Below are 72089 nucleotides of genomic sequence, written 5' to 3' on the forward strand. Positions count from 1 at the left end.
TAGCTACAAAGGTCATCAAAATTACTTCCTTACCATCATTTCCTCTAGATGTATAAACGAATTCAGACCTGTAGTGATTTAAAGTGGTTAATTTGTGAAAAATGGCAACACTTAAGGGTGGAAATAGGTTGGTCCTTAAAATTGACGGAACCCTTAGTAGAAATGAATGGGGGTGTTGGCGCACCAGTATATCATCGTTAGTTCCGGAACTTTATAAATTATCTAAACCTAAATGATTTATTAAGAAAACGCCAGGTACTCAAGAAGTTCTTAATATTCCTTTTTCGTGCCACACTGCACGAAAATTTCAAGTGCGCGGAGATAGTGGAATCATGAAAACCTCTAGGTGATCGATAATCTGGTGGTTAAAATGCTGAACCATCATTTTTGTAATGATAAATTAATGTTTATATGACAAGGTTTTATATATAGCATAAAGGAAAACAAATAATTATAAGCAATAATTAGTTTGCCCGAAATATCAATAAAAATTGAAAATATCTCCCGAGTAAAAATAAATGCCGCCAACGGCAATTGAACACGTAACTTCACATGTCCGATCAGGTGGACCATTGAGCTATGTCGGCTTTTTTCCAACCCGCCAAATAATTCCATATGTACTAGTACCACTTTAATCAACAATTAATGAGTATTATATTTTTTTCACCTGTAAACAATCAACTTTATTTTTGTTGGAAAGGCTTTGTTAGTGCTAAATTCCCCACTAGATGGCGTCGATACATTAAATCTACATTTGTTGATCAAAATATTTTGACTTGTCAAATATTATTATTTTTTAATGATAAACTAATGTTTATAAGACAAGGTTTTATGCATAGCATAAAGGATAACAAACAATTATAAGCAATAATTAGTCGCAAAGAAAAATCTATACCAATTGAAAATATAAGTAATTGTTGATTGAGGTACAAGTACATATTGAATTATTTGGCGGGTTGGAAATAAACCGACATAGCTCAGTGGTTCAGAGCACCTGACCGGACATCAGAAAGTACGGGTGCAATTCCAGTTGGCGGCATTTATTTTTACTCGGGAGATATTTTCAATTTGTATTGATATTTCAGTCGACCAATTATTGATTGTAATTATTTGTCATCATTTTTTCCATGTGATACAAGAGTACAAACATCTCAGAGCTGATGGAACTATGTCGACCGTAAGGTTGTCGATTGTCTGATGTGTAGAGCGCTGAATTTTCCTTTGATTATGTGCTGAACTGCCTGGGGTCAGTTGTAGTTACTTTGACAATCCGGTGGTAGTTGATAGTCTGGTGGGTAAGACGATAAAACACCAGTCAGCCAGAACGAGTTTGATACTAGCGGGTCCTGATTTAATCCTTATTCAACACAACAATTGGTTAAAATGATAAAAAATTAAATGGGAAAGTACCTGGCCATTCAGATCTGGTCAACGAACACGGCCTAAGCCATTTCAAGCAACGTTTCAGTTATGAAGAGTATCTTTCTCTCTGAAACTTTCCTCAAGTATATTATATATGATTTAAAAATAGTAATTTCTGAAATAACACTAATTAATGAAATAAAAAACTTCATGCGCACGCCGGAATTCGAACCCGTGATTTACAGCTTGCTAGTAGAGAGCTTTACCCCTAGATCTAGGCCGTTAATTAAATAAGTCGAAGCAGAGCTAGGCAGTTTGTTTAATTAGATTTGTTGTTCTGCTTGTCAAAATAGATTCTACTAAGATCTGTTTATATTTAGTGATTGATGGGTTAAATATATCAACAACTTCCTTATAATCGCCACCAAAGTTCTGTATACGGTGAACGGGAATAAACAATTGTAATTCCGTGTTGGAGTTGTCGCAATAATACGGTAGATATTGCCTCGATGTTGGTTTGCGAGGTATATGGATAGAAAATCAAGTATATGGTTCAGGGTACCTAGCACGGTCGATCGATAAGGATTTTATCGATATTTTCGATAACTTGTAATCGTTCCTGAACATGACTGCAGACCGCAAACAAACAAACAACTGTGCACAGTGACTAAGTATTTTTAATTAATTCCAGGTGTTTTGTTGTTTGTACATTAATAATCTTCAGTCATGCTCGGGAAAGATCAGAAGTTATTGACATTATCGAAAAACCCTTTATCGATCGACCGTGGTAGATACCCAGGGCTGTCAATTATTGAACTAATGATTTTATATTAAAAAAGTTAAGTCATTAACTATTCTACGTTCGGATTGTAATGAAATTGTTTGAAAATTAATGATTGTGACGAAAATGGATAAAATTTGACGCTTTAAGCCAAACAATAAATTGAACTGTTCAGCTAGAATGATTTTATAGAACTACATCATCTTATTTGAATATTTTTTACTGGTTACTTTCGTAGTATTTAATAATTTGAAAAGATTTTAAATCCAATTTTTTTTTTTTTTTAAAGAAAGACAAACATTCAGGGTTACAAATAACCTGACAATATTTGAAAATCTCCTACTATCACCACAGTAAGCTGAAAATATTGCTTGTGTTGTGATGGAGGACTTATCCAGCCGAGGAATTGAACACACTACGTCCGAGTGAGACCCAAGCGCAATGTCGACTCGGCCACCGACCGGCTTAATTGCAAACATCCAAAATTTTTCACATAATTGTTCAGAGATATTTGCAAACATAATGATTAATTGTTACTCTTCAATCTTTATCTTGTACTCGTATACTTCAAGCTGTAAACTACACAGTTTACAAGCTTCGCGTAAACTTTACAAATCTCTGTGAAAACCTTCCGCATTATAAATAAATTATTGTTACCAGGTTGATTCCCTGTTGTACCACACCGCCGACATACAGTTTTTGGTCAACCTATTTAAAATACTACCAGCTAGTTCTAGGAATGACTGCCGACAAAACGATATGACAGTATCTGTCTAGATTTTTATCAAAATAGTCTCAAATGTTGCCAAGTTTAATTAAAATCGTTTTATGATTATGTGTTTGGAGAGATATACAGTATCTATCATCAGGACAGATGTGTTATGATCGTATGTGATGTTTTCCGAAACATTTGCTAAAGAAAGAGAAAGTCTTATTCTGAAGCTGCAAATATCTCTTGAATGTTGAGTTATAGCGTAATTAAAATGCATTTTCATCTTCAATTTTTCAATTTTTCAATTTCGACGGCCGCAATATTTTAATTTCTTCGTCATTTTTTTTTTTTCTAAATGATGTTGATTTTTCTGATAAAGTCAAGAAGATGACTTGGCAAATAATAAACTTCAGCTATGAAAATAACAGAACGAGGCTCAAAAAAATTTTTTCTTGACGCAAAAATATTTGTATAAACCAAGAAATATGGTAATGCATAAATAATAAATGAACACAAACCCAATAATTCGCCACTTTGGTTGGAAAGTTCTAATCACTTAACCTTGTTCTGAGATGTGATATGTCACATTTTCAAAGATATGTTCTTAAAAACTGTTTACCAATATCTGATTTTAGTTTCAATCTCGTGCAAAGTATTTTAGTATAAAATAATTAAATAGGATTTCTACTTACCATTTTATAAAATACCAAAATTTATGCAGATGCAACCAGCAACGGCGCAATAATTCATTGAGTGTATAAATTTCTGATCAACACACTGAAGGGTTTTCCAATAAGAGGTGTTATTTTGATTTTCAATCGTAAGAGATCAATAGTTTCGTTGCTTGTGTGGCACGTAGCGCCGTTTTGTTGAAAATAAACGTTGTCCAGATCAATACCATCCAATTTTGGCCATTAAAAATCATTAATCATCTCTCGATAGCGATCCATTCTCCGTAACTGTTGTTCCAGCCTCATTTTCAAAAAAGTAAGGTCCAATGACTCCGCCGGACCATAAACCCCACAAAACAGTCACACGTTGAGGATAAAGAGACTTTTCAATAATATTTATTGGGTTTTCCGAGCCCCAGATGCGACAATTTTGCTTGTTGACGAAGCCACCGAAGTGGAAATGGGCCTCATCACTCAAGATAATTTGCATTTGATTCACTCAAGTGAATTTTAATGATTTCAATGCGTTGTTGAAGCGTGTATCGTTACATTTTTATTAATTGCGTAGTTTTTACTTGTCAAATGTCAAAAAATGACAGCTTCAAAAGTAACATCTACCGAAATAGCGGACTATTCAAAATAACACCTCTTATTGGAAAATCCTGTACTTAAATATTTTCCTTTAAAATATGTTAAGCTAAATAACCGTACACAAGATTGAGACTCAAAATCAGAAATTGTTGAATGCATTATGAGAACTCGTCTTTGCATATTTTGACACCTCAAGTTAGAATCTTATCCAACCGAAGTGACGAATTACTGTGCGCCTCGTAACAAGGAGGAAAACATCAGATACAAACAAAATAGCGATTACAAAAGGTTAAAAGTGATGTTAGAACCTTGCGAAATAAATTGAGATAAAGATAAAGTTTGGCATTCTAAGGTCACTTTTGAAAAAAAAATAGTAAGAACCTTGTCCAATCAAGGAAACGAAATGGTAAAATTTTTCATTCAACATTCCCACCAGAAAGGCCCGATCGCGATGTCAACCTTATTTGGTTGTTTTATATAAAAAAATCTTAATTAACATTATTCATATTATATCATCCACACCGCTAGATGGCACTGCTAATAATGTTGACTGAAAGCCGAAGGTATTCCAGCATTTATACCTAAAATGAGGCAATGCTTCAATCCACTTACCTAGGGACGTGCCCACCCTTTTAGAAGTTCATTGACCTTATCTCAACCCCTGATGACGATATTACCGTACAGATTATTATAATATTACCCTCTACGGGTCTTCTTAATCAGGAATAATTGTAATTAGTTTACCGCTACATTGTTCTGGGGTATAGTCTAACAGTATAGGCTAAACAATACTACTTATTTATTAATGTAATAGATACTAATAGTTGTTGCCATTACCCGAATTCTCTAGAATTTCAAAACACGTTTTTGTAATCATTTTTGCTACACTTAATATATATTATGTACGCAATATTTACTATTGATAATGTAGTCCTGATTACAGTGAAATAGTTGTCTAATTGGTTTGACAGCCTTACGATCCTAGGATATGAATCCGGGAGTCACGGGTTCAAATACCGACATTCTCAAATGAATTTAATTTTTGATTAATGTTTGTTATTTCACAGTTTTTACTAAACTATATAGTATATTTGAGGCGAGTTACAAAGCGGTAGATTCTTTCAATATCGCCCTGCTGAGAGCCTACCATTCAGAAACGAAACGTTTTTTAAAATGGCTCTAAGGATATTTGGTGATCTTCCCCATCTCATTCACCTTATCTCACAATATACCCCGATTGAGGATGCCATAGTCCCACTAACTCAAACAGTTGGGAGCAGCTGGAACTTATGAACGATCCCCACATAAAAAAAAATATTATTTTTTTGGTAAACTAATGTTTGAGACAAGATTTTTTATGCATAGCACAAAGGGTAACAATTATTTTTATAAGCAATAATTATTAGCCTAAAACACTCATCCACATTGAAAAGTCTCCTGATAAAAGATACATGACGCCAACGGGACCTGAACCCGTGTCCTTTCGATTTCTGGTCGACAGCTCTGACCACTCGCTATAGCGGCTTATCTCTTATCCGCGAAATAATTCAATATATACTAGTGATTCATTCAACAATTACTGCTTATTACATTTTTTCACCTTAAAACAACCAAGTTTATTTTATATGAGAAAGGCATTGTAAGTGCTAACTCTCTCACTAGATGGCGTCGAGACAAATTGTCTACATTTTTTGGTGAAGATACTTGAACTTGTGAAATATTAATTATTATTTTTTTGGTAAACTAATGTTTAAGACAAGATTTTTTATGCATAGCACAAAGGGTAACAATTTTTTTTATAAGCAATAATTATTAACCTGAAACACCCTTCCACGTTGAAAAATCTCCTTGGCGTCATGTATCTTTTATCAAGAGATTTTTCAATGTGGATGAGTGTTTCAGGCTAATAATTATTGCTTATAAAAATAATTGTTAAAAAAATGTTAAAGGGATTCAAATTCACCTCTATAGCCATGAGATTTGTTAAAACTGCGCTTCAATTTAAAAATTCTATAAAAAACTGTTGAACAAATTTCACGATGATTCCTATCAATTGATCACCTCTCAAATCGAGAGATTTTGCACTTTCAGAAAACATACGATTCTGATTATATAATATTGTGTACATTAATAAAATGTGCCCCAAGCAATTGTACATAAATTAAAATCTAAGTTTTTTGAACTGTATTAAAATATAATATTATTTCTGTTAGAGTTTGTTTGTTTTTGAATCTTTATTTAGATGTCCGCAAATTTTTTCAGTAGGAAAATATATACATATTTTTTTTTATAGTGAATACCTCATAAGAGTCCCAACTGCTCCCGTCTGGAGCCAGTGAGACTATGGCATCCCCAATTGGGGGATGTTGTGAGGCTGAAGGTAAGTGGGGAAGGGAAAGAGGAAGGTGGGGAAGTACCTGGCTATTCAGATCTAGTCACTAAACACGGCTAAAGCCATTTGGAGCAACGTTTCAATTCTGAATGGTGGTCTTACACCAGGGCGATATTGGTAGTATCTTCCACTCTGGAACGTGCCGCAAATATACTATATATTATTTTAATTAATTAATTGTGAAATAACACAAATTAATCAAATAAAATTTATTTGCGCACGCCGGGTTCGAACCCGCGACCTTCGGAATGGTAGTCCAATGCGTTACCACTGGACTATGCCGGCCGTATAAAAAATACAAAAAATAACAATTACATTTTAAGAGAAAAAGATAAATACACAAAATTATACTATATAAGATATCTAGGTGACTAAAATAATATTGGTGAGTATGTTCAACAATCAAAAAATATTTTTTACATATAAAGCACATGTCCTACGAAAAGTGCTAAGGCTTGTGGCTTCCTTTATGACATTTGGTAGGTTATAATAAAGTTTTTGCCCTTTATAAAACGCGCTGTTTTGTGTGCATGAAAGTTTAATTTTGGAAGCCTAAAATCTCTGCGTCTTCTCGTAGGATAATTGTGAACATTTCCATGATACATAACATTTCTTTGCAAATAATTTGGGAGCATATTATTTTGAAGCTTATACATCATTGTCAACGTATTATATATTATATGTTGTTTGGTTGTCATCATATTTAAATTTTGTAAGATTATTTTAACTCTAGTAAAAATGTTTAATTTAAAATCATCCTCATCCCCCTATTTTGTATAACCTGGAGTTTATTATTTTGGGCTTCGTTACATAAGAATAAAACACTAGAACAATAATTTAAATGCGGAGTAACAATAGAATTGTAAACAAGGCGCGATGTCTTTAGATCCAAGTTATTTCTGATCCTTTTTAGGAATCCAACTTATCAATCTAATCGAATCCAACCGAGTGTATAAACCAGAAGCATTATATATTATGTTTGGTTAAATTTAATAAAAAAAATAAAAAAAAAGTAAAATATTTGTGTCAAAGTAATATATAAATTAATGATTTTATACACGACCTCACCCTTCTTTTAAATGTATTTTTGTTTTCTCTGTCTTATGTTCCTATCTCGAAGCAATTTTTTATAATATTATAAAATGACAATTTCAATTACACTTGAATAAGTTATATAAAATAAATGTTCTTCTAACTTTTCACGAGCAATATATGTACTGAAGTGTTAAAATGTACAAATATAAATATGTACTAAAGTATATAATTGAAAAAACACTAACAATAAAAACAATCGCATAATAGGGTTGGAACCCGGTCTTTGTATATCTTGTAGAGGGTCAGCTCAATCAGATTTCTTAAATTATTTTTTGAGTAAAAATTATTTTGAGTATAACATGTTATATCCTTATTCTTATGCTCAATCTGATAAAATATAAACTGTCGATTTCCGGACAGTAAATAAAAAAATAAATTACTTACATTTTTATATCACGGCTTAGACAAATTTTATAATTTTGTCGAAATTCAATATCATTTTGCTCCCAAACTATGCAAGTAAATTTAATCATTGTACTTTCATAATAGCGTATAGAATAGTCAGTCAACATGCATCACGTAACAAGATAGATTTATATATATGACTACTGTATCAAGTCGTGAGCTTTCACAACGAGATGTTAACATACAAAGCGTAGAAGTCTAAAATTGGCCATCAAGGCAACGATACTTCACATATTCAAGAGTTTCTACATGGGAGGAGATCTGCTTGCACGATATTATACAACAGGCAATACGAAGGGTTAGGCGTGCTTGTAAACAGGGTATAAACGACATGCAAGCCAATGTATCTACGTGAAAGGAGCACTGACATTATTAACCCAAATTTTGTAGTCATACGCGTAAAACTAATATACTCCAACCTGACCTAACATAAAAAAAATATTATAAAAAATTACTATTCACCTGAAATACCCATACAAATTGAAAAAAAAACCCTTTCTTATAAACGTTACTTTAACATTAAAAATAATTATCTAACATTATTTTAATATTTTATTTATTTATTATGGTTGAAGTAACATAAATAGTTATTTTCTAACTAACTACTTAAGTAAATATAAGCTACGTAATATTAATACACAAAAAATAATAATATTTACAAAATATGACAATATTACGTAAATATATCATATTGATAATCAGTCTACATTAAAGGACATTATAATTCTGTTCACTTATCTGAAAATTTTTTCGTAAATTGACTTATTTGATTTTCCGTTTTGAGGCTATCGGGAATGAGATTGTACAAGTGTATACCCTCATGGACCATGCTTGTCTTTCCACATACTTATTCCTACTCTGTTTTAAGGCTATTTTAAGTGAAGGAGATTGTAAATATGTATACCCTTGTAGCGTCGAGAAAAATCTATATTAACTAATTAATAATAAACCACTCAACCTACTTAGTACCTACTCCCGAATTATGTACCTGCATTCCAATTCGCATCGTAAACAGAGCAACCTACGTACTTCAAGCACCTACCTGTCTATCGACGACAATAATACTGCAGTCCGTCTGGGATACTACGAGAACTCGCCAGAAGGCTTGAGTCTACGGCCTATGCATAATCGCCGCAATGTCGAAGGTTCCCGAAACACACAGTTCGAGCGAGTGGCCTCGATTTAATTGCAATTTACTACCTACTGTCGCCATCGGCCGTATAGTATAAATAAGGCCGACGCAGCGAGTCAGACAGTCAGTCATCATTCCGCCGTCAGTCTACAAGGATCAACGAGTGTTAACCCGCGCTACTCTTACTAGCGCAAAGGACAATATTCCCGGCTTCGCCCGTACCATCATGGACACCATCATAGCGCCTCGGCCACGTCCATGGCCAGCGCTACTCGGATTACAAGCGCCCTGGTTCCAGTGTCTCTGACCAGCGCTTCTTCCACGCTACCATGACCACCACGAGGACACGCAGCATCCTCACAGGTCTACATCGTTCCCGCTCAACCGCCTACAAGGTCCGTCGCACCTTCGGCCGTCTCGTCAGCACTGGAGTGCCTGAAGACTTACGTTCTTTGCCAGTGCCTGACCTTCATCGAGTCCCGGTCACCAGCGCCCGGCGTCGACTCACTGACCCGCGTTCGACCACCACATCATCGCAGCAACCGGAGTATTCAACATTTGTCCTACATCATCTCCTCGTCACGGCAACTGACTCACCAATAAACACATGTGACCTTCACAACTTTCTTTCATTTCGTGCCTCTCTCCTGATCCCCAAACCCTCATGGCCTATGCTTCTCTTACCACTTACTTATTCGATAATCCGTTTTGAGAATACTGGGAAGTAGATTGTAAATGTGTATACCCTCATGGCCCATGCTTGTCTTTCCACATACTTATTCCTACTCCGTTTTAAGGCTATTGGGAAGGAGATTGTAAATATGTATACCCTCATGGCCTATGCTTTTCTTACCACTTACTTATTCGATAATCCGTTTTGAGGATATTAGGAAGTAGATTTTAAATGTGTATACCCTCATGGTCTTACTTATTTGATACTCCATTTCGAGACTATCGGGAAGGCAATTGTAAATGTGTATACCCTCATGGTCTTACTAATTCGATACTCCATTTCGAGGCTATCGGGAAGGCAATTGTAAATGTGTATACCCTCATGGTCTTACTAATTCGATACTCCATTTTGAGGCTATCGGGAAGGCAATTGTAAATGTGTATACCCTCGTGGTCTTACTAATTCGATACTCCATTTTGAGGCTATCGGGAAGGCAATTGTAAATGTGTATACCCTAAGAGCCTTTGCTTTTCTTAGCACTTTCTGCCATTTCTATTACTATTTTATCACTAATTCCTGATCTTATCTGGCATCAAAATATTGACAGCTTTCATACCTCACCTAAAATACTCATCAATTATGGTTATGTTCACTGTTGCTAATCCTGATAACTGACTATAAATTTTATATAAATTGGTTGTTATTATAATTGTGAAAAATACATAATTTTAAATAGATGCCGAAGTTTGTGGGGTTTATATATTGAATAGCTGCTTTTATGATACTTTAAATTTTACAGCACTTTCCCCGTAAACGACCAACGGTCCCCGGGAAATGTAATTAATTTTAATTATGGTGCCTATTTAATTATCTTTAACCAACAATTATTATTACAAACACCCGTTTTAAACGTAATTCAAACCCAATATGTGTTTAAATAATAAGCATTATTGTATCTACCTTTAGGTAACACAACGAGTGAGTTTGCGTTAGAAAAAAACAAACTGAGATTGTGATTAAATCTATCACAGATTCATCAACCGATCTGTGCAGATGAAAAAAAAATTGAAATTATTATTTTTTTTTTTAAAATTGTATAATTTTTTTTTTACTGTATGAAAGTAAAGTAGCAATTCCCGTGAATGCAGACATATTTTTACAGATCTGATTAAAATTAAATATTTTTCCGTTTTCCGCGTGGCTTCATCGGGATGCTTCCGACCGTGCGAGTCATTTAAATTTATTATTGAGAGCGTCGCTGTTGGTCCGAATAGAATTATTTCAATCGTGTTTACAACGCTCAACTGCGTGTGAACCTGAAGGGTTAATATTGACCTTAGGCGTGTTTGATTATGCAAATTAAAACACTTAGACGAGAGAATATATGAATAAATTTCAACCCTTGGTGTGACCTTTTCCGGGCTTGGCGGAACCTAGGATATTTTAAGAGGATGCAGCATTGCTGCTGTCAAGACGACTTTTTCGTGAGAATATTTTAAGTAAGCCACTGTAAAAAACTCTAAAATATTTTTTAACAATTAAAATGATCTAGGTACTTAAATTTAATCAAATACGTTAGAAACTAGTGAACAATTAATATAACGATAGGTAAGTATAATCTACCACAAATCCACGATCCATTACAATATATTACATTTTTGAAAATATTCACAAAATGCGTATATTATTTACTGCCAGTACCTATGATTCAATTAAAATATATTGTTAACAATATATCCAAGAATATTATATACTGAAACAAATTTAAAACTTTTTCCACTTATTTTATTTTTTGACCGTAAACAATTTCAGCTTATTTTGGCCATCTTCATACTGGTAAAATTATTCCTTATTATGTTATGTATTCATAATATTTGGGGAAAGGAGTGAGGATTAATAGGAATAGTGTAAGATAATTTGATTGTAATTTTACGTATTTTCCCATCTTCGTTGCTATGTGTTGCTATGAGGTGTTGTAGAATTGAATTATCAATTATTTGGCTTTTACCAGCAGGTTTAATTACCTCAATTTTAGAGTTTTTTTAATTGTTCTTTAAAGTATTATCTCGTTAAACTACAATTAAGCAGTTTGTCAACATTATTTTCATTGTTTTTGTCATGAAATTTGAATTTCGGGATCACATTAATTGAATGATTTGAAAATCCGTAATTAGGTAAACCTAATTACAGTTGTTGGGCAAGTGTCTATTGCTAATATTATAATATTCTAGGTATATATATACATTGAATTTTTATTGAAATTTGTTATGTTAGACTTTTAAGTCATAAATATTTTATAATGGATTAGGAAATAACGGTCGAAAAATGAATTAATTTTTTCAATATATCATTATGATGGAATTCAATCACAAATTGTCAGTATCAAAAATAGAAAAAAAAATTAAAAGGTTTGTGGCGAGTAGACACGTAAGCGGGTGACATGGAAATGATTTAAAAATATATAAATCTGTTATTTTATTCCGATATGAAAGTAATTTTGCACACTTTATCTTCAAAAGGACGATCACTATCTACATCGAATTTCAAAAACTCTTTGAAAATCTTTGGTAACACCGGTGACTTACTAGTTTTTAATAAAAAAAATCATTTAAAAAGGAATTTTTGAATCACGCTTTGCAAACGGTAACACTTGGATGAATCAAATAAAATATATGTTATACCGTCTACGATCCTGTTACTACTTCCATTTAATTGAAAACGACTGCTTATTGTTAAATTATGAAAAATACTGTCATTTGCCATTGACCACCAAATAATATAATATAAAACAAATAATATTTTTAAAAATACTTTTCATGAGTACTTTCAATATATCATTTTTTGAAATATTCAATACTGCATTTTTGGAACCGTAAAAATAAAACCAGTGAAACGTATTTGTATGGTATTTCGTCTCTCCGGAAGTTTCGGATTCCCTCGCAAATTCACAGAGTCTTGAACATAATATTGGCAGAGGAAAGTATTAGTTCCTAAGGTTTTTCCAAGGCCTTTCAGATATTGGTTACAAATTTCTTGAATATTATTCCAAGCTAAAAGATTTTTATTATTTTATCGGGACGTTTAAAAAGATTGCTATGTCCATCACCGGGAAAGGGTATCTAAAGATATTTAAAATTGTAACTCGACTCCTACTTAAGTTTAACATAAAATAGACAAACTGGAAGGGAAATTCAATTTTTATTGGAATAACTTTTCTTTTAATATCTTTTGAAACTTATATCCATCAATGTAATATATCATTGAAGGAGAAGTAATACCAACAAATCTCAACAAAAGATGAAACAGAATAATGCACGGATAATAAAAAAAGATAACCATCACAACTAGGAATTGAACCCAGGAGCTCTTGTCTTACCTGGAAAGCGTCTTCATCACTCGACCGTTGTACGTCAAAACTCGAATCAAATATGACGTTTTATAACAGTGATCAATTCCTAGTTGTGACCGCTATGAAATAAATTGTATGGAAGATTTTATGACCCAAATTTCAAAAAAAATTGATGACTAGATAGTGTGAAAGTGCACAATGTCTTGCACTTAAAATCAGTGCAAATATTGGGTTAGTTCTTGTCCAAAGAAAAAGTTTTTCGTACTCAAATGTAGCTACAAATTTTTGACAAATTCGTCTGTTTGAGTTCAACCGATAAGTTCAAGCATTGGATATTGCAAGAACTATTTGTGTAGCTTAAGGAACTAATATATTTTGACTGCTAACATCACAAAAGAGGCTAAAGATCTCGTTTGGAGATAACTCCACCTCCGCCCTATGTACCTGATTTTTACTTTTCCATCCTCCATCTTTCAGAATTTACATGTTTTTAATTACCTACCTGATTATAAATACACATTGTAGTTATCCCTAGGAGATAGACATAAGCAATAACTGATTTTTCTGAAGACCTATTTAAGATATACAATTCCGTAGTATATTATTTTGATGTATGTCATAGTAGCCAGCGTTAACAATTTAGTTCCCGAAAATATATATTTACTTCTTTACTATAAAAAATCGACGTTTCTATACTTTCCATAAATATAATATGCACGTATTATATAGCTCAATAGCGACTTTATTTTATACTATTTAAAGATTATAAATTAGTTTAAAAACAAGTTCATGTAAAATTTCTATATAACGAAAAAAGCTTATTCATTAACAATTAGTATAAAACGATTTATAGTGGTAACTTAAACAAAGTTGTATACCCACCTATCTATTATCAAAAATATTCTGGAGGAAAACAATTTTTGAAGAATTTTGTAAGATATGAACGATTTTATTAAAATATTGTTTCGTGGTTGACTTCGAAAACGGATATGTTCAGAAACTTCGAAAACGCAATTTATCAGATATTTCGGATGCAAGTTGCACATTATTTTGTTTGCATGAAAACTTTTATTGAAAAATAAGGTTTTCTAAAGCGAACCCATACTGAAAACAATTTTATTTTTTAAAAAAGGTTTATCTTACATAATATTACAATCGCTCATCAAAATACAGCTCGACTGGTTCAAGTTTTTAGGCTGCAAAAACAAGAACTAACGAATTTCTATTTAAAATAAATCATTAATTTTATAGTATCTAAACTTAATAGAATTATATAAGTTTCTACTTAAATTGTGAATAATCTACTTGAATATTGAGCAAAAACATCATTTTTTTAGTACGAAATTTTTCAAAATTAATATTTTAACTATTTCTTTATTTTGGGAGATAGCATTTTGCTGTTGCACTCATTTCACAATAAAGTTTCGGCATTTGAGTTATTTTTAATTTAAAATTTAATTGATCTTTTCTTCTCTCCAAATAAGAATCCAATCGAGCCTAAGATTGGTTAATATTAGTAGAATCGATGATATGTTGTGGAAGTTTTCATTAATTTACAATTCTATTTGCAAGGAAGTGTTTTGTTCATTTTTTATAACTTAATGATTAAAACCTCTAATTATAATATTTGATTATTGAAGATAATATTAGCGATTCTCAAACGAAAATTTGAAACAGAAAAAAATTGGAAAAAATACGGGCGCGTCTGGGTTTTGAAACTAAGACCTTCGTCTTGCCGGGACGTTGTTATACTAACTGCCCTAATTATTTCTTTCGGTCATATTTGACTGTATCAAACATCAAATACGAACTACCAACATTTTCTTCATTTTCTTAACGCGTATTTTTTATTGGCTGCTATCTTTATGTAGCTTAACTAAGCAAAACTTTAACTAAATGCAATCTAGATAGTGTCTTGGACAAATAAATCCATTTTAATTTTAATACGCGACATCTATTGATTTTTTTGTAAGTCTGAGAAGAATTATTCTTTTTATTTTTTGGAATAACTAAATGTGTAAAACCACAAATCGTAATATTTAACTAAGGAAGACAATACAATAATATTATAATATCTTAATTTATTTAATAAATTCATGGGAACTTGCGACTAATACGACTCGATGAACCAATTTTCAAAACTAAAACATTGACAAAATCGAATCTCTCTATATCTCTCATGTAGTTTACCACTCAACCACAGTATCCCTAATTATATAAGTTAGTTATTCGAACTGTTCCAACTATTGGTTTACGCTAACATTCAATTAATCAAAGAGAAAATCAATGAAACGGTGCTGTGTTTTAACCGATCCTATACCTACCTTCTATACAGGGTGTATCGGCACGTACCCGACAAACTTTAACCAGCTATTCCTTAGCATATTTGGAGTAAAAAATTTTATGTGCACTTTGCTGTCCGGTAACGTTTTTTTTAATAAAAAATTTAGTATTCATATTTTCACCACATGTCACCACTGTTTTATCCTTTGTCAAAGTTTGGCAATCTGGCAATATTTTATTCGAATTCCGTTGAATAACGCACGTGTGTACCTATATTGGCGCACTTTTACAATCACAACGAAATGGTACGGCACCATTCGTCTCATTTTTAACTATTATTATTTAGTGTGTGCGAAAAAGCGAAGACGCTTTTCGACATACTTGCTTATAACAGCTGTTAAACACGAAAAACAATGACATTGACAGTGATGTAGTGTGGAAATTTTTAATTTTTTTGTTTTTAATTGAAAAAAAAAATGCTACCGGACAGCAAAGTGCCCTAACATTTTTTACTTCAAATAACATTTTTTACTCCAAAATAAAATGCTTAATCACATAAAATATCTCTTTTGCGTGCAGTTATTTTTTTGATTCTTGTCATATTTTAAATGTAAATAATGCACAAGTGTCCCAGCTGCTCCCAACCGTCTGGGGCCAGTAAGTCTATGGCATGCTCAATTGTGGTATTTTTCGGAGCTCAAGGGAATGAAGAAGGAAAGAAAGAGGTGGGAGAATGCCTATTTAGATCTAGTTACTAAACACGGATAAAACCATTTCAAGCTACATTTTAATTCTGAACGGTGGTCTTACACCAAGGGGATACTGCGAGTATCTTTCACTCTGGAACGTCCGCATGTATACCTATTGTATGTTATTTTATATGGATGAATTGTGAAATAAAACAAATTAATCTAATAAAATTTTTCTGCGCACGTCGGGATTTCGAACCCGCAACCTTGTCGTAACTAAAACGTATTATGTCATAATCATAGTAAATATTGATTGAGATATTCATGGTGTAACGTATGAAATCAATGCTTATATCTGTGAATTCGTCTCGGAAAATGAACGTATTTTGCAAAAAGAACCTCTTCTTTTCTAATCGCATCGTTTGGGTAAAATGAAAATTTTACATAAAAAGTAAATGAAACTAGAGAAAAATAATCCGGTTAAAAAAGTGATTTCCTTATAAAATATTAGTACAGTGAACGCGTGTTTTTTTCCTAACAGATATCATGACAGCATGCTACAGTGTAAGTAGGTCAGTATCAATATCAGTTTTTGTGTGAACACGTGTTCCGCCGTCCTCACAAAAAATTGCTTTTGACTGATAATTTGTTAAGAACTCTTTCAATTCATTCGTTGTAGGCCCGCAGTCTCACATTTAACAGGAAAACGAATGATTAAACCAGATGTTTAATAAATTAACAGTATTTCATATCTGTATGTTTTCTCCGCTGTCTGGATAAACGTAGCTAAAACCATTTTAACAGCGTTTCCGTTTTAACTATACCGCAGCCAAGTGGGAGAATAGGTAGTACTCAAAATTAGTCTCCTCCTTATTTTAGCTTAAATACTTAACATATCATATAAGTTACCATTAATAATTGTCTGAATAGTTGAGATTTCTATACTTTAACAGCCCATAAGACAGAAAAAAGCATGGGGTTTATCGGACTTACCCACTTGGTTACAGACGTTCTAATTGGCATTTTGGCTTGTCAACAGTTAAATGGTTGTCTTTCATCTAGACTCTAGAAAATGCTAAGAGTAGGTACTTACAACTCTGTAGCATGCCGCAAATATACCTACCACATATTTTTTGGCTTGTCAACAGTTAAATGGTTGTCTTTCATCTAGACTCTAGACAATGCTAAGAGTAGGTTCTTACAACTCTGTAGCATGCCGCAAATATACCTACCACATATTTTTTGGCTTATCAACCGTTAAATGGTTGTCTTTCATCTAGACTCTAGACAATGCTAAGAGTAGGTACTTACAACTCTGAAGCATGCCGCAAATATACCTACCACATATTTTTTGGCTTATCAACAGTTAAATGGTTGTCTTTCATCTAGACTCTAGACAATGCTAAGAGTAGGTTCTTACAACTCTGTAGCATGCCGCAAATATACCTACCACAAATTTTTTGGCTTGTTAACAGTTAAATGGTTGTCTTTCATCTAGACTCTAGACAATGCTAAGAGTAGGTACTTACAACTCTGTAGCATGCCGCAAATATACCTACCACATATTTTTTTTATATAAATTACCTATGTTATATGGAATGGTATGTGATCGATTTAGTAATTTTTTTTTGCGCATTCCGGAATTCGACCCTGCGACCTGTTCAATTCATAACCGAGTATTTAGGAAGATCATTATAACCTGTTACATTACAATATTATCACGACTTATAAGAACTTTGTACATTATTAGTTCTATGGGACATCTTCATTCAGTAGAAATGGCTCTTAATTATTTAAGGGAACTCCCTAGAAAGTTAACAAAGGATAAATTTTAGCATTATTATTTTAACGTGCCGGGTAAATATTAGCACACCCTTCAAGGTGTAAATACACTGCACGTGACTGTAATAATAAATTCAATAATTGCAAAATAATAGTTAATTAAGGCTTGATAATGTAAACAAGGGTGGAATATTTAAATTTTGGAATAAGTAATGCGATGGTATGTAGTAGTAGGAATTAAATCGTTGAGGCAGAGGTAGAAATAAGATATTTTTCTCTTTATTTAAATCGTCAAATACAAAGAACAATATATCAAAAATTATGTCAAACAATACCTACGCGTTGTCTCAGTAACCTTTCTTCAGTATATATTTATTCATCTAAGCATCTGTCCTGTATTTGATCAAATTAAATACACTTTTGGCATTGATGTATTATACTAGATTAGCCATATCTAATGAAATTCATTTTAAAAATAACGCCACGTAGCGTACATCACAAATATGGAGATGAACTTAAAAACCCAACTCTGTTTAAACTCTTTGTACAAGCGTTCAAACTCGTAAGCGAAACCATGAAGAATTTGTTGTCAGAGGTGTTGTAATATGGACATAATTCAAATTTAAATATTTGGAACTGGGTTATTTTTGTGATTGAAAAAATGAACCTGCCCAGCATAGCTGAGAAGCAAAATAGCTTACTCTAGACCAACAAAAGGAAAAACGCAATGCACAGTGCCCATTTCGCATTGCGACACAGTGCGTGGGCCTTTTCATAAATGTGCACGTGAACCAAACCAAAAATGTGTTGGTGTTATTTTTACATGAATATGCCGTGTCTAGACTTTTGGAATAAAAAATATTAATTCATCAAATAATTTTCGTTGGTACTCGTATACCTACTTTACTGATATGATAGATAATTCCAATTTTGAAAATTAAAAGTTCTTTTAACTTGAATAATGTTACGCAATACGCAGGGATATTTCACATCACCTACATATTTATTATCCACGCAACGATAACCGAATCAGTACATTATTTAATGTGTAAAATTATTACGTTTTGACAAAAATACGATTTGTGTTTTTTTGTATTGAGAATGGTATGTACGATTGTAGATATCCTCATTATCGCCCTGGGAAACATCTTTCCTATCAATGTTCAAGTATCTATTAACGTAAAAGCAATTTCTGATAATTTACATTCTGCAAAAATATATAATGCCCTTTAAAATGAAATAAACAACACATTGGAGATAAAAAAGATTTAAAAACGACATTAACAACTTGATTTCGAGGGTTCAATTAAATTCAATGGACTAATTTGTGTTCTTTCACAAATAACTATTTCAAAATAATATATCATTTATTTGTGGCACGTTCCAGAATGTATTAGGATATTTTCAATATCGCCCTGATGTAAGACCATCATTCAGAATTGAAACGTTGCTTGAAATGGCTTTGGCCGTGTTTGTTGACCAGATCTGAATAGCCAGGTACTTCCCCACCATTTTCTTCCTTGCTCTCTCCAACAAACCCCAATTTGGGATGCTGTAGTCTCACTGGCTCTAGAAGGTTGGAAGCAGATTGGAATCTTGTGCCATTTCATATAAAACAATCTAAATATGGCGCTTACTTGTATACTTACTTAAGGTATTGTAGCGCCCTTCGAGGCAACCGGACGCGTCATCACATTCTCCAAGCGCTTTGTGTTTTTTTTAGTATTTTCAAGGGAAATGAGGCAACATCCCTTTGAAATTATTTTTAAAATCAGTCAATCAACATTTTAAATTCACTTAACAATTAGTAATCCGAACTTTATAGTAATGTGATTAGAATGCAGAGTGTTCAAAATGAATAATCGAAAGTTCAGCTAAAAAATATTCGAAATTCGATGAAGTTGAACTTGCGACGAGGATCGGTAACTGTGGGTACGCCAGATGTTTTCAATTCTTGGAAACTTTGAAGGTCCTAAGAAATGTTTCGTTAAGCCCAGGGTAATTTATTATCCAAACCGTCGCCTTTTATTGCGGGCATAATGCACCACTAGCACAATCACCAGGAACAAGATTACATGGAGATGAATGATGGTATTGCCGAACCTAACAGCGGTACTGCCAAGCTCTGTTATCTATGTGAGGATTAGCAGCAGACACATACCTGGGCAGATGACGAACCTCGTGCTGGCACTGTTGGTGGACGCGGTGCACTCTTTCGCTGCAGCAGCTGGTCCAGTTTCCTCACCACCTAGGATTCTTGCTGCAAAGTCTCCATCTTCTATCTTCGTATCACCTGTTCATGTACTTCATTTTATTTAACTTAATTCCACTTATTTTTGTAATACCTGCATCAACTGTAAAGCTCCCCTGAGTTGAAATCTCACAAAAGCGGCGCCATACAAATTGTCCAATAAATAAACTAAACATTAAGATGAGTAAATCATTAAAACTATGAAGTAACATCAACACAACTTCATAGTCGACAAATATAAAGATTTTTTTTGTTGAAATCAATATACATAAAGATTCGGAAATCGTAATGTAACAACCAACAATCCGCCTGGAACAGGAAAGCCTATTGAGGACTGAGAATAAACGACTTTACATTGTATTTTTCAAATAGTTGTTACACAAAAATAAAAAGTGATGCGTGCCAAGATATGCATTTTATGCGTCGATGTGTTTTAAACGTATATAGTAGATGGAATCCTCCAGATCTGCTCGTTTCAAGAAATTTCATGATGGTTAGTTAGTTTGTTAATTTTCTCTAATGAAACGATTTAACCGATAAAACTAAGGAAACTTAATAAAATCAACGTCACTCTTCACTTGCAAAAGCTTCGTAACTAGAATCTAAACAAATCGTTTGAAAGTTTAGTTAAGTTGGTGTACTGAACACGTGTAAGAACCGCTGCTTGGCGCAGTGTTAAGCTAATCCTGAATGCTCCAGCTAAGTGTTTCTCAACGTGAGGAAATCCGAATTTTTGGAAGGAAACTCGCAAATCATTACAATTAAATATTTGTTACATTTCTGTTGTTAAATAATCGCATCTTACTTATGAAAGATATATATGGCAACACTAAATGCAAATGCCAACCTGGTGCGTATTTAGGGTAGATAAATATTATTATTTTTAAATATATAAAAGACATTAAAAAGTGAAAGGAAAACCTGAAAATGTAGTTTTACTGTCAACTTTTACTCATCTATAATAATATATTCGTATTATTCCATTCACAAAGTTTTACCTTTTTATTTAAATTTTATCTTGCTTTTAGCTCAATTACTTCAACAATTACTGCTTGTTACATTTTTTCACCTGAAACAACCAACTTTATTTTATATGAGAAAGGCATTGTATGTATCTATTATCAGGAGATTTTTCAATGTGGATGAGTTTTTCAGGCTAATACTTATTGCTTATAAAATAATTGCTACCCTTTGTGCTATGCATAAAAAATCTTGTCTTAAACATTAGTTTACCAAAAAAATAATAATTTAAAATATTTCTTTCTGTGTGTTTATTTTCATTTTGTTACCTTGCAATTTATAAATATTCCAGTTTAACAAAAAATCTTAGTGATACAAAAAATAAGAAACCATAAACAAAACAAATGCATAAGCAAACTGTAAGTTCCACACAAATCACAAAACCCTTTTTTATCTTTTACTGGTGAGGTACAGCGACAAACCACGTAACTTGTTTTACGTGCTAATTCTTTTCTGTTTTTCTCCAAATAATATGTAAACCTTTATGTGTAATAAAATAAATATATTAATATTTTTAAATCGTGTGCTTGCGGGCTTACATTATTTTTCTTTGGAATTAGTCATTATTAATGATGTGGGTAGCATTGAGTTTCTACAATGCTAACATGCAACATTCAATTTACAATTTTTGCAGCGTTGAAGTGGGGCACTGCACGAATAAGGTTGAGAAACACTGCTCTAGCCAAATGGCTCTACCCGTACAGCGGCAGACACGCCATGCAGGCTAAGCCGGGGCTAAGCTAAATTATTAGGTATTTACCTATCTGGATTAATGCGCTGTAACTTACTATTTATACGAGGGCTATTATTTGGATAGAGTTTTTATTTATTAATACTTAGCTAATTTTATGAAAAACATTAACGTAAATTTTAAAAATAAAATGTTGGCATTTAATAGTTGAACTAAAAGTTGTGATTATTATGGAAACATTAAGTAAAGCTGATTTAACCCTTGATTTACCCGGTGACTTTATACATACAAAATTTACCTGGTGGAGTCCCCAGGACTCCCAAAAAGAAAATCATTAATTCAAAATAAAATAAAACTCTTTTTTAAATTAAATGCTAGTTACATTTGTTTATTATATATTTGATTTTACAGTGGCGTAGGTTTTTACTTAGAATTATAGAATCACGGCCTTTTATTAAAGAACTTCTAAAATATGGCACTTTTTGTAACAAAATTACGAGACCTAACTTCAGTCTAAACATTTAAAAAAAACAATTTTTCGTCACTGCGTGAAGGTACTGGAACGCACAGTTTGTAATTCCAAAAACGAACGGTTTTATGAGCGCTGAAAGTTTTCAATGAAGTCCCAGGGACCTACCGGGTAAATCAAGGGTTAAACTAAAAATAAATATAATACATTCAGATATTGTACGATGAGGTCATTATTGACTCCTGAATTTGATAGATTGATATTTACAGATTTTTTTAAAAATTAGTTTTAAGGCGACATACATCTATAATAACGTAGCTTTGCTCGACGCTTACATCTGAATTATTTTCCTACGGATGTAAGTTATTTATATATATATAAGTTTAATAAAAACAGGACCTTACATTTCAAATATTTCACGGACAATGGATTGAAAATTCTATATAACGTTTTTCATCTATGAAATAAGCGGTAAGTACCAGATTTTATTTTTTTAGAATATGAATTAGTTAGATCTCTCTAGAATATTTAAGATTTTAGTAAAACGTTCATCAGAAATAATTATAATAAACCCCACGGAAAGATCGATTTTCTAGGCCTGCCAGGGCAAAGTCAACCGTAGGTCCATCCATTACGCAGGACCGCGTGCCGGATAGTGCTTTCACACGACTTCATCACTTATGTCGTTAAGACTCTCACTTTATTTTAGAGATTTGACGCGGCAAAATCAACCGCCGTTCTCTCCAATATACCAGGGCTGGGCGTCGTATATTTTTGTGCATGGCTGCTTCACTCACGACGTTAAGAATCTAGTTTCTAAGTACCAGATTTTATTTTTTTAGAAGATGAATTAGTTAGATCCCTCTAGAATATTTAAGATTTTAGTAAAACGTTCATCAGAAATAATTATAATAAACCCCACGGAAAGATCGATTTTCTAGGCCTGCCAGGGCAAAGTCAACCGTAGGTCCATCCATTACGCAGGACCGCGTGCCGGATAGTGCTTTCACACGACTTCATCACTTATGTCGTTAAGACTCTCACTTTATTTTAGAGATTTGACGCGGCAAAATCAACCGCCGTTCTCTCCAATATACCAGGGCTGGGCGTCGTATATTTTTGTGCATGGCTGCTTCACTCACGACGTTAAGAATCTAGTTTTATTTTAGGGTATTATTTTGTATTAACCCTTAAATGCATGATTTATTATTTTTTCTGGAAAAAAATATATTTTGTAGATATTTACATGCATATACAAGGAAATATAAAGAATTTATTTTTTTTTGTAATTTTTTAATGATATTTGATTAAAAAAAAATTGTTGCAGATTTACAACACCATGTATTTAATAAAAAATAATATGAACAATTTACGTATGAAAAAAAAATAAAAAACCTAAAAAATTTCTCAAAACTATTAAGTGTACCGGAAAAATACGAGTTATTGCATGTAAGTATTGTATTATTGTATCTACTTACCTAAGAAAATCAAAATAATAACAGCAAAACCAAACTGTAATTCTAACCTCCAACCATTTTTCGAGAATCTTCACTTTGTTAAAGAAAAAGTGACATTTGACATTCGCGAAAGAAAAAAAAGGTGATGCCACTCGATAAAATAAATTACCGTGAACTTGATAATTCTAAAACGGCATGCATTAAGTATACACCAAAGAGTTGAAGGTGGTTTGAACGGTATGTTGTCGTTTTGCAACAGTATGCATTTAAGGGTACGTGTTTTTTCCTTTGTTTATTTAAATTTTGATTTGTTGGTAAATTTAAACAGAAACACTTTTCCTTGACAATCCTTTGGCTTATTACTTAAGGCACATGTAGTGTATGAATTTTAAAAACGTTGTTAAAAATATATAATATGTTGCATTCTTATGTTTTTGTTATTTTGCTCTGAAGTTGTTACGGTAGTGATGAAGACAGATGGATTTTTTTTGTTAACCGAAACAAAATTTTAAAAAATTATGTGAGTATTCACATGGAAAACTTCTATTGGTTAAAATATACAACTATTGGCTTATTTATTCATTGCATTTAGTACTGTTTTAACTTTTTGATAAATGTGTTCTAGTTCTCGCTTCAAATTGACACAAGCATTTGAAAAAAACGAAATGTAGATGTTCTAAAATAAATCTAATTCTGACAGTTCTCCCGGTTATCAAATCATAACATTTTGTATTCCCGATATTTTTTACAAAATTACAGTTTCTTCTGAAGAAAAATTATAAATGCGTTAAATTTTTCTGTCTGTGCGTATTTGAATATTTGATAGGATTAACAAAACTCTTGTTGTGTGCGGATAACATGTAGAATACACAAACAAATATTTGTATGTTAGGTCATCCTTTCGTATGGAAAAAGAGTTTAAAATATGCATTTGTTACTATGTAGGTATATATACTATGTTAATATGCGCAAGATTAACTTGACGAATTCTGCACCACGCCTACCTTGTACGTAAAAATATACATAACACCTGGTTTCAACTTCATTAATATATGAAATATGTCGTGGGAGATGGTTAAATATGCACTTACGATCCATTTTTTCACTATCAAAATTTTAAAGAATATGAAATACACATAATATATGAAAATAACACAAACTAAGGGTAAGCTTCGGTTTATGGGTGAAATTCCTAAAAATTAAAACTAGTTATTTTTATACTAACTTTGGGCCGGGGAATCCGAATCTGGAAGAATTAGGTGGCGGCAAGCAATATTAACTGAATTACACGACTTTAAAATTTCGACGCACAAAGAATTTAACTGGCCATTTTGAACGCTTTCTGACAATAAAACTAGTTATCTTTATACTAACTTTGGGCCGGGGAATCCGAATCCGAAAGAATTAGGTTGGGGCAAGCAATATAAACTGAAATACACGACTTAAAAATTTTAGATGCAAACAATATACAACGCCATTGTCGATACGTTTTTTTGACAATAAATCCATTTTTCATCTCCCCTAAAGTAGTAAAGTAAATAATTTTGAACTAATTAAGTTGAAACGTAGTGTTATTTCATTGTAAACTTGGTCGTATTTAGCCTTTTTAGGCATGAATTACAACTGGTAGTGGTATAACACATTTGATGCTTGATATTTAAAAAATGTATTTCATTTTTAATAGTTTAGAAGTTATGGCTAATTTTATTGGAAAAAAAACATTCGATCTCAGAGGGCGTGTTTCATATTTAATTATAAATCTTACACTGTGTAAATCATTGTCTTACAATTGAAGAAAACATTAAAATTGTATTTGATGTATTTTACAGGTGAACTGAAAAATGGTAATACATGAAGATATGAAGAAGTAACTGAAAATACTTTAAACATCAAATATTTGATTAGACAAAGAAGAAAGATGTGTTTGGAAACCATAATACCCTTGTTCAATTATAAACGAATTTAGTAAAACCAAAGCCGATGTGAGTCTTTACTTATCACAGACATTCTGTTACTTGAAATCAAACTCAAAATATCAGCGTTTACCAAGGCAAGCAAGTGAAATTATTACATAGAAGATAGAACCAAAGACCCCGCAGAAAAAAAAGATCATAGATTGATCAAAATCAAAATGATTTTACAAATCTGGTTTGCTTTAAATGCTTCAAAATGATGATGTTTTAATGATAAAAGTGAAAATTTAATTGATACAGATAAACAGGGAAAAATTAATAAAAAATAGACCAATCTACCGGAACTTCAAGAATTTGGTAATGGTTTTCAGAGATGAATCCATAAATAGAAAACTTGCCGTAAAACTGAGACAAGAGAAAAAAAATCGTATATAAGTTTTTAATTTATGTGTGACGCTTAGAAAGTACATTATTAGATAGAAAAATACAATAATTCTCAGAAAACGTAGAAGTAAGTTCCCAAAAAGCTCACTATGGCACCAGACCCTCCCTCTCCAGAACCGCCCAGCGAGGAAGACAAGGCCAAAGCTCTAGAACACAAAATTAAGGCTCCACTGGTATGGGGCTTCTACGAAAAGAGACATTTAAGAGTTGAGGACCTCAAAGACAAGAAGTTTGACGAAGCTGTAGATATATTGAAGAAGCATTTTTTAAATACTGAAGTAAGTAAATTTCCTTAATGATTTCAATTGTCAAACTGAAAGCTCTATTGTGACATCTCTTCCTGTTAGATGTTTCATTTATGAGAACACGGGAAAGGTTACAATGGATCTATCAGCAATTCTCTTTAATAATAACAATATAGGACGTAGTGCGGGAGGCATTTTAGCTAAAAGTTCCGATGAATATAGCATCATTTCTTGGTCCAACAGTTATTGCGATTTAATAAACCTGGAAAAAAGCAGTACTCTCAATGTGACAAGTAACGAAGCATTTGCTGTAATGGCGTTGCCTTCAAATGGACTTAAAATGCCAAACTTACCTTCTTACAGTAGTTTCAACAAGGTATGTACCTACTTTGTTAATACACAATGTCAGCAAACTCAGTCAAAAGTTTATCGTGTTGTAACATCTTTATATTATTTGAATGCATGAGGTTCCCACCCAGGCGTCATGGGTTTAGTTCCTCTGTTAGCGTAGTTTTCTATATATTATTTGCTACATATGTAAGAATTTTGTAATGAAGTTAGCGGATGCTTTTTACATTGGGTAAGTTTATTCCATGGACCGAAGAAAATATAGACCTGCCAATAAGGGCGAAGGGAACAAACTAACTTTCGCCGAGCAAGGAAGTGGCGTGGTAGTTTTCCTGTAAGACGCCTCAGACAATTTTAGCAGGGATAGATTTGATTTGCCTATTATCAAATAAAATCCGTTTTCAATTAAACTTTTGCGTCAATATGTCTCCTCTTTTACATCCCAAAGTATTAAGAAAATGAGAGTCACCCCGAGTACGACAAGTGACATATTATGCACAATACATAACCAAATAAGAAGGGCATTTGATAATGTCCTTAGGGGCGATTCCGGTTCAACTTAAGGATAAGAAATCGTCTTTAACCTTCGAAATAACGAATTATTCACCGTTATCCGAGATAACTGAAATTTCTGTTAGCGAAAAAGGCGTTAATTTGAGGATTTACGAAATTTCGTATCCAAGCAGAACCGACTTCGCCCCCAAGTTACTGAAAAAATCTTGAATTTTAGAAAATTCTTCATAGTTATTATTATTTCCAGTGGAATTGGATTAGCTTATAGTTCTAGAAAAATCGTTAATTTTAAGGATAAAGATAATTGCTTATACTTGAGTAGGACCAGATTCGCCTCTAATTAATAAATCTTTTAATTTGATTGGTTTTAGTATTGAAAAAAAGTTCTAACGATATATTTAAGTAATAAAATGATTATTTCAGATAACTTGGAGAATGGTTAATATACTGGAGGATGAAGAGTCTATGGCAGAGTTCCTCGCAAATGCTAAAATTCAGATGAAAGATAAAGCTTCGTTTGTGGCTGTGAAGGAAAAGAATGACAGAATTGTTGCCGTTCTTATATTCAGGGTGGTTGACAGGAGTAAGTCTTCTAACCACATTGTAAAAAATTTTTTTTTTTTATTGGTGCCCTTTTTTACTCATTTAAAGTACGCTCTAGCGTGTTTAAATCGCACTTTATGGAACGCGCGTTTTTTAAAGTTACCATGGCAACATCAACAAATCAACAAAATGTGAAGTCTAAATGTCAACTTACTATAAATCCAACTATTAATCTTATGAGACAGATTGGAAATTAATATTTGTGTTTTTCATTTCCATGGCAACAAGATATTGTGATGTCACATCACGAATTCATTAATAGTTCTTATTTCCAAATTTTTAATAATAATATCAATATTTATGTTTTCAAAGTGTACCAATAAAAAAAAGCGTAAAGTATTCGTGGATAACTGGTCTTTGAAACACTTGCTTTATTTCGAGCACTCGACTCGAAAAATCGCGCGTGTTTTAAAGACCTGTTTATCCACTTATACTTTAATATACTATTAAAAAAGGAATTTTGTTTTCGATAATAAGAGGGTTTTTAATTATTTCTGTAGACTATGGTGGTAGGAGTGAAAATAATTTTTAGGAATCAAGGTATCTTCAATTTATATGATTATAATTAAATGAATTTTTTTTGTTTTATAAATCTTTTTAAAATTTAAATCAATCAATTTTAAAATATGCTTTTTTATATTTGCTGCAAAATGACACGTTTGAATTACAAAATGACATAAAATAGTACGGAATGCATTTGTGACGTCACACCGGCCAACAGTAAGGACGACTAGAGTATAGGCCTGGACGCTTCACAGCCAAATTACAATGACAGCGCAATCGCTAAGTAAACTTCACTGTTGAAAATAGTGTAATCACTGAATTTATTAAATATTATAATTGCAGTTAAAAACACACTAACCAGCAGTGAAAGACGAGTATCAACAACAATCGTTTGTAAATTGTCGTTGCTCGATGACACTGACTTGATCTCATCATACTACAAAATACGTCGCACGCCAAGCCTGTATTGTAGCAGTCGTCATTGATGCTGATCCTTCTCTTGATGTGACCCGACTCAAAAATTTGATTCACTTGGTCATACCACATTATCAATATTAATTGCAGTATGTTGCCTCCTCATTACCTCTCTAGTTCATTCCTTAATATTATCATAATCAATCCGTTTATTTAGGACTCGTTGTTCCACAGAATTTAACGATTCGTCAAATTTCGATGTTCATTTTCAAGTTCTGTGAAAATTTTCTTGGTCAGTTGCTTCACAGAACTGAAAAAATCACAGAACTTGCATAGAACTCGAAAATTTGCTACGAAATTGAAGATTTGTTCAAATTCTGTGAAACAACGCGTCCTTAATATTGTGCTTGGACACACCTAAACAGCACACAAATCAGCGGTAATAACGAGTATATTCTGTCGTTGCTCGGTGGCACTGACTAGATCACGTGACACTTTAATATCCATCGCTCGCCTTGTAGGTGTACTCTACTCCTTGGGTCAACAATAGGTGCAGTCTTAGCGTCCCGTTGACAGACGTGTTAGCAGTTAGTGGCATTACCAATGGCATTCCTAAATTAGAACCGTTTATCAATTAGCGACCTTAGATCAATTTTATAATAAATAAAACAATACTATTTTACCTTTTTGTACGATGATCGGAATCATAAAAATTAACTGTAAATAAACCATACATTTTAAACGGTATTCCTCATTTGCAAAAATAGTCCATTATTTTATTTTGTTTCAGATTCATTCGGCCGAACTTTCAGCAAGCTGAAATTAAAAAGTGGCAGATGCTACGCTGCAGTCATGCGCTATTACAATTTCCTGGAAAGCTCTGTCAACATACATCAAATATATGGCGCGCAGCAGTACATGAAGATATATTCTTTGGGGATAAAGGACAAGTACAGAGAGAGAGGTATATTATTATTCCACACAATATTCGCTTTACTTTGATAGGTCCAAATTATATCATATATTATTACATCTGTGGTCTCAGGTCAATAGTGTGATTCTCAGAAGAACAGTTAACAATTTTCAAAAATCAGCAAAATAATAAATGGTGCAAAATAATAAGTGAGCAAAATAATAAGAGATGCAAAATAATAAGTGACGCAAAACAATAAGTGATGCAAAATAATAAATGTTGCAAAATAAATAGGTGATGCAAAATAATAAGTGATGCGGAATAATAAATTATGCAAAATAATAAGAGATGCAAAATAATAATTTTTTTTTCATATTAACTCCACACAGGAGGCCCTGAAGAAAATAATTTCCCTCAGGGCCTATGTCATCTATAAGTGATGAAAAATAATAAATGATTCAAAATGATAAGTCAAGCAAAATAATAAGTGATGCAGAATAATAAGTGATTCAAAATAGTTTGGTTTGCTCGTCCTTAGGTCGGGACGCATAAAGTACTAATTGCTGCGGACATTCGCGTTCTAGTTCTTTTTCTCTTACTCAGAGCTTTCTCAGTGTAAGTTTAGTTATAGTACGACTCGGAAATTTATTTTTACAAAATTATCATTTACTAGTTACATCCAAGAAAAACTGGCTCATAGCAGAAATAGTAATCACCATCCAGCCTTCAAAATGAAACCTTATATAAAAAAATAAAAAATAAAAATTCTAAAAGTGTGCTGTCCATGGCATGTCCGTGTGAATTTGAATTTTGAATTGAAGTAAGCTAATTTTTCCTTGGATGTAGTGAAGTTGTTAAAACATTTTCCAATTTATACATTTTTAAAAAAATAAATATTTTCAATGGCTTGTCTTGGCGTCTGGTAGACGAACAATTTTAAATAAATTGTCTGTAACCTCTAAACACATTTTTTCTCTCTGTAATTTCTAAGTGAACGCATCATTTTCAGGTCATTTTCTCCATTATAAATCGCGATCCATTGAGCATTGAAAAAAATTATTTTACTTTCGACAAGCGAGTAAAAAAACAATAATGTTGAAATGCTCCACAATATGAAAGGGTGCTAAATGGACTGAAATAGAGAGTTTTTAATGTTAAATGAGGATTCATGGATTTTAAATAAATATATGTTAATAGAAGATATAACAGTTACAGGCAAAACTCAATAGTAAAATTATCATAAATGTAAAGCGTACCTCTTTGACCGAAGCTTTATCATGGTTTAAAATATGTTAAGACATAATAATTAATACTTTTCCAGCGCGCTCAGTCAAATGAACTTTAAAATTTTCAGTTACTTTTCTGCTGAAATAAAGCATTATTAATGTGTACGTATAATTTGTTGAAACAGTTCAGTTCAGACAATTCATCACTCGACGAAAGCCCTGAACTTTCAACCCATGAGCAAAATAACAAGATTTTTCTCGAAGGAGGAGAAAAAAAAACTAATTTCCTCTGAAATATCCGTCCGTCCAGAGGTGTTTGCTTACGGGAGGGTAGGTATAATATATTCAGGTGGCATTTCCTCCAATTTTTACGCTTCGAGAATTTTATCAAACTATTAAATTAGATTTTAATATTGACGACAGGTGGGAAGATGAGCCGCCGCATATCTCCAGCATTTCCCCATTGTTTTTTCAAGTAGCTCAAAAGGGGAGATGGGAGGGTTCGTAAAACTTTTTACTATGTTTTCTTTTTCTTACTTTTGTGTACTCAAAGATGATTTATAGCTTTCCGTCGTGCTGAAGTTGTTTTTAAATATGTTGGCACACTGAGCAGGAATATAGGTGGTTCAATCCAATCATTTTATGGCCTACTAAAAGTTGAGGATGTTTTACTAGGACCTGCAAGTAATGTAAGAAATGAATGATACGATGTACTACAAGGATGAGTCAACTGTCCGCAGCCAATTAAGTGTAGGTTGAGATACTGAAGGAAGTGTCGAGTGGAAATATGCTGGAAAGATGTAGAGAAGAGGAGCAAAAAAATAACACTTTATTAATTTGGATTTGAATCTGCAACCTCTGTATCCAAAACAAAAAAGTTTCCATACTATCGCGGTGTTCAAAATACAGCATAATAACTTCGTAGTTGGATTTTATTTACTTTTGTTGACCCATTACATTAGGATCTTTCTGTGATGTTGAGTTGGTGGAATATTAGCCAAAGAATTATAAATAATACAATGTATTTTTTCGGATTGATTTTTTACATATTGAGTTATTAACAATGTTTCTGATTTTATCTGAAAATGGACGTTTTAAGTTTTGCTCAAATTTCAAACGAGTCTGTAATCATTCTTAAATCGTGTGGCAGTTTATTCATACTTTCGGAAGATAAAAACAATTTAAGGTTAAAGACAGAACAGAACAGTAACGGTACAAGTAAAATTCTACACCGTCTGGCTTTATCTCACTATAACAATCATCGACTTTTAAAAATGGCAATCTGGTTTTCACTTACCCCATACTGAGAGAATAAACGGCAGGCGGCCCAACTGTTATCCAAAATGATTTAATTTAAAATTGCGATTGGCGCAGCTCGCTTTCTTCCCGGTGTGAAGACACGTCGTCTCTGTAAAATTAAATTGAGATTTTAAATCAAATGGAGTAAAGTTTATTGTAACACTGAGAAAATTTCAATTGCTCCAAAATTAACAAACTAGACCAACTCGTGGGTTGTTCCGGACTGCAGCAATCAGGTTGTATTGTTAGAATCGACTTATTTAAAAATTTCGTGAACTTTATAAAAATTGCGTGACCTACATAAATATTACGTGACCTACATAAAAATTGCGTGACCCACATAAAAATTGCGTGACCTACATACAAATTGCGTGACCCACATAAAAATTACGTGAGCTTTATAAAAATTGTCTGGCCACTATTAAAATTGCGTGAACAATATAAAAATTGCGTGACCAATATAAAAATAACGTGACCTATACAAAAAAAATGCGTGATTTTTATAAATGTTGCGTGAACCACATAAAAAAATCCTATACCCTTCCAGATAAGTAAAGAAGGCACTTTGGTTAAAGATAAAAATAAAAATAAACAAACAAAGACAAAAAAGAAGAGCGGAGATATTGTCTATTCTAATAACATAAAAATAATTTTCCATTTTCAACTTCCAGAATGGAAATATTTTAATCTCCGCTTTGAAAAAAGAAATTGAACAGTTATGCAAATTTACCGCAAATTGTTTTATGCGCCAAAGTTGATGGGAGAATTTTTCTCAGTTTACCGAATTTTCGACACATGAAAAAGGAACGCAAGATGGGATACAAAAAAATAATTAAAAAGTAACTACACCCGTAGTCCTCTTTTACAGTTCTTCTCCGTTCATTTTTGACCTTTGAATAATACGTAACTTTTAGTATACTTTAGTGTTGAGGAAAGCGACAGTAATTTTTAGCCCGTCAAATTAACTGGATAGATAGAATTTGAACAATTCATACATTTTTGATGTGATTTTCAAGTTCTGTGAAGGCTCTATTCTAGTGCTGTTATTATATAAGTATCTTCACGTAGTTTCACAAAACTAAAATAATAACAGAACATCAGAATCTTAAAATCAACCATGAAATACGATGAATCGTTAAAATTTTGCTAAACAACCTGTACTAAGTATTGTTTTTTAAATTTATGATATTTTTAAGTAAGTTAACAAGACCTCTTAATTTTCTAAGAAAATTAAACATGCTTTGTGCATGCAATGCATCTTCACAGTCAAACGTACACTTATTCAAAATCGAAACATTACTTGATCTTTGTGACCACATCTGAATAGCCAGACAAATGTTTTGGAACCTTCCTCTACCACTTATCGCATCACAAAATCACCGCAAAAATGTGTATATATATACTTTTTGCTAACCTTAACTCCACTCAGGACAACCTGACAAAAATAATTTTCTTTCCTGGTCGATGTCATCTTTGGGAATGCTGAGCGGTAGGTCTTTTAAAGTAATTGAAGGAGAGGATGTTTTGGTAAATAAAAAGGTGCGAGGGGTGGGTAGGAATCTAGGGGTCAGTATGTCAGTAACGTATCCATCCCTCCCACTGCGGTGCAAGGCATTAAGTCGAGAGGGTCCGGCTAGAGAGGTCAAAGGATCTGCCTCAATTGGCCTCTCCCGATCAGACAGTAACATCTGCCGCCAAGGCCTGGAACAACCTCACCCCAAGGACGCGGGCACCCCTGCTAATTCACCAATAGTAACTTGCTACTCGGGGTGACCTATGACAGAGGTTTTGGATATCCAATTAATGTTTTCCAGGGTAATGGCACCCGCACCCTCCCCAAATATTGCTTAATATTAAAAATAATTAATTTTTAATAATAATTCAGAGCATACTTTGAGCAGATATACATTCATAAATGTGTTTTATTATCGCAAATTATTATGATTAATAATTACTCGCTTGAAAAATATCCATACGAATTACGAATACGAGAAAGTAATTGGATCACAAACAGACCGCACGTCAAATTTCGCTCTTCTGAAATCACCTTAATTAAACTATACAATACACAGTTATCCAAGCAATTCACCGGTAAACGTGTTCCTAAAAACCAATAAAGTGAATTTTCTACTTTAGTGAACTATAAAAATTCGGTTTTACTCTCATTTTAAGTGTTTTAATATTTTGTGTTGTGACAGAAGTGTTGTTGCCTAAAACAAAAAATCATCATTATCGGATTCACCAAATAATAACAAGAGTGAGCAAGTTAATATTACTCTTAGTTGTCGAGTAGCTGTAACTGGTTCGTGGTCTAGTGGTTAGAACGCTCGGATAGCTAGCAGTCTATATTGCATTCGCCCAGACATCCGAAGGACCCCGGAACGATCCCAACTGCCGCCAAAGATTTTTATTTTGATTATTTCTTTTTCCTTGTACACAACTGAAATTAATAACAAGAAAGAGAACGGGATACCATTACTCAGACGCAAGACAAAAATAAATCGAACTACAATGAATTGTGAAGCCTGCTTGAACATTATCTCCAAAAATGACCATGCACTTACGTGCGCCATCTGCAACGTTGCCTTTCATAATAACTGCCTAAATATCTCTGATACCAGCTTTAAAAAAATGGCATCTAAAAATAAACAAACATGGAAATGCCCAAAATGTAAAAGCCGGCCGAGCTCACCTGCTCCGTCGGCCTCAACATTAGGTTCAGAAGCCGATATATTATTTGATCGCCTCACTAAACATTTTGACAACAAAATAAGTGAAATGAAAAAACTGTTTGAGGTAGAAATCAGCGATCTTAAGAAAAGCACTAACTTTATTTGCAACCAGTATGATGACCTGATCACACGCTTTAAAGATTTGGAGGAGGGCCTCAAAGGTATAAAATTATTAAAAGAAGAGAATGAAAAAAAAAACACAAGAATCTCATCCCTGGAAAGCCGTCTTGCAGATCTAGAGCAAGTGAAGCTCTCCGACAGCTTGGAAATGGCGGGCGTGGAATTGCGGCCGGGAGAACAAGCCTCGGAAGCAGTACTTCGAGTAGCCAACTCACTGGGACTGCCCTTGCAACCACAAGATATACGCATGGTGACCAGGACTCAAGATCGAAGACAAAACACCCCAGACAAACTCCACATCACCTTCTATAATCAAAATACAAGGGAATCTATGCTCTCAAAAAAAAATGCGGCCAAAACCATAGACTCAAATTCTCCCATTTTCATCAGCGAGGTGCTCTCACCGTACTTTAAGGAACTTCTGTGGAAAACTAAGCAGACGGCTAAAGAAACCCACTACCAATACGTGTGGTTTAAATCAAATAAATTGCTTGTCCGCAAAGCAACTGGCGATAAAATCTTCCAAATAAAACACGAAAATGACCTAAAAAAAAATGGGGAAACAAACTTAGACGACTTATCCACCTAAAGTAAATTAAATACATTGCTAATAATTTAATATGGCCGAATTACTAAATACTATCCACTCAACTAGCACTCACTCACATTATTCAACCAATAATACAAAACTATGCGATTCAATATTTAGCACCCCAGGCACCATTACTCTATTAAACCAAAACATAAGATCCCTTAACAAAAACTACGACGAACTAGACATACTCTTGTCTTCCTTTAAAATAGACTTCAATATTATTATACTAACAGAATGCTGGATCCCAACCTCCTTTACTGTAAAACACAAAAATAACTACTCCTCATATTTCACAACAAAATACCAAAACCAAAATGATGGAGTTGTCGTCTACATAAAAGATAATCTTAACGTATCTGTCTCAGAATTCACCCTAGAAAACTCAAATTGTTTACAAATAATCGCTGACCCAGATACGTGCATACTCGCTATTTACAGATCACCTTCATCACACAACAATACGCCCTTTCTAACAGCTCTCGACACTCATATAAAAAAAATTACCCACTTCAAAAACATCATCGTAACTGGTGACCTCAACATAAATATACTTCCACAAGGCCATCCCCAGAATATCGAATACCAACTGATGCTCCTGGAACATGGCATAATAAGCGCCATCAACACTCCAACCAGAGTTACCAGAGACTCGGAATCATGCTTAGACCACATAATGATCAAATCCAAAAACAAATTCTGTAGCGTAGTATTCGAATCCACAATCACAGACCACTACACAACAATGATAGGACTGACCACACAGACATTGAACCCAACAATTCAAAACAATATCACAAAATTTGAAACTGACTACGTGAACCTAAAAAAATGCCTAGAAAAACAAACGTGGGAACACCTTAAAAAAATTAACAACACTGAAGAAGCCTGGAATTACTTAATAACATACCTACAAACGCTCATCACTCAAAACACCACAAAAACATTCAAATCTTTCACGCACCGCAAAATAAGACTAAAAAAATGGATTACTCAAAGCATAATAAATTGCATTAAAAAACGGGATAAACTACACAAACAAGTCACACGCAACCCAAATGATACTTTTCTGAACTCTTTCTATAAAAGGTACAGAAATACTTTTTCTCTAATTATACGAAAAGCCAAAGAATTATATTACAGAAACAAACTGATTACTGCTAACTTTGACCCGAAAAGCGTTTGGTCTATTCTGAGGGAAAGTACAAATACACAAAAAAACAAAGATGATGAAATAAAAAAAATACTTATCAACGACGAAGAAGTCGACTTCCACAAAAATCCTACACTTATCCTTAATTACATAAACAGACATTACACAAATATCGGAGCAAGCCTAGCCGAAAATATAAAACAAAAGTCGTCTAGTAACGATAATCAAGAACCTCAAAAAATTCCGACTCAGTGCAAACACAAAAATAGTGTCAGTCTTTTCAAATTACATAGAGTAACTCTGGAAGACACCAAAAAATTAATACATTCCCTAAAGAATAACACAACATCAGGTCCTGACGGAATAGACTCTAAAACAATAATAACACTAAGCGAACAACTACTTACTCCACTAACATACGTTATTAATCTTAGCCTGAAAGAAGGAATTTTTCCGAGCATCCTAAAAAAGGGTCTGGTTATTCCTATTCATAAATCAGGACCTAAAAATAATGTAAACAACTTCAGACCCATTACACTATTAAACACGTTGTCAAAAATTCTTGAAAAAGCAATAAAAGAACAGCTGCAACATTATCTGGAAAACATGCAAATACTCTCAGTTAACCAACACGGCTTTAGAAAAAATAGGAATACAGAAAACGCAATTGCCACTGTAACCGAGTTTATTACACATAATTTAGATGCAAAAAAAAGTAATTTCAATCTATTTGGACTTATCTAAAGCCTTCGATACAATTTCGCACAAACAACTTTTCAAGAAGCTAAAAAACATTGGCATTAATGGAGTAGAATTGGAATTAATGAAAAGTTTCATGTCTGACAGAACACAACAAGTCAAAATTGACAACAAGACAAGTGAACCACTTTTAATCACGTACGGAGTCCCACAGGGGAGTGTACTTGGCCCACTAATATTCCTCATATACATTAACGAATTATGTGACATTGAAATTGATGGTAAAATCGTGACCTTCGCTGACGATACAGTTCTTCTGTGTCAAGCAGCCACATGGAAAGATTTATTCACAACAGCTGAAAAAAGTTTGTCAATTGTCATAAAATGGCTAAACAGAAACACTCTTACCGTTAACACAGTCAAAACAAAATACATCACACATAGTATAACACAAAGAGGTCAACCTCCTTCTAACTTGAACTTGTTTTTGCATGACTGTAAACAAACATCATCCTATTGCCTATGCGAACACATCGAAAGGGTAAAACAAATAAAATACCTAGGAGTTATTATTGATACACACTTACCTGACTCAAGTGTCAAGTGGTGTTGGGATTTACGGGACCTTTTCAACCGAGGATGTCTGCATGGAGGACAGATAAGCCATATTTTGTTTAAAGTTTTTGTCTTTGTTTTTATTTTCTGTTTTTGTTTATGTATTTTGTTACAGATGACACTCATAAACTTCACTTTGACTTTGGTTCAAGATTTTGCTTATGATAGCCTGCGATAAGCGAGCCCTAAGGGTCTGAGACAGAGGTGTGAAATCGTCGGATCACGACAATAGAAAGAATGTATTGGAGCCAGGAAGGAGTCTGAAAGGGTCGAGAGGATGCACTAGGTGGCATGAAAGGCTGGGAGGTGACTGGAGAGACTAAGGTAAACTAGGATGAGGTGATTTTGCACAGCGGTGCTGCCAAGGTCTGTTATCTATGTGAGGATATTGTGTCGGCGCTCTTTATTGGCAGCAGACACATGTCAGCGCTATATTAGCGGCGGACACATGCCTGAACGGATGACGAGCCTCGTGCTGGCACAGTTGGTGGACGGGGTAGTCTCTCTCCCTGCAGCAGCTGGTACAGTTCCTTCGCTACCTAGGACTCTTGCAGCAGAGTCTCCATCTTCTGTCTTCGTCGAGCGTCACAGCGGTGCTGCCAAGGTTTGTTGTCTATGTGAGGATGTTGTGTCAGCGCTCTTTATTGGCAGCAGACACACGTCAGCGCTATATTGGCGGCAGACACATGCCTGAACGGATGACGAACCTCGTGCTGGCACAGTTGGTCTAAATAACAAATGTAGATCCTAGGAAATAAATTGTACAGCGCCCTTGAGGTGATTTTTCACAAAAACGGCGCTATACAAATTATCCAATTATTATTATTATTATTATTAATGGACTGAACACATTAATTTTATCACTAATAAACTAAAACGAGTCTTGCACCTAATAAAATCCATCAAAAACATTTTTCCACTAACAGTACTCAGATCAATATATTTTGCACTGTGTCAATCCATTGCCACTTATGGAATTAGCTTGGGGAAGCGCTACAAACATAACAATTGACCCAATTCAAAAAGTTCAGAAGGCAATAATAAAACTCATACTGCAAGTACCATTCTACACAGACTCAAACAAAATTTTCAAAACTCTAGACGTCATGTCAATAAGACAACTTTACGCCAAAACTGCTCTCCTACATCTCATCCATAATAATCTTCATATTACAAATCAACCAAAAGCCATAATAAAAACCAGGTCATCAACAAATAAAACACTGAACATTCCGATAACACACACCACACACGGACAAAGACACTTTCAATACTACGCAACCAAACTTTTTAACAGTATGCCCATTACTTTGAAACAACTAATGACTACAAATACATCTACAAACTTTCTCAAAAAACATATCGTAGCCTGGATAAAAAATCAAGATATTCACTTTATTCAAAAGATTATAATTCCAAACCAAACATAACCAAAATATGATAAATAAAATTAAATATTATACACGTTCTTTAAGAATTATCCAAAAATTACATACACGCACATATATATGTGTGTTTTCATGTTTCAATATGTCTGTGAAAAAAAAAAAAAAAAAAATTCTACTACAACACATAAATACCTGTCACACTTAATCACAAACACGTAAACACCTCAGCACAGGTTCTCCTAGTGAGGTGTTCACGTAACATACAATATCAACCACACACAGTTTTACCTACATCAACCTATGTTCTTTATTTTTTATACCTATTTTTCTGTACTACAATATAAACCACTGTAAAAAATTGTAAAATGTGTATTCAAGAATAGACATAAATAAATAAATAAATAAATTGAAGATATCTCCCGAGTAAAAATAAATTATTTGGTAGGTTGGGAATAAGCCGACGTAGCTCAGTGGTTCAGGACACCTGACCAGCAATCAGGATGTGCGGGTTCAATTCCCATCGGTGGCATTTATTTTTACTCGGGAGATATTTTCAATTTTTGTGGAAATTTCAGACGAGTAATTATTGATTTTAATAATTTGTTATTCTTTGCACCATGCATAAAAAAACCTTGTCTTATAAACATTAGTTTATCATTAAAAAATAAGTGTGTGATTATATTTGTATTTTTTCAGAACTCATCAAATTCATGTACAAATGCGCCCTTAAATCAGCCAGGGCCTGCAAAATCTACGTGATTGCCGGGATATTCGTGTCAGGGCTGGCACAAGAGGTGGCTGCTGAAATAGGCTTCGTGAAGCACAGCAATATCTTCTTCCAGAAATACATCGTGAACGAGGACTTGGTGTTCAGGAACCCGGGATCCGGAAACTACGGGGCTGCTTTCATGGCCATACGAATTCCCGAAGAGGAGGAAGAGGAAGAAAATTTTTGAAGAAATAAAATTATAAAAGTTTATCCCGGCGGGTTAATTATTATCCCGGGATAAACATACTTTTTTGTAGGATGCAAAGAATTTGATAAGAAATACAATATGATTATTTTCTCAAAAATATTGTTGTTATTAATTTGAAGTTTAGTTTATGGTATTTTAACGTTTAGTGATTATGTTTGTTAGATAAATAATGCGTTGACGAATACAATTTCGTGATCTCTTTTACTATCAAAATGATTACTGTTGGAAAGATATTCCAAATAAAATGGTCAAGCACCATAATATAATTAATTTTTGTTTCGGTTGGTTTATAATTTCCTAATATTTAAATAAGTGCCTCAAAGATTGTTTTTATGTCTTTATGTATTTATTATATGCACTGATCTGGTAAGTACTTACCCGAATTAATGACAAATGGTTTTAGTCTATGCTTCAAAAACAGAAATACTTGTCAATGTACTTTTTTGGTGTCTATTATCAACTACTGTTGTTTTAAATTTCGCATCTCCAAGTTTGAACAATTTTATTCTCTTCACAAATTGATGAACGTTCCACCTGCCAGGAAAAAAAACTGCTGCGCATATTGCATGGGCCAGACGAAGCCTTGCAATTTCAGGAAGGGATCTACGACAGGTTAGTGCACGTTTTTATTAAACGTTTAGGCAATTCTTAACCATAATCTTTGAGATGAGAATAATTTATCAGTTATACTTTCTTGGGTATAAATTCCGTTTTTTGTTGAGGCTATACACACGCTCCAACATAAAACATCACATAATTTTATTATGAAGTTGTAGGTGGAAATAAGAAACCTTTATATAAGATTTGAAGTAAAGGTTTTATTATTAACTGGACCTTTTATTTTTTATCCAAACTCGCATCTCAAGTTGGTAGATGGATTTGGGTACCGTCGCTAGGGGAACAATTTATTGAATAACCGACACCTCTGCCATAGGTCACTCCAAGTGGTTTGTTACGTTTGGTGATTTAGCGTGGGTGCCAGAAAGGTGAGGTGTATTCAGGATGCGCTTACCCACCAGCCACGTGGTGTGCCAGATCGGTAGAGGCTTGGGTAGACTTTTTGACCACTCCAACTATACTTGCTATCCATCGACTTGCGCCGCAGTGGGAGGGATAGATTCATATATCCGTCACTCCTCGATACACTGATCCCTAGATTCCGAACTAACCCTCATACATTTTACCTTACCAAAACTTCCTCTCCTTCCTTTCCTTGAAAAAAGACCCTCCACACAGCATCCGAAAAGATGTCATAATAAAAATAAAAATAAATCAATATGTTAACAATAAGTTTCAGCCTCACAACATACTCTATTTGGGAATGCTATAGAGTCACAGGATCCAGACGGCTGTAAGAAGTTGGTACTGTTTGGAGTATAGACCAAAAATTTAGGATTTGACGATTATTATTGTATTGCGTAAGACGCATCCAGCGTGACGTGTAAATTCATGGAGATGTATTCTGACAGACAGCGCTGAGAGGTTAATCTAAATTAAAAACAAAACAAATGGTTAATGAAATATCATGCAAAGTAAAATAATTATGGCTGAATGATTTCGATGTTATTTTACTTTGTTTGAAAAGTTAATTTTTCTTATTTTATTTGTATTGTTTCATATTACCCACGCACAGGTTATTGTAGGCCTTTGTGGGTTGGATTCACTTCCTTTTTTTTAACATTTAACTATTGGGAAAAAATAAAGCAAAAAAAACTGTGTTTGAGACAGTAGGTATCAATACCATTGAAGGTATGAATTTCCCTTTTTTAAAGAATAGTTATTAGTTCCAGTAATCTTTATCATGATAAAAGGCTTTAATTAACAATATTGTTTTTATCTTTAACATTAAAATTCAAACAATTTTTAGAATTCCACTGGGTTAGCTAGAAATTCGTTCTCAAGAAATATTTTTGTACAATTTTTAATATCAGTTGGTTTTTTCTGCTTTGTACTCGCATTAGCATTTAGATTAAACTAACAAAAAATGCATTTTAAAATACACCGGTGCAATTGATCAACCCTCAAGTGGATATTTAAAATTATTATTAGTATATTACCATAATGGGGGGATATTGAAAAAAACACATAATCTTTTGAGAATTTGAATTAGAAGGGTGCGAAAGTTTTGAGTTGCAGTGAGGGATGCTTACCCTATCAGAGTTCCTCCTGAGGAACGTGAACAAAAAAATAATATTTTTTGATTTAGTCAAATAAATCGCCGTGTATTTTGTTCATCGCTTGAAAAGGATATTCCTCATAGCGTATTTTTTTATATCATGTTAAAATTTTTATTTCAGCAACAAATACCTACTATAAATATAAAGACAGATCCCGTTTTGATTGCTTTACTTGGACTAGGATCCATTATTATTTTTTATAATAATGGATCCTAGTCAAACAAGTAAAATACTAAATAAAATAATTTATCTTACAGCCTGGTATTTTATAAACACAATGTCCTTCAACGACGTCACAAATTCTAGAACTTTAAAAATTTCTCATTGTGAAATGTAATACTCTACCTTGTCCTTGGTTTTAAGTCGATTTTTAAAATCTCCCAAAAAAATTGTTGCATTTACCTCTAAAAGAAGTATCTGACATTATGGCTCACTAGGGGTGTAATAATTGCAAGTATCCTTTTGACAAAGGCACCGCTAATATTGACCCATAATAAATAAAAAATGAAAATTTCAAATGCATTTCCAGGATACACTGTAAATGTATTTTTATTGTTTATGACACACCCTGTGAAATTAATGTTAGTTTTAAAAAAATGTATTTCACACGCCAACCAAGGAATTGGAGAAAATAGTCTTAGTATGGTCAACCTTTTTAATGTTAATATCATTCTTTGTATTTTTAGTTTAAAAGAGCAGATACCTCCAGTGTCTAGGGTAGTTTAGCAGAAGTAGTACGTAGTGGAATACCTACTGATTAAGGAAACTTAGACCCTTAATCTGAGAGTAGTCGGCGAGAAGTGGTAGATAGTGGACAACCTACTTATTAATGGAACTTGGACCCTAAAACTGAGAGTATTCTGCCAGAAATGGTAGGTAGTGGAATACCTAACAATTAAGAGAACTTAGATCCCTAATCTGAGAGTAGTCTGTGAAAAGTGTTAGGTAGCGTAATACCTACTGATTAAGGAAAAATATACCCTTAATTTGAGCTAAGTGGTTTTGGAGATCACAGTAATTCAGTATTTTAGCTGCGGCTGATACCTTTTATATTTATATTTAATTAAAATAAATTCATGTGAAAAAATCTAATATATTGTTTTCTTGTCTACCATTGAGTGTTTTTGTATCAAGAAAGTAGAAAAAGGTTGGTAGAAACTTGAGGGACAATATTTCCAGAAAAAAAAACTTTTTTTTTTGTTTAAATGGGGATTGAACCATTCTCTCCGGGGAATTGAGTCGACCGTGGTTACCTCTAAGTCAAATTCCGATAGGGTAGTACCAACATTTATTTTGTATATTTACTGCTGAAATGTCATCCAATTTCAGAGAAATGCGTTTATTTCCACGTATACACGCATGATTGCCACCAAATAATAATTTGTTATCGACAACGAGTCTTAAATGTCATCTCGATTAAATGTCCTGAAGTGCGTTAATTTCCACTTCCAAGATATGCATTCATTCAATCACGAAAACTTAATTAAAATTCTAATCGATAGAATTGAGTTTTTATATGGACAAAACTATTTATTCATATTCATATTGCGTATATGAGGGCGCAAACAGATAATTTGTCTTAATACTGTAAAGCAATACCTTGCAGGGGCGTGTTTGAACAAAGTTGGTTAATTGACGCCATCTGTGAACACGTGGAATGCAACGAGCGTTGCGTTTAACCTTAAGTACTTTCTTCACAAACATTATGTCTTTTAGTTACATAGATGATGAAAATGATATTAATTTTTGTAAGGTAAATAACCTGCATGAATGGTTTCAAAAACAAGATACAATAAAATGTAAAACGAGTAAACTTAATTTTGTGGAACTAAACATTAGATCAAAATGTAAGTATTGGGACCTATTTCATGTTTATTTTAAAGACTGTTTAAATCAAATTGATATACTCATGCTTTGCGAAATTGCAATTCGTTCGGAATTTGTTAATCTGTATGATATTCCCGGATACAATTCGTATCACTATTGTAGAAGCCATAAATCCGGTGGAGGAATTCTGTTATATGTAAAGAATAACCTCTCCTTCTCGCAAATAGTTCTGGACACAAAATATTTTGAGAATGTTTTTGGAATATTGACACTTCCAAATAACAGCACTTTAAATGTCTTAGCAATATACCGACCTCCGAATTTAAATAAGCAAGCATTCTTGTCAGAAATATCCTCTGTGTTTGATAACAATATTAAATTAAATGAAAGTGTTATATTTTTCGGCGATATAAATTTAAATTTATTAAATAAAAATGATGCTATCATAATAAATTATGAAAATATCCTTACTAATAACTATTTAAAAAAATGTATAGATGTCGCTACTAGGGAAGTAATAGTTCTTCAGAAAATAAACCGCTCATGTATCGATCATTTTTATGTGCGTTTAAGTGGAAAGCTACCAGCTGGATTATCAAGTACAATATCTGCGTGCGTGTGTGACTATAACATAGCAGACCACAATACAACGGCTGTTAGTATACACTATAACTCGATAGATCATTTCAAATCTTCTGATTCTAATTACGTGAAAATTCTTTCGCAAAAACTGATCGATAAAAATATTTGTAATTATGATTGGAAATCGCTTCTAAAAGAAACCGAATGTTCTGTTATATATTTAAAAATTAAAAATTATTTTGATGACTTGTACAAAAACAGCACGATTGAAATTAGCAAAAAATCTAAAAGCAGACCTCATGCCATAAATGACTGGATATCTACGGATGCACTATATAAAATTTAAAAAAGAGATTATTTATATAAACGTTGGAAAAATGCTCCAACAAACAAATACTATGAAAAAGAATATAAGTGTTACCGAAATGTTTTAAATAAATTGTTACTTAAATTAAAAACCACATACTATAATGATAAATTCAAAAATCTTTTTCAAGATTCAAAAAAAACATGGGACGAGTGTAATCAAATTTTAGGAAAGAAATGTAAAAATAATTGTGACCAAGTTGCCTCCAAATATTTGATGAAAGATCAGACCAAAGAAAATGTAAATAATGATTTTGTTAATTATTTCTCTGATAGTGTTTGCACTATGTTACATAAATGTAATTACAGGACAACTGGGTTTGAACCAGAGGAGATGCCTCAAAGTATGTACCTACCAAGGGCCAAAATTTCTGATATAGAAAGCATTGTAAGACAACTTAAAAACTCTTCTCCTGGAATTGATAATATCAGAATGAGCGATATTAAAAAACACATATCTACCTTAGGTCCAATTATAACCCATTTTGTTAATAGAATCTTATTTGAAGCAAAAATTCCAGATGACTTAAAATGTAGTATCATCCGACCCATTTATAAAGGCGGTGATCACACTGTATTGGGTAATTATAGACCGATTAGTATTTTGCCATCACTCGAAAAAATCCTTGAAAAATACATTCAGCTGAAATTGATTAAATATTTAGAAGATTTTTCTATTATTGATACAAATCAATACGGCTTCCAGAAAAAAGGGCACTGAAATGCTAATTCAGAAGTTTGCCAGCCTAATAAATAATGAATTAAATAGTAAAAATCATGTATTAGTCTTATTTATAGATTATTCCAAGGCATTTGACACTATTGATCATAAAAAATTATTGAAAATATTAGAAATCATAGGAATAAGAGGGAAACTTCTCAAACTCTTTGAAAATTACTTGAACAACCGATGCATGAAAATAAAACTTTTGAACACCTTAAGTAAACAAAGGAAAATATTAGCAGGCGTTCCTCAAGGTTCCATATTGGGACCAATTTTATATATTATTTATGTATCTTTTATTAAGTACATTTTTAAACATGTAAAACACTTTGTATATGCGGACGATACTGCATTGGTGATTTCTCGCAGTGATTTGCAATTATGTATTGAACTATTACAAAAAGATTACATTGAACTTTTGAAATGGTCTCACGACTCTGGTTTAATTATAAATGCCAAAAAAACTAAATTGATACATATTAGATCACCCAATGCTAAGGCAAATACTATTACACCTGAAATAAAGACACACACTTCAAATTGCTTACATGTTGGTATTCCTGCAATATGTACATGTGAAAATATTGAACTGGTCACAGAGTATGTATATTTAGGTATTATTATTGATTGTTTTTTCAAATGGGACTTACAAATAAATAAAGTATGTGAACGTCTGAGATCTATTGTTAATAGATTATATAAATTAAAATTCTATGTTCCAATACGTACACTTAGAATAATTTATTTATCACTAGCTGAATCTATTATAAGGTATGGAATCACAGCTTGGGGGCTTTCATGTAAAACAAATATAAACCATGTTCAATCAGTTCAAAATTCACTAGTTAAATTATTAGCTCATAAAAGTTTATACGAACAAAGGCATAATGTTCCATACCTTTATCAGAATCTTAAAATTTTCTCAGTAAGATCAATTCTGTGGTATAAAATTATATTTCAGCATATGAATAGCCCTATATACATAAATAGACTGGACCACACTTACAATACTCGTTTTACGTTAAATGAAGGACTAATTGTACCTAAGCATTTAAACAAATATGGACAAAGAACACTGGACTACATGATACCTAGGTGCTTAAATATGTTACCTGCTGAAATAAAAAAATGTACAAATGTAAAAACAAATATTATGTTGAAAAATTGGCTCGCTGAAAGAAATAGTTTGTATTAGAGTCTAATACAAACTATAGGTAGATACTATCACTGTTGTGTATATGTTTTTATTTTTAAAACAAATTGTTATTTTTATTGTTATCACTGTTGTCATAAAGTAAAATAAGTTTTTATCTTTTTTAAATATTTTTATGTGAAAAGTTGCCATCGACAAACTACTGAAAAGTAGTTTATTGGAACTTTTCTATTTTTTCTGTATTTTTATTTTATTATTTACTGTAATATGTATTTTTTTTGTCTTGCTTTCTTTAAATAAAAAAAAATAAATAAAATAAAAAAAAATAGATTTATTTTAAAACGATGCTTTCATTTTATATCTTCAATAATATTTGTATAGTGTTGGTCATTATTTTCTGAATCCCACCGTTAAATGAAATTACTTGCGATCGAATGCATTTCAGATAAACATAGTACGGAAAATTGCCAACATTGCAAACACTTTAATAAAACGAGTTCACTGGCGATTCACGATAATAATTTTATATTCCTTATCGTGCCTGTGTCTGGTAATACTCCTCCGGGAAACCAAGTGAAAGTGGATATTCCACCAGTTCCTAGTATCAATGTCTGCGGGAGACATTCGCATGCTAAAATCAAATCACTCGCTTAATAATAATTGCTCTTTCGCACCCTTTAAAAATGCAAATCTCGAAAATACACTGTCTGCGAAAGTAAAAGTAGGAAATGTTTCTATGGCGCAGATGTACAAAAACTTTTTGAGGAATTAAATTACTAATTATTTATCGAATGGAGCGTTTTTAACTCATGTCTAAATCTAATTGTACCAGAAAGAGAATAAATGAAAGTGACGTAAGTACAAAAAAGTTTTTGGCAAAATTGATTAAACGTATGTAGGAAAATGAGCTGAAATCATTTACACGTCTTGTTCAAGATAGGACATGGCAGAAAACATTTTCAAGCATAGTATTACAAAAGGGATGGAGCAATTGGTTGAAATTTCTAAAACATTAGGGTCTTCTTACTAATAAAGGTATTTAGATTTTACACAACTGATAAACAAGCTTTAATGTATGGTAAAAGTTGTGTAAGTACTAAGGATGTTAAAATGAGAAATGTCGGATAATTAATCTGTCTACGAAAAAAAAAATAGGATGGGCATTCTAATTTTAAGTGATTTTAACTCTCGCTCAATGACATGGATTAATTTTGAATTAAATTGCCATTATCAAAAATTAACCGATTGTTTCAAGAATCAGATGAGCGATAAAGTACCTACCTACCTGTAATATGATATGTTCTTATTAAAAAAATATATATTTGTTCTATAATATTTGAAATGTGTTTTTTTTTTTGCTTAATTTTCTTTCTGCTAATCCCAGATATCGTGATTTTTCAATGGTCGTCGTTTTAAAGCTAACATGAAATAATTAATAATCCCATGATAATTATGATATTTCGTGATGTTTCACGGTTCTCCGCAAGTATTAATAATACTATCGAATTCTTAGACATTATGAACTGTTCAGAGACAGTAGAGGAAATGTACAATTATGGTTTTCTCCAAAAGTTGTAGTGGCGATGATTAATGTCTGCCTAAAGCGTAGCCGTAAATACGGACGGGTTGTTTCGGAGAATTTGAACAATTCATCAAATTTCAACGTTCATTTCTGGGTTCTGTGAAAGTCCTATTCAAGTTCTGTTATTATATCATTATAGGCTAGTTGCTTGACAAAACTGAAATTAAAACAGAACTTGAAAAAATCTTTCACAGAACTTGAAAATGAATGTTGAAATTTGATGAATTGTTCAAATTCTCCGAAACAACCCGTCCTTAGACTCGTTGCCCACCAAACTGATAACTCGAATCTGGCATTGGCAAAGTAGTACAATTAAAATATTGTTTGATAAAAAATGACGAAATTCGTTATTTCATTAAATTTTTGTGATTCACTCATCTTGGCAGTATAAAAAAATATCTGCAGAGGAAATTAAAAAAGTGGAGAAACACCCCTCTATGGGAGGAGAGGAAGATGTGAACAAGACATGTTTACAAACCAGGTCAAGTGAGACAAGTTTTTATTATGACTTCACTCGTGCTGAATCTAAGAAGGCCACTTCCAAGTCGATTGTTTAAATATTTACTGAGATATGATTCTGAGGACGGCGGCAGACTATTATTATTATTATTATAACATTTCGTATTAATTCTGCGGTCTGCAGTCTGCCGCACACCTCAGAATGGTACTTTATAACAGTTTTTAGTGAAGAAACACGCAAAAACTCAATAATACACAAATTTCACGAATGCACTAATTTAAGGTATTTTGCTTCTAATTTACCGGCATTAGTATGTAACTGCGAGTCCGAGTGAGCAAGCACATGACCTCATACGCACAAAATGGGACAGATAATAATTAAATTTGTGAGAACATCATCATGTTGAAAATAATATTATTTTAATTTGTGAGGAAATCATCATGATGTAAATAATAACAATTTAATTTTTGAGGACTTCATCATGATGTAAATAATAATAATTTAATTTATGAGGACATCATCATGATGTAAATAATAATAATTTTACTTCTTTTGACATTTTTTTGAAATTTTTTTACATTTATTTTGCTCATTTTGATACTATTTAACCTGTACTAAAGGGGATAGCGGGATAGTAAGATAAAGATAACTGATCCATCAAACTAATCGCTTATAGCTTATCAACCCTTATCAGTTGTCCACGGATCTCCATGCAGCGCAGGAGCATCATGACAATTGGCGCAAGGGTCACGATTCTCAGAAGCGAAAACGACTCGAGGATACAAACGCATACATGAGACTCTTGCTTGTGTTAATGTGTAGTGATGTCCTGGATGATTATAAAAACGATTACATACTGTATTAACGCTGCATGACATTTGGATGCATATTCGAATTTAAGCAATATTGTATTGCTTAAATAGAGTACACAGAGAAAAGCTTGTATACTAGTCTCAGCGAGAGATCGAACGTCACAATATCGTTCTAGTATCTTCTGTCTTTTTCGATTTCAAACAAAACGCGCGAGAAGGAAGAAGATGTACATCATTGAAGTCCATACTGGTTTTTGCTGGGATTAGTTTAAGTGGATCCCATTTCTCACATTAAACCTAATAAATAATAATAAATATTACTGTGGAAATTATAAATTGGAAATATAAATAAATCTCATGGATAAATTTTAACGGTTATTTTTGCTTTTTTAAAACAAATGATCATTGTTGAACGTCGCTACGCACCCATTACATTCGGGCAATTTCAATTATTTTAGAAACAAACGGTACATAATTTAAATCAGGGTATACAAAAAGGTTTTAGAGATTGTAACAATTATCGGAAGGTGATAATACATATAAATATAATTTAATTTTTATAAGATATTCTATTAATCCATTTACAGTACAATCTTCCCACTCTGATACACTTAACAATTGAAAATATTAAAAAAATCTTCAGGCTACAAGAAAAATTAAATACATCCACCGTTTTATAAAAATTATTCAACTCCACCATTCCTTGTGTCATGCTATGTTATGCAAGAACACTTGTCCTGCCATGTGGTATCTTGAACAAGTCATACGACTACAATTAAAGTTTTCGGGCGCTTATAAGCCATAGCATTCCAAGAAAAATGGGCTATCAATAGAGTTATGAATTATATTAGGCGGGATTAGTTCAAGCTAGCGAATGATTTAAGGTAAGGTAGAGAAATATGCGGGGTAAGAGGAGACTGCAAATGATTGCTTGTACTATTGTTGCATTTTTCAATGTCTTAGGCAAAATTGATAGTTCCAATTAAAAGTTAGTTAAGTTATATTTTCGTACCCCTGCACCGTGGAGTAGGCATTGAGGATTCCAAACACTCGTCCGATCGTGAAAGCTGAATGGCTGAAAGGCGACATCCGATAATTACACCCTCGTCCCTGCCGTTCTTTCTCTCGGTGTGCCGGAATTAAAATTCAAATAGTCCCATTGCAATTTGGTGGCGAGCTTTCTTAAGCCAGGAAGTTGCAAAAATCTTCTGACTGGGTGTTCTATTGATTGAATTGTGGGCTGATTCAACGAAATGTTGGCAACTGATTTATATTTAGACTCAATCCCTACTAAACAATCTAAAACGAAATATTAAATATTTATACTTTGACCGGTCGGTGGCCGAGTTGACATGGCGTTTGGGTCTCACCCAGGCGTAGTGTATTCAATTCCTCGGTTGGCGAAGTCCTCCATCACAACACAAGCAACATTTTCAGCTTACTGTGATGGTTGTAGGATATTTTCACATATTGTCAGGTTATTTGTAACCCGGGAATGTTTGCCTTTCTTTAAAAAAAAAAAAAAAATAAATACAAAAGAAATTTATCTAGAATAGTTGGAGAATATTAATAAGGTTTTTGGTTCAAGATATTTTACGAATTTCAGAAGTTAATGTGACATCATGTTGTTTTTGGTTTGTCAGATACTCAATTTATTTCATTTTGACAAATTTAAATCTTTGTACAGACATTTTTTAGAGATCGGGTTGTTTGCAAATGATCTCTGCAATGTAATGCCACTCATAATGAAGCTTAAAATCCGCACTTGGCGAGCGAAAACCAACGAAATATTTATCTAATAAATTAAACATTACTATGAACGTTTGAGCCACCATATATTTTTTTATATCAAAGCCGACCGGTTACGGAACAACCGTTCTTTCCCAAGGGCAAAGTATATACTTACATTACAAAAATCAGATATTGAGACATTTTTGTTCAATGTGTTTTATTACATATTTTTAAAAGTCGCTTACCCATATTACTTCTAATCTTTTTTTTAATATAAGCGCGCTCATTCTATCATTCGCCTTTGCATATCTCCCTTTCAAACCATGTTCAGTAATGTTTCTTTTTGAACGCTTATAATGGAGCTGTAAGTGTTTTTGAGACACATGATACTAACATAGTTCAACGCATAACAAAACCCAAACATAGCAAATAGAATGTCAGAAAAGAATCCCAATATTTCGTGTTACTAACGTTAAACATTCAATGTTTACATTGGATAATATTTTCAAATTCGAAATTGTAAAAACACAGGCATAAGGCTACAAAGTTATTCAAGCAAGACTAATTCAATTGACTATTCAATCATCGATTCATTTTTGTATAGTTTGTTGAATGACCAGAACGCGTTCCGTCCCAACTCAACGCGTTCATCGTTTCCAGAGGCGCCCGTTTAATCAACCGCCAATGGGTGAATGGCTTTGTCACAAAAAGAGCGAGAAAATAGCGTTGCATTCAACCAAAGCCGCCATTCAGCTTCAGTCAAAATTGAAAAAAAACCACAATGTTGGAACTCACCAGTGAAAACACTGTGCTAAAAAGTTTTTACTTTAATATGGTAAAATTTCTGGTATTTACCAAACATAAAATCAGTATAATCACTATCCTGTATTTAAAATTCTTCGTTGAAAATCACGTAGTTCATAGAAAGAAATAAACGCATCTATGAAAATACTGTGGTGGAAAAGTTTCAATTTAATATTATTTTATGTATCTCGAAATGTAAATTTTGATCACTATCAATAGGTAGTAACGTTTTAAAATTCTGATTCTGTTTATTTAACACCCTTATTTGTATACATTCATTTCTCAAGTCACCCAATAGGTTTTCATGAAGTTTTAGTTATAAATGTGGGTTATTTATGATTTTTTCAAAATTCTTCAAAACATTTGGTCAACAAAATCAAATAACTTTTATTTAAAATGTATTTTACTTGAACGATACAGTGCTTACAGATTACTTGTTTGTAGTAGTATTTCTATCACGCTTTATATTCAAATCTTGAAGTTAACAATACATTGAAATGTACACATATATCGATTAAAATTGCGTTCTACAAAGGTTCCGACCGCAATTTGAAAAAAAATATGGAACATTGTGAATTTTTATATGAAATGACACTAAAGTGATGTAACCATAATGATTATAATACATTTTTCTAATGAAATGTATAATTTTTTTTTCTATCGGTAATTTTAGTTCAGTGTTTAGACAAAAATACGTATATACTCGTACACAATATTTGGACATATTTTCGAACGAATCTCTCAAGCGTTACTTTTATCCTACAAATTTTTTTTATTATATTAAAAAAAATATTTTAAATGGCTTTAGTCATGTTTATTAACCAGATCTGAAAAGCCAACCTTCCTTTACATTAGTACATTTATATGTGTCACTACACATTTTTTGCCCAATGGCATTATGTCTGGACAATTGTGACTGTTCAGCAGTATAGCATGAAAAAAATATAATTAAAATTTTCCTAATATAGATATTTTTATTTGTTTTTAATTAATACCTAAAAAAATATTCAAAATTGTTTAATAATAGTTATTTTAACAGAAACCGGTTAGTAGCTAAGTGAATACATGCGTCTGGTTCCTACTGTGGCTCCGGGTTTCAATTTCCCTGCTGGCTAAGTCCTACATCTTTGCGCACCAATTATCGTAGTAGAAATTTTTCAGAATATAATGAAAGTGTGATTAGTTATTTATTCAGATTCACGATCGTCACATATTGTTAACAAGTTAAATCAGTACCTTGCTTTATCTGTTCTGTATAATCCGTAAGTTCAGGCTTCCAGCCTCAGGATAAGTAATGTCCTGTCCCACAGGAGTCCACAGTTCTGCAATCGCGGTCACTCCATTCTACTTGCAAGACGCCTCAGTAGCAAGCTCACGTACGATATTGTACCTCATCTTTAGCAGGGTCGGATTCAGAGCTCAATAAAAATAAATTAATATAATTACTATCTATCTATATAAATAAAATGTTAATGTTCGTTTATTCAAAATGTTAAATATAAGAAAGTTATTTACCGATTGCTTTGAAATTTTGCAACAACGTTGCATTCAAATAAGCGTGTGTTTTTATATATCTATATTATATAGATTTCATAGGTTAAACATGTTTCTTTCAATCTGTTGGACGTAAATTGTTTTTTTATCTGCACAGACAGACTGAGCCAAAGTAAAGGTAAAGCTAGTTACCGATAAATAAAATCCTGGGTGTCCCGTAGTTCGCCGCTTCGCCGACAGAGGCAAGAGCAGCGCATTTGGTGGTGGATAGCAAAAAAAAGCTGGTGCTGCGCCAATGTTGAAATATGGTGCTGTTACCACCCAGAGACCTCTTTTTAAGGGTCAACATAAAATTATTCATAAACTTCTCGCTGGTATCGGTGATTCAACTCAATATTGTATTTGTACGCTTTTATTGAAAAACTTGAGGTTTTATACGGACGCAACTATTTAATCGTATTTATATACCATATGTACGGGCGCAAACAAAGAATTGATCTTGCTGTACTGTGTATGCAAGCGAGACAAAATGCTTGCACAGTTTATATTAAGGAATGAATGCGTGTCTCAGCCTCTCTTACCATATCAGTTCCCAAATAAACACCTAGTTAAAACTCACCTACACAATTATTACAATATCTCATGAAGGCATAACCTGCAAAAAATGGTTTAGCCAAAATAAATTCTCTAGCGCCATCAATGAACGAGCAGATTATGAAATATTTTACGTTTACGTTCAAAGTCCAATTGTGTGTGTCAAACTTGGCTTCTCCGACTGCTAGCCAAGCATCCTGCCTAGCCGGCTACCGACAGCTTCAAATTATAATTACATCTGAATGAAACAAACCACTTAGCAATTGTATATTTATTTCATGCTTGATTAGTTCTAATCATATTCTCTTGAGTGGTATTTACTGATTGTTCAAAATTACACGTTACACTCCTGGTTAGGCAACCGGCAGGCCAGGAATGGCATTTTCAAGCCAGACTACTAGTTGCTTTGGTAACGTGACTTATTTTTCGTACGAAGAGAGAGATTTTAAATAGTTTACACTTTGTAGTGAAGTAAAAATATAAGTCATTTATCAGTGGTGTGAGTGTGACATCAGAGTATATCTGCCATGCAGAATGACACCGTGAATCTGCCCGAAACGTTTACTCAAGAAGAAGCTCAACACAACAAAATGCAACATGCTTACCTCATACTACTGATCTAAACTGGACAATCTATAATCGTTAATATCTATTAGGCTTAAGTTATCGATATAATAACTATTATTTGATGGCTTAAGTCAATACCGGTGACCATTAAATACAGACATCCCTATCTGTACGACAAATTTCTTTCATCTTAGACGCTTCCCTATAATCTTCGTAACTGTCAGTTCGCAACACTGACTGTTTTAAAGTAAACCAATAGCAGTTGACAGTTCAGTGGCTACGTTGGCATCGCGGCGGGTTCCTACCCAGACGTCGTGAGTTAAATTCCTCCACTGACTAAGTCCCCCGTCACGACTCAAGAAACATTTTCCGCTTACTGTGATGGTAGAAGGAGATGTTCAAACCATGTCAAGTTATTCGGATCCTGGTAATGTTTTTTTTACAACCGATAAACAAAAAAGGTCTTTTGTAAAGTTAAATGAAGGTGTAGCGTGTTATATAATTGTGATCTGTTCAAGGTTTAAATTACCAAAATTTTTTTTTTTTTTTTTTGTTACATACATGGTTTTAAAATACAAATTATGTTTTTTACATACATATTAAAAAAAGAAAGAAACAATGCGAATTACAGAAAAGTATATGTACACATGCACATATGTATACATATATAGTGTATTACACACCATACATAACATACACACACAATACACGTACACACACACGAGTTCATAAACAGCATATACATAAAAATAATAATATGCATAAATGTATGATAGCAAAAAAATCCCACATAGGCATCGCCAGTTCGTGGGTATACTTGTGTTTCTTTAAGGCAGTTCAGTTAAAATTACTCTAAATATACATATTTTATCTTTGTAGAAAATTGAAAAGAAAAGAATGAAAATATTTATAGTAAAAATCATTATTTACTGTATTTACGGGATTAAATATGAAAAATAAAAGTTAATAAGGATTTGTTAAAAGTTAATAGAGATTAAGATCAGATGTTACAGCAGGTAAATATTAATATCTATGGTATTTATCCAAGACATTATTACATTTTTATGTTTCCTGTAGGATGATATATTTTCACATTTGATTTCTGTATTGGTATAGAGTGCATTATAAATTTTTGGTGTAATAAAATAAGCATGTCTTTGCGCAAGCCTTGTTTTGCACAGTGGAACTTTAAATACATTATTTACCCTATTACTAGACCGATTTTCATTTTTTATAAAAAGAAAATTTCGAGCAAATATATATTTTAAACATTGTGTACAGTAAATTTTTCTTATCTCTAACAATTTAGCCTCTTCGAATAATTGCAAGGAGGGGTAGGTCATATCTTTATGCAACATTATTTTTAGTATTAGTTTTTGTGTTATTTCTAGTGGCTTAATATGGGTGTTATAAATCCCCCCCCATGCAATTATTCCATAAGATACTGATGATTGCACCAATGCATGATACACCAATTTGATTCTTTTGATATCTACTATGTTATTTAAACGTTTAAAAATATAAGTTAAATATCTAAGTTTATTTACAAGCTTTTCTACATGATTTGTCCATTTGAGTTGGCTGTCTATTATAATTCCTAAATATTTAACTGTATTCCCCGATTTCATTTCTGTACAGTTAGTGCATAAGACAGGATTGCAAGTATTTTTGTGAAACCTTATACTTAGATGAGTTAAGGGTGCCGCTTTTTTGGTATTATAAAAAGGAATATATATAGTTTTTTCACAGTTCAGAGTTAGAAGGTTTTGATTGAGCCATTCTTTGACAATAATTGTGCACTTATTTGCATTTTTAGAGACCTCGTCCCAGGATTTACCATGAACTGTGATTGCAGTATCATCAGCATACGAGAAAAGTTTTCCCGGAATACTAATATTACATAGGTCATTAATATAAATTAGAAACAAAAGCGGACCTATAACTGTTCCTTGTGGAACCCCATGTCTCATAGATGCTGGTTTACTAATATTTACGCCAATTTTTGTGGATTGTCTGCGATCAAGTAAATAATTTGTTAAAAGTGACAGACAATTGTTTTTGATTCCCATATTATTAAGTTTTCCAAGCAGTTTATTATGATTGACGGTATCAAAAGCCTTTTTTAGGTCTAAGAATATTGTTAAACTTTTCATATTCGAATCTAGATTGGTGTATAATTTTTTTGTTAGATTAAATAAAGCATCATCAGTACTAAGACCTGATCTGAAACCATATTGGTGTGGTGACAAGAGTGCATTAGATTCTAGAAACTCTAGTACTTGTATCTTTATGATTTTTTCTAATATCTTTGCAAGTTGGGATATCAGCGATATTGGTCTGTAGTTGTCAAGTTTAGAGATCGATCCAGATTTATGTATGGGTACAATAATTGAGAGTTTAAATGCATTTGGGAAAATGTTTTTTTCAAGGCAGGAATTAAAAATGTGTTGTAAGGGCATAGAAATGTGTTGTTTAATAGACTTGATTGTGATACAGCTTAATTCATCTGGACCATTGGCTGTATTTGTTTTAAGATTGTCAATGTGTTTTATAATTTCAGATTCAGTTATCCGTTTAAATTGAGATAAATTAGGAGTATATTCGGGGGTGGGTATGTCTATTTGGGTTGATTTATGTATACTGTTTTGAAATGAGGGATTATTATTTATTAAATCTGCGGCAACGTTTGTAAAGAAATCATTGAATTTATTTGCGATTTTTCCTACATCCGTTATGACTATTTTATCGTCTGTTACAATTTTTTCGGGAAATCTTTTTATTTTGTGTGTTCTATTCGTTATTTCATTTATGACTTGCCATGTTTTTTTAGAATCATTATCAGCTTTTTGCAATTGGTTTGCATAGTATTCTTGTTTACATTTCTTCATAAGAATATTAAAAAAATTTCTATAGATTATGTATTGCTGACGTAAATTTCCATTAGATGGTACACCTTTTACCATACAGTAATTCCCATGGTTTTTGTAAATTTTGTACAGTTTGTTCCTGTGTTGACTTGCAATTATCAGTCCACGCGTGATCCATGGTTTAATTTTTTTATGTTTTCTTTTAGGTGTTCGTGTTAATTCTAGACTATTTTTGATATTATTATTTAATATCGAATAGAATGTATTCAGTGATTGATTTGGGTCATCATTGGATAAAACTTGGTTCCAAGTTTCTTTTTTTAGAGAATTGTTTAGTGTTTGATAGTTAATTTTATTTTTTTCCACTTGTTGTTCTTTAGTTGTATGATGAAAATTTAATTTACTGTGACCGAAAAAGGTTGGGTAGTGGTCTGTGATATCGAATTTTAGGACAGCTGATCTGGGTATAAAATTTTTATTAGTTTTGAGTAATATATGATCGAGGCAAGAATCAGCGTGATGGCCATATCTAGTGGGTTTATTTATGTAAGACAGATAACCCTCGCTATATATAACATTTAGATATTCGTTTGCAATAGGGTTTAGGATCGAATTATCAATGTTGATGTTTATATCACCTACAATAAATGAGAAATCGGATTGATTGCAATTATTTTCATTTATAAAATATTTAAGTTCTGTAATAAAGGATTTAGAGTCTAAGGAAGGGGAGCGATATATAGCAAGTATAGAGTATGTTTTACTGTTATGTTTGAAGGATAAATGTATGGCATTAGAATACTTAAATTTGGGGATATTAATTATTACGTTAGTTATTTTATTTGAACTGTAAAATATTGAGAGACCATCGTGAGAAGTATGTTTACAGGGTAGTGAGTAAGTCTCATAATCGGAGATGTGGTAGGGTATTGAGTCACGCATTTGCGTTTCGGTAAGTATGATTACATTTGGACGAAAATCTAGAGAATTGAGGAAAATACAGAAATCATCAAAATGTTTGCGTATGCTTCTTATATTTAAATTTATTAAATTGAAATCTGTATTTCCCTCAATTATGTAGTTATTTAGTTCTGTCATATTTTCATAAACCTTAGTGTCTGGGACCGAAAAATCGTCGTAGTAATCCATTTTCAAATTTAATTATAAAAATTTCTTACTCTAGTAGGTACATGATTATTGGGTTGGAATGTCGTTAACATCATTTATTCTTATTATAGGGGATTCTTCGTTCTTTCTCAGTAATACATTTCCATCCTTCGTCCAAACGTATTTATATCCCAAAGATTTGGTAGATTTTGTTAACCAAAGAAGTTGTTTATTCTTTGGGGTAAGTTTATCATTTATGAATATTTTTTCAGTTGATTCTGAGTACCTGATGTCCTTGGGAGTGAAGATTCCTTTATTTTTTTTTGTTTGATGACCTTATCCTTCGTTTCCTTTGTATCAAATTGAATAGTAATAATTTGTTTCACCGGGTTGTTATAGTAATTCACCAATGAGTTATTTTTTAGGAGGTCACTACAGTCTAGTGTCGACATCAGCATTTCTACTGGTTTTCTGATGTCGTCATTTTTTTTCAGTGTGATTCCTTGAATTTCAATGGATGTTTCTAGTGAGCTCTGTTGGATATTGTTTACTGACTGTTTAAGATTTTTTATTTCTTTTTGTAGTTCTTCAATTTTCGATTCATTTTTTTTTTGATGTTCATTGGTTTTTTTTAATTCATTTTCGAAATCATTAATTTTGTTAGAGCAGAATTCTACGCTCTTAACTATATCCTGAATTTCTTAAAATATTTAGGTACATCATTTTAAACGCCCACATGTACGTAAACTGCCCTTCTTTCTATTCAAGGCTTATGTAGGTACCTACTAACGCACGTATTTTTTTTCTTTCACCTCAGTTGAACATTGAACATCCCGGTTAGGCAAGGGTTGGTTGGATCCACGAGTATGTATATTAAAAGGGTTCAGTTAATCGCATCCTCAGGTAAATTGGGTGTTGCGGTAAATTCAGTCGCCAGGCTAATTTAGCTATCGAGCAAATTGAGTTTACCCCCAAGTTTAAGGTAGGGATGAATTTTTAAACCGAATTTAATATGATTCGGTGAAAGCATTTCTTGTTATGAATATTTTAAATATATTTTGATTGTTAAGTTGGTTATTCAATTTATTTATTTAGTTTATTAACTCCCTTTTTAGTCATTTCTAAGGAAGTATTTAAAAAATATATATACAGTATTGTTTATTTGTAACTGCCTCATTAACAATTGAAGATTTTAAGAACTGAAGATTTCCACAGACTCGGCGAATGTATCGGGAGCATCTCCTATCCTCTTCCTATTTTCCTCTTCCTCTCCCCTTCCTTTAACACCAAATTAATTTTAGGATATTAAAACTTCATTTACAATGAACTTTAGCATAATAAACTTCTGTGGCTTGACTTCAGTTAACTTGTATATTTATATCTATCATTGTATATTTTATAAAAGCTGTTTGTGTCTTACAAATAAATAAACAAATTATTTCCTTCCATTTCTGGGCAATAAGAAATACATAATATGGTAGTTATTTCCAGAATTTCTGCATTGAAATAAATTCATACTTCTAGTATTACTGACGCTCTAATTCCGACGTGAACAAGTAAATTTTATTTCAATTATTTGTGTTATTTTACAATTTTTTAATTGAAAATTATATTAAGTATACTTACTGCACGTGGTAGATACTCTCAGTAGACCCCTGGTGTAAGACCACCATTCAGAATTGAAACGTTGCCTGGAATGCTTTAGCCGTGTTTGGTGACCAGATCTGAATTGCTAGATACTCCTCCATCTTCCTCCTTCCCCTTTTCATAACCTTCAGTCTCACAACATAGGGTTTGATAGTCTCACTGGTTCCAGACCATTTTTATTCAAATAAAAAAATTATGTTGTGGAATTCGAAATCAATTTAAACAGTTCTGGAATATCAAATGCAACATTAAGATTTGTATACAAATATTATGTTAGTGAGAATCTTCTGTCCAAAAGCTTAAGCACATTTGCAATATCATCAACCGGTCAGTGGTTGAGTGGGCATAGCGCTTGGGTCTCACCCGAGCGTCGTATAATATGATATAATGCCCTATTCGAATATAATGCCCTATTCTTTGATGGAAAGTTAAGGTTGGTATATAAACTAATAATAAAACACAGTTTTATCAATGAAAACTACTAGCACAGGTATTTAATACAACGAATCAAATCATTATGCTTATATTAAAACAAAAAAATCATCTTCTTAAAAATCAACTTAAACATATGTTTTTTTTTAATAAACTTATATTTTTTTAACATTAATTTCTTATTCACAGGGCAAACATTAAAAGTCATCACGTTTTTAATTACTAACTTTACTTTTAGAGCAATCTACATAGACATAAACTTTGTGCTCAGAAAATACTGACTTTTTGCACTTACAGCACACTAATTTTGACATTCTATTTTTTTAGCAGCAATAAGCTTTTTTTATGTTTGTTTGGGCTCTGGTTCTCGTGTCTGAAGTTCATTACTTGAATCAGTAGGTTTTTTCGAGAATTTGGCTTATATTTTGTCTTTTTGTCTATATAAGTCGGAGTTTCAAGTCTCATCTCCATCCAGGGCTTAACCGAATCTGTGCTGAGTTGTTTAGTGAATTTTCTTTTGTTTGATGGTTTATTTGATCATTTTGTGGCAATAAATTACACCAGAATTGACAAAAGCCATGTTCAAGATGCCATAGAATACAGTCATTGACCATCTATTAGTTTTGCGGGTGCACCACATTGAGGAGCACATTTGATCAAATTTATCTACTCCTCCTTTTGTTTGGTTCTAGAAATGAATCATGCCTGGTTTGCCACTTGAATTATTAATTATTGCATTTTCATCACAAGATAAAAGGTAAACCATATTTGTAGGTGGTTTGTTCGATAGAAGTATCAGAGGGCCATCAAAACAAAACGTAGAATTGCCAAGAGGTCGAGATCTCGAGTTTTTCAATTTTTCGTGAATTTCCCGCTTATTTGATCGAATATTGCCCAGTAGATTTAATTTGTAATTTGAGCTGGTCCTCGAGAGGTGCGGACTTCATTCATAGCTGAAGTTCTGTGCGATGATTGACCCCTATTTGCTGACCAAACATCCCGCGTTCATTCATACCGCGAAGAGTATTTCCAGGAACATAATAAATTCGCCCTGAGTTCGCAGATTGCAAAGCATGAGCAGCATCAAATGCTAGGTCAGCTTTTGAAATTTTGAGTCGGCTTCTTCAGTGGGAGCAGATTCTTGTAAAGGGAAAGCCTCTTCAGTTACATAGTTATTCTCATCTTTGCTTTGAATGTCGTCCAAACAGGCTGTCCTCGTCTTCAGGAGCTGATTCTCCCAGAGAAAGACTATCTTCTTAGTCTAAGATTTTCAAAATATAGTTACTGTTTAATATATTAGACCATGACATATTGGTATCTGAAACAATGCCAAAATAAACATAAAATGGGTGAAAAATTAACGAAAGTAAAAACATATAATCTTAGTTAAAAGTTACACAAAGCCTAAACATACGTCTCGCAGGCGTACTATACCTCAAAAACTCAAAAATGGCTGGACTTACCTTAGTGATGCAGGTACCATCAGCGAGCTCCTGTCGGCCACTAAGTTGGTTAAAGAGCACAAGGCGCTAACTTCAACCGTTAGAAAGAGAAATAGAATTTAAGATTGTGTGTACGCCTCGCAGGCGTAGATAAGGCTTCTAGGGTTAAAATAATTTTGTGGTTCGGAAAATTGCTGAAATACCAATTTTTTAACTAAGAAAGCGTAAGAATTAATTGAAATTTTTCATAAATATTATTCAAACATTTAAAACGGGTTGGCTGAACCTTTTAAAACGTATTTAAAAAAAATTATTTCTTTATTTTCATTAGTAGTATTTTTCATGTAGGATTAAAATTTGACATAACAGGCTTATACCTACAAACTTTCATGTTTATATTTGTTTTTTGCTTGGTTTTATATGTCTAATGGTGAATGTTATATTATTACTTTACTATTATATATTTATAATCTGCACAATATTTTTTATATAAACTATGTAAAATGGCTGACCGATCGCCCTCAATTTAGCAGGCCACTACAACCAGTCAAACGCAGTATATTTGTTAACAATACTGCCAATAATTATTTTGTTAGCTTTCTAACTCAAAGACCTCATACACTATGTGTCTTATTGTATCATGTTACTGCTGCCACTACCTAGCATTTACATATAAACTTTACATTTCTTATTAACTAATTTAAGTCTGTATAACTTAGGAGTAGAAATATTCTTATTTTTGTACTATTTACTTGCTGTTATCATATGTCAAATGGATATGTTTATATGTATTTTTACTATTATTTTTGTGAACTTGCAATCTTCAGAATATTATTTTTTTATGAACTATGTATGTAAAAGCCCAATGGGAATATAAATAAATAAATAAATAAAATAAGTTTTCGACTTAACCTAAGATGAGGTATAGAAACGTAAACCAATATCCCATTACTAATAAACGTGCTTTAAATTTTTCACAACTGATAAGCAATCATTTACTATATATTAATGGTTGTTTATCAAAGCCCATAAAGTTTTGTACGTGAAAAAAACGCTTTATAGCTTAGTAGTATATGTATTTTACTTTTAGGTTGCGGGTTGCATTTCTTCGTTGTATTTGTGGTTAGGGGTGTAATCATATTTATAAGTTTGGTGAGCGTCAGAAATTGTTTTTTGTACATCTTTGTGAATCTCTATTTCGTTTTCTTGCATGAACAAATAAATAAATTGATGAATGAAGTGGAATCTTGGAAGTGTAAATTAACCAACTTCCTGACATCCGAACAAGCTGACATTCGGCAGATGGACTTGTTGTCAATGGCAATTCATTCTATCAGTGGCACTCACGCTTAAACACACACAAACTTACAAATTTCTCTGACATTATAAAAAATTACAGAATTACTAATATACAAAATAAATCTCGGTTCTATCCTATTAGGATTCGGCTTAAGTGATAGCGCAGTTCACTCATATTAGTCAGACTCCGGGGAGGAAGTTTCGATCCTCAGTCAAAATGATTTTATGTATTTATTTTTTTTAGATTTAAAAGATACTATAAATGTTCACGGCAGTTAAGAGTCGGTCCCTGGTAGGAAGATTCAGTCCTCAGTCAAAACAAGTATAATATTCATATTTTCAATACATTTATTAATAAAACGGTTAAATTATTCGTTTTTTAGGTGGGTGAATGGATGCAAGTGGATTGAAATAAAAGAAAGCGCGTAAGACAGTCATAGTATGATTAAGTAAATTAAAACACACAAAATAGAACGTGGCCATGTGTTGTGCTCAAAATAAAGTAATATTATTTTTATTTTCTTACTAATTAACTATAAAACTGACAAACCGCTGTAAAATAATCAACGTTGAATTTTGAATATTGTTAAAAGATATTTTTTTTAAATAATTTTTTTTGAAAAGTTCTACCTTATCCTCCCCTGCTGTTACCCGACAATATCTCATATCTCCGTGTGATGTGCATACCCCCAGACACTGCCTGTTCAAGTGAGCATCTGAATTCACGCTGCAGTACGTCGCGAGATGCGAGCCGCCCACCCCACCTCCCCGCCCATCCTGCACCCGCCCACCCCACGTTAATACTGAATGCTTATTCCACTTACCACTGGGCGGAGATGGGGGTCAGAAACACCACTTGCCGCTTGGTAGGCACTACATTAGTTACCGTGGCAGAATCTTGAATGGAGTTGTGTTTATCTGTAAGCTCGCTGTTCTTCTGTTGTAAAGTGACAGCTTTAACAAATAAACCACAATGTTTTGTCTTGAATTTTCGACTGATAAATATATATATATATATATATATAGTTCAACACTTCATAGTTAATCATGGAAATAATTTTTAAAAACTGATTTCTTGCATTCCAGTAGAAATTAAACACAAATAATTGTTCACTTTTCTTAATGTCAGAGTTGAACTATTATCACTATTTTTGTGAGGTGAATAAACAGTTTTAAGGCGATACCATACGTAGTAATACAAAATCATATGTTTTTGGTTTGAAAATTTGGTGGCCTAAAAATGTTTCAGATGCTTAAATATTAAAAACTGCGAGTAGAATTCATGTTGGCCTTTGAAACAATCGGTCTTTTCAAAATCAAGTCTTTTTATAATCCCAGAAAAAAATAATGTATAAGGCCTATGAAAACTGCTTTAAAGTTTAAAATCTCCTACTTACGAACCCATTTTCGGTTATGATTTTATTGTATAATGTGGCAAATTAAGTTATTTATAAAATGATCGAAAAAAAAATAAAAATTTCAGGCTAATAATTATTGCTTATATTTTATTCATTTGTGTGGATTTCACACATATGGTATTTTAGGATGCGTATAAAATAGACAAGAAAAAGAACGCCGATGAAACGATCACGTCTTCTGTATTCGCACTCTCGGACGTCTAACGATTGTTTCGTCAGTAATGAAGAAACATAAAATGAGAATTTAGGATTTACAACGTATCTACCGAAACTTCTCACAATCAATAATATGTTATCGTAGGTTAGTAAAGTTGTTTCACAAAGTATCTAAGTCCGGGAGAATTATCGAACCACCCTAGCTATTATTTATTTTAATAGTATGGTTGAGGGAAACGACGAACTTTCCCATACTTGGAAGTTCCACCCCTAACCAATAATTTCCTGAAAACGAACATAAAAAAATCTCATGAAAACATTATATTGGGATGGAATCACAAGTTTGGTTATAATGTGATAAAATAATGAAAGGGCGTGGTATAAAGATAAGCCCATTTTTCAATGTATTTGGCTAATAATGTGATATCTAGAACAACTTTTCGGACGCTCATGGCTAACAGTAAACAAATAGTACTGAGATGTAACAAACTAAGCACTAGGTCGTTTCCCCGCAGGGGTTGGAAGAGAAGATACATTGCCACACAAATCTATTTTGACAAAAAAACTCCTTGCTTTGCTAACGTGCACAATCACCATCTACCAAGAAACCACGAAACTTTCCATATTCCTTTCCAAAAAACAAAATTACCCATCTCCAAACTTCTTGTGAAATTACATCGACCGACATATTTAAAAATATCAAAAATAAAACGAAATGATTTAATTTAAAGTTTTTATTTTATATATTCAATAATATAATACTTCAACTAATTTCAATCGAATATAAATGGAAATATAAAAGGAGTTCTACAAATTAAACTTGATATTTAAAATTTAAGTAAATTTTATTTGATTAATTTTCGTAAGATCAAAAGACTCATCTAAAGCAATATACAGTATATATGCGGCACGTTCCAGAGTGGAATATACTCTCAGTGACCAGATCTGCATAGCCAGGTACTTCCTCATTTTCCTCTTCCCCCACTCCTTCTCTATCACACTACTTTTGGCATTACAACATACTCCAATTGGGGTTGCCATAGCCACATTGGCTTTGGATGGTTGGGAGCAGTTGGAACTTTTACACGATTTCATATAAAAGTCTTGTTTAAACTGCACTCAAACTTTAATTTCTTTTTGTTTTTTTGTTGTTGTTTAATAAACTTATTGCTTGATGTTTAGATATTGTTGTTCACTGTTATCGGACGGTTGGTATTCATTCTTTATTAATACGAGTACTTCCTATTTTTTAACCCCTGTTGTGTACATTAATAAATAAATGAAAAATAGATATGCTTAAATTGCCTCATATATAAGTACTATTTTGTTATTTTGACTCTTGACACGACCCGACTCAATTATTTGATTTACTTGATCGTGCCATGACTTTCTGGGGCTCAAACCATTTAAGCATCGCATCAATAATCTTGTTTAAAGTCTTGCTTTATTTCCGGGTATCCATATATGGAACACAAAAAAATATATTAAGGCGAGACATTACCCAAAAATAATGCCAGAATATTAACAACGTAAGTGAAGCAGCCGTGCACGAAAATATGCGACGCGCGGCCTTGTTGTATTGGACAGACCTGTGGTTGAATTTGCCCTATCAAATATAACTGATGAAGTAGTGTAAAAACAATATTCGGCGCTCGGACCGGCGTAATGAACAAATTATATTTTTTTAATTTTCAGAAACTTCTCTACATAAAATAATTTAATGGTAAGTTTGCATTTTTGTTAATTTCAGACATGAATATCTTAAATCTGTAGGGATCCCTCTAGAATTATTTGAGATTTTAGTAATACGTTTATCAGTAATAATTAAAATGTGAGCGTCGAGTAAGACCCTGTCGTTTTTCGCCTTTGCTTAACGTAGTATTAACAAAAAATTAAGCATTTATTCAAACGGCTATTGTTTTTTTCGATGCAGATATATTTTGTAAGCTTTTATGTCGCCTTAATGTTATTTCCACATTTTTACCAACAGCTTATAATGATTTTATGTTTAATTGGGGACAAAATACTGTTTCAAATGAGTTCAAAACAAACTATTAACAAAGTTCTGATAAATTATTAATAAACACACTTAAAAGCTCTTTCGAAGGCATTGTTACACCATATTAAGTATAAGTTATGACACGTTTAAATTGGTCTCTAGGGGTGGCACGGTCGGTCAATTCTATGAACACGCTACCTACGCTACCTAATAATATGTACTATCATTATATATTTCAGCCCTAATATAATCAATACATGTTTTAGTGATTATCGCTGTATGTTTATTGTAAAATCAACCCTAATGGATTCACTGGTGTCAGGAACGAAGTATTAATATTTATGGGATCGGATTTTTTATGGAAAGGTGCTTTATGGTGAGGGTGGAAATGGGTTAATTTTAAAGCAGTGTATTGGTTACGAACTTATTTCTGTGATTTGTTAATATTTTTAAAGTTTTAATGCTTTGATGAAAAACGTTAAACATTTCCCCTTAAACAGTTGGAATTCAACGTTAACTCTTGATGACTTATTTTGGATATGTTTGAATTTAGAGGGAGTACCAAATGAATGACGGCCTCCGTGGTCGAGGGGTAAGGCTCTCAACCAACAAGCCGGAGGTCGCGGGTTCAAATCCTGGCGTGCGAAAGTTTAATTTGATTAGTTTTTTTATTTCACATTATACTTATCTGAAATAATGTACATAGTATTTGGGGCACGTCCCAGAGTGGAAGGTACCCTCATTATCGTCTTGGTGTAAGATCACCATTCAGAATTGAAAAGTTGCTTGGAATGGCGTTGTCCGTGTTTGGTGAATAGACCTGAATAGCTAGGTACTGCCCACTACTTTCAGCCTCAAAACACACCCCAATTGGGAATGCCATAGTCTTTCTGGCTCCAGCTGTTTGAAAGCACTTAAACACATTTAAAAAAAACGGATTCGATCGCAGGTATTCTAAATATCACGATTTATCAAGGTAGTAATAAAGGTTCAAGGACACCGAACCAAATTTAATTTTACCAAACCTAACCTAACATTACCTTATCTTATCTAGTTATGCAATACTGATGATTTTTTCATTGCATTTAAGATTAAAACTAAGGTTTTTAATGCTTTATCTAGATTCCCGTAATAAATTATTATTTTGCAAATGGGAATTTTGATAAAATTCTCGTAATATCGTTTTTTGAATGGTATTTTGAAGACCGAAGAGCTATATATTACAGATGTTATTTGCAAATAAATTTCATAGTCAATCAGAACAGCAAGAGATCCACTGCATTTGAAAAAACCCATGAAATTTAAAATACGTTGCGCTAATAACTCAATGACTTAAACTGAAAAGTCAGCTGATTCTAGGGTTTTCATACACCTACAAATTTTTGGAATTAAAAATAGGACTTAATGACTTTGCAGTAAAAAAACTTAATTGATAAAGAACAAGCATGTAATGGTAACAACAGTAAAATGTTAAATGAACATAAAATAAACAACCGACATGAAATAAAAAACAGGAATTCGGAACATAATATAAGTTCTAATCAAATGGTATTTACGAGAAACAAGAACAAGAAAAATGCACTCTGAATAATAAAACATTCAAAACATAGAACATGAACATGAAGTAAAATCCAGGAAAAATTGCGGGATATAATTTCTATTCGCCTTGAGTATATTACCTGTACAAATAAATTAATAAGTTAGTATAAAAAAATCTTAATCTACGTAATCAATTTGATATTACTTACCAAACAACGAAAATTGATGCCACGATTAGTTTCTTAGAACAGGTACTTCCTAGTTAGAAATAAATAATATTGACTGGGCCTTAATGTATTGTGGCTTATCCTCGATGTATGTGCAATACTGTGCATTGAACTTATCATATTTAAAAGAAAAAAATTCAAAAACTTATAACAACGAACATAATTAATTCTTGTCGTATTGTATTTTGTCTTGTTTCTTTCTCTCTCCTTTTCTATATCCTGTATTTGTAATCGACCATAATCTTGGGTAAGTACCATTTTGTAAATTCTTACCCTGGGTTTATGCTTATGTATATATATTTCCATGATTGTTTCCTTTTATGTTTTTTCTACTTAACCTCCCTTTTAATTTTTTTACATTTTTGTACTGTTTTGTATGTGAAACCTATAATTTTTAAAGTATTTTTCTATTTTTGTGCTGTTTATAGACCAACGTAAAAGTGAACCTATTAACTTCCTTCTATGTATTGAAAGTTCCTCCAGTCTTACAATGAGTTTTGTATCCCATCGGGATTTCTCTGGCAAGAAATAAAAATAATATTAAAAATATATATTATTACATATCATTGTGCATTTATCCAATATCCATGTAAACATTATTTTGCCTAATACTGTGAATTTTTTTAAAAATTCAAATGTATAAATAAAAAAAAATATAATTACAAGAAACTAGAACAACATAACTCACTCAGAATTATAAGGATAATTAAAAAATGACATGGAAAGAGAACAAGAAATAATATCCTAGAATAAGAACAAGAAACCAGAAGTAAGAAAGTACCTAGAAGCCAGACACCTAGTGAGCTGTGATTATTGAGTCGTAGTTTCTCCCTCTATTTCACGTCACTTGCTCCCCCGGGAATAGCGGGAACATACATCACCTGGCGCGCACTACGTCACGCGGGGGTGAGATATTACACTGACCATAATGCTCCATTATTGGAATTTTTTCCTCCCCTACCAACCCACCATCTACCCTCTGCCTTTTACCCCCGGGGAATAAATAATATCCCTGCGGCTAAGGGAATAAGTGACTTCTGAAAACCGATTCTTATAATAAATTTTTAAAAAAGCAATGAGTGCCCGTTGAAGAAAGTGTTTGCGGAATCAGATTGAAATAGTATTTTTAGCAAACTGTATCATTGAAATCGTTTTTGTTTTTAAATAACAAAGCATCTCTCTAACTTTAAAAAAATTTCTATGGTAGCAAAATAAGATTTCCCCACAAATAAATTTTTAGAGTAACGAAACGAGTTGACATTAAAATAAACACAAAAAATATTAACAAAAGTGAGTTGTTGAAAATCGTAAAATTTGTTTTTATTTTTAATGTTAGTATTCAGTAAAATAATATGCTTCAAATAATGTTTTATTTTATAACATGAGGATAAAAATGAACATAATAATTTACTTTATCGAATAATGCGTAAAACCATTAAGGCGAAGCTTAGTGCCAAATCACTATTTTGATTAATCTTTAAAACGAATTGGTGTACATTATGAATACCAAAAAATATGCTTTAGATAAATTGAAAGTTTTCCTATCGCTTCGCTTGAGGAGAATATAAATAAAAAAAATAAATCAATCAATAAAAAATATAAATGCAAACTACTAAAAAAATTTTTTTTCATTAGAAATGTATGAACGCATAAAGGAAACAACTTAAAAAATACAGTATTATATCTTAGATTATCTGTGACAGTTTCACTTGATTAACTTTTTTGCTTTCTTATAAAATTATTTACAAAATAAATATTTTTCTATACTCCATTTGTCAAGCGATTTTAATGCCTATTACCTACGATATAAGGTATACCAAGAACATTTTTGGCTTGTAGCTTCCTCTTAAGTTCAACGAACTCTTAAATTTAACAATAGGAACTGATGAGTATAAGTACCAAAATATGTCATTAATTAATAATTGATTATTTAAAAGTGTATTTCTTTCGTTTAACGGTTTGACAGATGTCGTAATTTTTCCAGTCTACTAAAATGAATTAGTAAAAATTATTTTTCATTAATACTTTCAGCTTCAATTATGTGATTTTCTTCATGGGTTAAACTTGTTATAGTGCCTTTAAGGTTAAACGCAACGCTCGTTGTAATCTACGTGTTCACAGATGGCGTTAATTAATTAAGTTTGTTTAAATACGCTTTTGCAAGGTATTGCTTTACAGTATTAAGACAAATCATTTGTTTGCGCCCGTATATACGCAATATGAATATGAATCAATAGTTTTGTTCGTTTAAAGACTTAATTCTTTCGAGGAAAGGCACACAAATACAATATTTTACCGATGATTCAATCCAATATTGTATTTGTATGCCTTTCTCGATAGAATTGAGTTTTTATATGGACAAAACTATTTATTCATATTCATATTGCGTACATGAGGGCGCAAATAAATAATTTGTCTTAATACTGTAAAGCAATACCTTGCAAAAGCGTATTTAAACAAAATTAATTAATTAACGCCATCTGTGAACACGTAGAATACAACGAGCGTTGCGTTTAACCTTAAGCGTTGATATTATTTTCTTAAGATTATATGGGTATATTTTATAAACCTCTTAGATAT

General features: G+C 32.6%; 1 protein-coding gene across 1 annotated transcript; it reads left to right on the plus strand.

Annotated features, from left to right (window-relative positions):
• Positions 1 to 26251: 26251 nt before the first annotated feature.
• LOC149411933 (uncharacterized) lies at positions 26252 to 40482 on the plus strand. The gene is made up of 4 exons (XM_089646278.1): positions 26252 to 26440; positions 27692 to 27851; positions 29580 to 29753; positions 40223 to 40482. The coding sequence occupies exons 1-4, from the start codon at positions 26252 to 26254 to the stop codon at positions 40480 to 40482; spliced, it is 783 nt and encodes a 260-aa protein (XP_089502404.1).
• Positions 40483 to 72089: the final 31607 nt, after the last annotated feature.

Source organism: Hesperophylax consimilis, chromosome 24 (assembly GCF_061612785.1).
Source record: "Hesperophylax consimilis isolate HC1 chromosome 24, BYU_Hcon_1.0, whole genome shotgun sequence".
Classification (NCBI taxonomy): domain Eukaryota; kingdom Metazoa; phylum Arthropoda; class Insecta; order Trichoptera; family Limnephilidae; genus Hesperophylax; species Hesperophylax consimilis.

What these genes read in the sequence shown, in the direction of transcription:
- LOC149411933 (XM_089646278.1), top strand. Translation starts at nt 26,252, where the DNA reads ATGGCACCAGACCCTCCCTCTCCAGAACCGCCCAGCGAGGAAGACAAG. An exon ending in ATTCAGGGTGGTTGACAGGA is followed by an intron (nt 27,852 to 29,579) that starts GTAAGTCTTCTA and finishes ATTTTGTTTCAG; the next exon opens with ATTCATTCGGCCGAACTTTC. An exon ending in GGACAAGTACAGAGAGAGAG is followed by an intron (nt 29,754 to 40,222) that starts GTATATTATTAT and finishes GTATTTTTTCAG; the next exon opens with AACTCATCAAATTCATGTAC.